At 34.2% G+C, this 71,914-nt stretch overlaps 1 long non-coding RNA gene across 1 annotated transcript; it reads right to left on the bottom strand.

Moving 5' to 3' along the window:
- Nucleotides 1-22,163: 22,163 nt before the first annotated feature.
- Nucleotides 22,164-55,704, bottom strand: LOC140603496 (uncharacterized). The gene is made up of 3 exons (XR_012006486.1): nt 55,628-55,704; nt 44,567-44,694; nt 22,164-22,339 (listed from the first exon to the last, which is right to left on the bottom strand). It is a non-coding gene; the product is annotated as an uncharacterized lncRNA (long non-coding RNA).
- Nucleotides 55,705-71,914: the final 16,210 nt, after the last annotated feature.

Genomic DNA, 71,914 nt, shown 5'->3' on the forward strand with positions numbered 1-71,914 from the left:
TCTTCAATTTTGTTATTGAAAGTGTTTTTCTCATTATGCAGGTATATGAATAATTATATTTTTATAGAATATCATATTGGTTTGTTAGAATAGGACATTGACCTTTCTTTATAGTAGTTGCTAAGAAATTAAAGAATTCCCATTATTGTGCAAAAGCGTAAAGGCAGATGTGGTCATTAGTTAGTTCCTGAGATCTGCTTACTGGAAGATTCTAGGGCCAGCATTGTTTTTCAAGCCAATTGGCAGTATGTTTGATGAAGTGTTCTACCAATATATCAGAAAAATAAAATATGAGAGATTTAGACTATTGGATCATGTTCTGAGACCTATTCAAACAGTATAAGAATATGTAATAGTTATGGTCAGTGTCAATAATTAATACAGACATTCAAATAATTTTCAAATACAGCAGGAATGTTTTTTGTTTTCTTTTTTTTTTTTTTTTTTTACCTTGAGGGCTTCCCCTCCTATTTGTAAATACTTTTAAAATGTTAAATTAACATATTATTTATTTTTTCAAGTTGTCTTTCATTTTGTCCCAGCAGTGTTTTATAGTTTTCAGTTTGTAGCCCACTTTTTGTTAAATGAATTTTGTCTTATTTTTTAAATGCTATCATAAATTTTGCTGAATAAGACATAGCACCTGTATTAACTCTGGCCACCAAAAGGTTAGACTAGGTAGCTTGAAGGTGAACAGAACTAAGGAACTCCTAAAGCCTAAGTGTATAATAGAAGAGTTGTCTCATTTTGAGGTTAATATCATTAGCTTCCTAAAACTCTATTAAAATGCATTGAGAGATTGATTAGCTTAGAAGCAGTCTCCTTGGTTTGAATCCTGCAGAATAGAGGGATGTGTTCGGGTGATGAAAGAACCACAACTTACTACTGAACAATTACATATGACTATATACGATCCAAACACTCAGTAAGTTGTTCCCAAGGGGTCGACTAGCAAGGTGGGCTGCATAAAGCCTTCTATAACATTTGTTTACCCTGAGAAAGAGAATTGTCCTTCCACTCCTATATATGCCAAGTGGAACTCCCCAGATGAAACAATTGATGGATGGCTGGATTGGCTCTATGATGATTAGATGCCCATCCACTTAATGTGCACCTTCCCCAGGTCATGGCAAATGTGTGGTTAAGGAATCCTTTTTGCATGATCACCCCATATAAACTAGCTGCTTCAAAATCAAGCAATGATAATGGAATTCATTAGACTGGGTGTGTCAGCTTCCTTTTATGAGTCTTAGAGATGCTAAGAAAATTAGAAGGTATAGTCAAAGGTGGAGATCTTAAAATCTATTAAGAAATGGGATGAATTAAGCAGATGCTGATGGGGTCAAAACAAAACTCTATGCAGCGTGGTGGTATGAACTGATGGAAGGACTTAGTGGTAGCCCAATATTGAAGGCTCCAAAGAAACTCCTCTCTATTTACCCTAGTTTGAAGAAATTTAAGAGTTTAAAAGCCAAAAAAGGGTAATAAGAAGCCTGACCTTGAATTGTCAAATTGATATCTGGCAAATTAGTGATAATGAGGATTGCCAAAGGGTCCGAGGTCTCTCAAGGCCATATAGAAATGTAGAAATAAAATGGCCAAGAGGGAAGAAAGGAATTTCCAGGACTCCTTGACTTAGGAGCCCAATGCACCATTATTCTAAAAAATTTAATGAAGTCCTAATGGGGGCTATAATTAGATTGGGATGATGTGTGGATGTAATGGTTGATGAGATTAAGGTAGAAAAGTTTGGAAGAAAATTTTATGTAAAGCAGTCACAACTTTTTACATTAATTTACTATTGGGATGGATTGTCTGTCTAACTGGTGAACAATTCTCCTTTTAATATCATAAAACCAAAGTCATGTAAGTTTGCCCTCCATTCAGTACTAATTGGATATACTAAATGGCAATATAGAGATTTGTCGGGGCCCACATATGTTGTTAATTTGACACAATATCAGATACCAATCAGACAAAAAGAAATTGCTGCTTTAATTAGGGCCATGTTAGAAGTTAGAGTACTGGTACCAACAAATTTGCTGTACAGCAGTCCTGTGTACCCTATGAAAAAAGGCAGATGGCTTATGGAAACTAGTAGTATTATTGAGACTTGAGTAAAATAGTACCACCCATAGCATCAGCAGCCACTGATTTGTTTTCATTAGTGGGGAAAAACTATAATGCAAACTAAAGGAGACTGATACTTATGATTATTTATCTTACAAATGTTTTTTTTTCTTTTTTCTTGATCTTGAGCTTATAATAGCCAACTGCAGTTTGTCTTCAGGGAAGAAAGATTCCAGGTTACATTTGCTAAATGCCATAGAATTATTTGTATTTACCAGTTTGTTGTCAAAATTTGATTAGGAGGAATTTGTACTTCATACAGGAGTGTAATATTGATGATATCATGATAATATTAACAATTGAAAGGAAGCCAGTACTGAAGAACTCTGTGAACATACTAAAATCATTGAATTTGGCACTTAATATGGGTGAACTCCATGGGTATATGAATTATATCTCAGTAAAGACATTATATAAACAAAAGTAATACACTGGTGCATTGAAATTGATTTGGGGAATTTTTAATATTTCCAATTTATGTAAAAGACAAACATGTTGGATAAAATTTATATTTATTAAAATATGTTAATGAATTATATTTTCTGAAAAAGAAATCAGAAAAAGGAAAGATGATTGTGTATCAAGAACTGGATAAGAAGATCCATAGTGATGAAAACCTATCATCCAAATCAGGATAGTTTTGAATATTGTGAAGGTGTAATTTGTAATATGCTGATACAATAAGCATAAATTGGAATTCTCTTAGGCAAACAAAGAGCATCAGCATGTATAACTTAACCAAGCTTAAGTTACACATGCTAATGGGTATGGGCTTTCTACTAAATGTAATGAATATCCATAGGCTAAAATAATGGTAAAAAAATGACCTGATTTATATTTTAGAATCATTGAGATTACAAGAAATATAGTGAAGAATGGATTGGATTTGAGCAGTTGACAAAACTGGCCAATAGAGACATTTTAGGGGGATGAAGGAGTAATTCAGGCAAAAGAGAACAATTTTCTACAACAAAATGGTTTTAATGGGAGTGGATAAAAGTGGAGGAATTATAAGATAGAAGTAGATGTGTTCTATAATAATTGTTGATTAATGGTAAGGAGACCAACTGAGGAAAATTTTGATGACAAAGAGAAATAACAGTTGATGGAAATGTAAACAAGTAAAATTCTGAACATAGAGAATACAGAGCAAAAGAGCAATTTTATAGTTATGCTACAGTTATTACATTATTGTGGTAGCAAAAATTGGATAATCATTGAGACGACAAGAAATGTCAAAAGCCTCAGTGTGATGGTGTTTGACAAATCAAAATATATAGGTCATTTCCTAAAAGTAAAAAGTGGATAAGAGGTAGGTGGAGACTAGAGAAAGTTGAAGTTGTATTTGAAATGAATGATGAATGGTGATGGTTGAGTATAAATAGAAGGATAGAGATTTAGTACTTTTGGATAAAAATCTAGTAGTGTCTGGACTATAAATTTGGACAGGCAGTACATTTGCAGCTATGTGAATTATTTTTTTCACCAGTCCTGTGTCAGTTCAAATATAGAAAAAGAGAAGAAAATCCAGAAGTAAAATATAATATTTGTTGCAATACAATGACAACAGCTAAGGTTGAAATGATGAACTCTGGCCTAAGTCAAATGGGGACTCATTGAAGACATAGAAGAAATGACTGAGAGTGATGTGTCAAAAGGCTAGTGGGCTTAATCAAGTCAAAGCATACATCAAGTGAGAAGGTTTCAAGTGTGAAAAAAATTGTTTTGGGTATGGGATTATCAATTTTAATATCTATGAGGCTGATCAGTCATGGGCATTACATGATAAGTTGTGGTTTTAGAATTGGGTACCAAGAGCAGAATTTTGATCATAGTATGGTGTATTTGTTTCCTAGGGCTGTCATAACAAAATACCACAAACTGGCTTAAACAACAGAAGTATATTGTCACATAGTTCCGGAGGCTAGAAGTCTGAAACCACAGTGTTAGCAGGGTTGGTTTCTTTTGAGGGCTAGGAGGGAAAGGTCTGTTGCAGGCTTGTAGACGTCCATCTTCTCCCCATGTCTCTTCACATGATTTCCCCTCTATGTTACTTTATAAGAACACCAGCCATATTGGACTAGGGCCTGCCCTCATAAACTCATTCTTTTTTTTTTTTTTTAGAAAATAATCCAATTTATTCTCTCTAGGGAATGGGGCGACCCTCTCCTCTAGGGCACCGTCCATCCTTAAATAGCAGTCACAGGAGGAACTCATTCTAACTCCATGGTTTCCATAAAAATCTTATCTTCGAGCAAGGTCACATTCTGAGGTAGTGGGGTTAGGTAGTCACCATAACATATCTTTTTTAGAGAGGACACTATTCAATTCATAGCATCTACAATTTAGGGAGTTCACAAATGAGGAGGAAAGGGTGTTATCTCAAGTGTTCTCATCAAGTTGACATTACCTGGGATACATGAAGTTCTTGGGGTAGAGAAGAGGCAAGTTCTCCAGCAGCTGAGAGGTAGTTGCTCAAGTAGTGCAGTACAGACAAAAAGGATAATATTCCTCGATAATTGGTTTTAAATGTGTAAGGGTTTCTACCTGGTATGGGTGGCAAATCATATTTGAAAGTAGGTTGGAAAGACACAAAGGTGCTGACATGACTTCTCAACTCTGAAGTAACCAGGATAGAGGAGAATAAGCAAAAAGACTGAGACAGCTGCTCAGGCAGGGGTGTCAGGAATGACAAGTTTCCATTCTGACGAGCGGTATGGGATACTTTAGTGGAACATGTTTAAAATAAAGGAGAATTTTTTAAAGTATAAAATGCAGGTTTCAGATTGCAGCATGGAACATTTAGGAAGGAGAGGAAAGAAAAGGAAATTGGATTCAAGAAGCAGATGTATTACAATGGAGGTGAAAAGAAGAGATTAAATTATCATTAGTGACAAAAAATGACATGGAAAAGGACAAGATGGATCCCCACGATTTTCAAAGTATTAGTGCCAAAATTCCCATTTCGGATTCTTCGGGCTTCCCAAACACTTTGGGTTTGGGAAAAGCAGTAGCTGTAAAGCAGAGTTAGTGAATGTGAGTGAGATCGAAAGCTCCTCATAAAAAAAGCTGGAGTCGATTTTGCTGCCAAAAAAAAAAAAAATCCAATCTTTAATAATAATAAGCAGTAGAATTAATTAGCCGTATTTCCTCTATTCAAAGTCATAATTAATTGAAAAAGTAATGATATAAGAGGCGTTTAGAGAGGTCAGGGAAGATGGAAGGTTGGCATGAGATATATGTGAGAGGATTGGTGTGAGCTATAATATGTGAGAAAATATTTCTTCTAACTGATGAAATATAGACATTTTAAGAACCTTAATCCTATACTGCAAACAGCCACTGAATCAGGTTGGAGTTGGTAGAAAAGGTGACCTCTCTCTAAGGAGTTAGCTGAAGCAGAGGAGTCTGCATATTAAGGTTCTCTGAAAAGAAAACTCTTTCCTCTTTTGTTTTTGTTACTATTTTTCCCCAGCTGGATACTTTGAAATATTTGCTCTCATAAAAAAAAAAAAGAAAAAGAAAAACTATGTTTTATGTCTTTCAAATTATGACAAGATCTTTGAGAAAAATGAAGCTTTACTTTTGGTTTTAATTGGGAAATAACATCAATATTTTGAGCTCAGGAGTCTGATTGAAGGATAGAAAACATGATCAATGGGGCTGCAATCAACACAACTCAGAGCAGTAAAGGTTTTGCTTAAGAATGTGTATAGTCTGAGGTCTGGATGGAGTGTGAGGAGGTGGTTGACATCATCTCCCAGCTTTGAGATCTCCATACATGAAAATTTGGAGAGAGATTCAGAAGGCCACAGGGAAGTGATGCCTCTAGGGGTAATCTGGTTTTGATAATGCAAGGTACAGAAATCATTTTGTTAAAAAAAATTGTAATATAGAGGGACGGTGAGTCCTGAGAATTTAAATTGTCATCAAAGTAGAAAGAGTTGGGATCAGTGTTCTGTGCACTTCTTTCCAGGCAGATGATAGAGGGGAAAATCATAATGGGTTTCAGATGTACAAATCCATAAGACACAGTATCTTGAGGACAGGCTTGCATTTTAAAAGAAAGATACAGTGTAATGAAAGGGTTGTAATGTTGGGGATTTGGGCCCCATATAAGAATATAACTTTTTTTTTTCTAGAAAAAAAGTAGGCATAAGTAGTGAAGTGATTCATTCTCTCCATCTTCAAAGACCTCTGAGAATAGGACAGGATTCAGTCTGAAGAGCACAAGTGAAGTAGAGGGGATTAACCATAGGGGCTACATTGGTGGTGAGCAAAATTCTCAAGTGTCCTGGGTACCTGGCAGACTCAGTTGGTTACAGCATGCAACTCTCAGTCTCAGGGTTGTGAGTTCAAGCCCCATGTTGGGTGTGAAGCCGACTTAAAAAAATAAAACTAAAAATAAACTTCTTACATGTACATTTGAGCACTGGATTTCTTGCTTGTGGTACCGGAAGCATCTTTAAAACAGGAGTTATTCAATTTTTGGCTCTGACATTGATACATATGTGATCAGGACAGCCTTCAGACCAAATGTATGAATGAGGATGGTTTAGAATCAGTACTGAAAAAAATGGTCTAGAGAGGAGAAAATGTTATTCTCCTAATGAGTAATCAACTAAATTATGCCATTAAATTAGAACATTAAAGAATATAAGACTTCTTGCATCTTGATCTGCTAAGAAGATGATTATTATACCTAAATCTGAAAAGCATTTAACAACACATGAAAATATTAAAAACAAAAAATGAATTGGAAATAAGAGATCATAATTCTTAATATATTACCCAACGTCTGTAAAAAGTTTTTACATACCAGCAAAGAAAAAGGACAAAAGTAAATGTTTAAATTTATGATAATATACAATTTTGGGAAAGTATACTGGACTTGCATAAATGCTATTCTAGATATAACTCTAAATGCCCAAGAAACATGAGATTATTCATTCTAACATATGTGTTTTTAAAACATTTCCAACAATACCTCTTTACCAGAACTTGCAAATAAATGAATCCCTATAATTGTAAAGATGAAACTGAAGTACTTTAAATTGCAGAGGTTCACAGAGCAAAATACATAAAAAAGACAAATGCAAAATAGCACTTTCAACACTGCCCTCTAAAGAGAGAAAGGCCAGTGTTTCTGAAATAAATTTCTAAATTTAAAACATATTTTCTGTATTCAGAATTTTGCATGCGATTAGAATGAAAGAAAATCTCAAGAGAACAAAACATGAAGTAAAATATGGACATTTGAGCAATTATCAGAGGAGACAAAAAGCCTTGAACCTAAGAACATTTTCTCAAAAGTAATTTTTCAGCTGTTAGATATCAAAGGAGGCCAGACTTAGTCTATGTAAAGCAAGGCTTCAGAATCCTGCTTTAAAAACTATTCCAATATGGAAATAATTCTTTATATTTTATAGCTTTATGAATTCTTTCATCTAAGAATCTCAAAAAGGAAATGAAGTAAGTGCAATATTGAATTTTTTGAATATTAATGACCTCAAGAAAAATGGAAGCAATTAAAAAGAAATAGAAGTCTACTATAATGAAAGCCACTTTTTAATGTTAGGCATAAGGTTTTCTGGGTAGTTATTGAAAAGTGATAGCTGATAGCTATTGTTTTGTTTCTGAGTTCTTTTTTAAGGAGTATAATTATACTACATGAGCAGGGTGGAGATACCTCAGAAGAGAGCATGTGTTTTATTCTAGCAGGAAGGCATCCCTTTTATACCTATCAGAACACTTGTATTCATGAAGTGTTTCCATATTAAAGCTTAGAGCAACTACATTCAAGATTGTTTACAACTCAAGGCTTCAAATAGAAAAAAAAAAGAAAAAAGCTTTTTTTTTTTTTTAAACCTTAAAATGCTGCACTGTTCTTTACAGTCAAGGCCACTATTAAGTAGTAACATAGTGGCCTGCAAGATGTGATTTATAGGCCTCTAAAAGTCCCATCTGCTCCAAAATGATAGCCATATATTTAAAACAGTTTATAGGGTGGCCATCTTTATCTAACCCGCTTTTGTCAAGCAGGGCCTCCACTGCCTTAGATGGAGCATCTTTGTGCAAATTGCAAAACAACCACACTTCCTCCAGTCTGGCTAAGCCTCAAAATTGAGTGAAGGGTTTGATGAACATAGAAAGTGCTAGATTTTACTGCTGTACTCTACTACTAGCAAATGCCTTTGTACAGTGCAAGTAGACAGCAGGATTCACAGCATCCCTGTCACCCTATGGTTAAGAAGTCATTGTCAAAAAGCCATCTTAAAATCCAAATTACATTACCTAGGAAGAGATAACACATATGTTTGAAGTTATATTAAGGGCTTAAATAAAATCAATGGCCTTTTAAACTTTAATTACATTCCTAAAATGTTATTTGCTAGGATATATTGCTGCTCACACCTCTATTTCCCAAAGAGAGGAAAGACATTGGCTAAATTCCCTGAGAAGGAAAAGCATGGAAGGAATATTTGTGGGTGCCTCATTGCTTCCCACTGAAGAGCTTAGGTACACAACTGAATATGGAGGATAAGCTGTGCATGTGTAGAGCAACCCTTCTGGGCTTTCTCCATGAATTTTTCAGGACCACATGTCCTCAGGGTGCACTTTGTTTTTCCTCTTGAATTCAGTAAGCTCTTCATCTCTCTGGGGATGCCTCTGACTGATGAGAGCAGCAACTTAACTCAAAAAAAAAAAAAAAAAAAAAAAAAAAAACCAAAAGGTGAAGGGATATATATATTAGAAAATAAAAACTGCAGATCTATGTCATATTTTCTAATTATCTTATCATTACAAGTTTGATTCCTGCCTTATGTCTTAGTTGATATAGAGGCTGAGAGGTAAACAGAAGGTGTTATTACACATTTTATCTTCAATACTATTTTTTGATAGTAACCACTAGGATTACTTTCCTTGAATCATAAAAATTTTTTAAAAAGTATTTTTCAATTGCTTTAGATTTTAGAAAACATTTGGATATTGGTACTATCTCAGCATTATTACTTTGCAGTTCCTACATTTTCAGGATTAATTTGTGAAAAAATATTTATGGTTCGTTACTCTGAGACAAATATAAAATTATTTGTACAACATCTTGTAAGCAGCTGTTAATCAGAAGAATTATAATCAATAGCTTTCAGGATAATTAACTGCAAAGGAGGAAAGACTAGAGCATTAAATGGAAAAATATAAAAAAGTAGAACAGCAGAAAAAAAAAAAGACCAACAGAAAAATCCTCCCCATTTTAAAACCTTGCCAAGAAATTCCTACTCAATGGCTTGTCAGTAAACAGCCCATGCTGAAAAACCAATTTATTTGAAAGGAAGAGTTAATTGTAATATAATTAAAATGGAATGTCCAGTAATATTAGAATCTCCAGATGCTATCCATTTGCAAAAGAAAAACATAGCAGTAATATAAAGTCATAAAATCTATATCACAGAAAGGCATGGTGTAGATTTATGCCCTGTAAAAACAAAATAAAAAAAAAAATGAGCCTTGAGAAAGGTCTGTCCAGACCATACCTGGCTTTAATGATGAGAAAGAAACTGTTTAAATAAATGATCAAGTCCTGTATGTTTATTAATAACATAATTTTAAGTCTGATAATCTAAATATGAACACAAATTATTAAAGGGAAATAAAGTCTCTGTTGACAAATGAAAGAGATGTGTTAATGCCTCCTGAAAAAAATGCACACTAAAGCTTCTTATCTAGGGAATGGTAAATATTTCTACATGTTAGATGAATCAAGGAACATAAAAGATCAACCTAAAATGATGCTTGAAGAGAAATAAACTATGTATATAAACACTTAGCTATTTTCATTGGGTAACCATTTGTGATTCTCTGGGAAGTTCAAATAATATTTGCCCTGAATTCAAAGTGAGAAAAAAAAAAGTGAGAATATCTACTCTAGTATCAGCCATTGCTAGCACAATAAATTCTTCATATGACACCTCTAAAGGATTCACTAAAACTATGTTAATTTTTACCACACTGTTAAAAACGTTATATATGTGAGCATATATGCATATATACAATTTTCATATATACATTTCATATATACATTTTTATAACTTTACAGCTATATTACATATATTAAAATGTTATATAGGGATCCCTGGGTGGCGCAGCGGTTTGGCGCCTGCCTTTGGCCCAGGGCGTGATCCTGGAGACCCGGGATCGAATCCCACGTCGGGCTCCCGGTGCATGGAGCCTGCTTCTCCCTCTGCCTATGTCTCTGCCTCTCTCTCTCTCTCTCTCTCTGTGACTATCATAAATAAAAAATAAAAAAAATTAAAAAAATAAAAAAATAAAGTACTTGATATGTGAAAAAAAAAATGTTATATATATTTTTTGTAATGGAGGAATAAAGTTCACTGTTACTAAACATTGGTTAAAGAAAACAAACACTTCTACTCATTGTGGAACTTTCATGAATTAGTCACAAACTACTTCATGAGAATTGGGGAGCAAAGAACAATCTGGATACATGAAAGCTAGTAATGACTTTTAAAAATGAAAATAATATAAAAAGATTTTGAATATGAAAATAAAACTAGAAGTTTTGTGTTGAAAAATGTTAAATGATTATAACTCAGACAATGCAAGGAAATATTATTTATAATACAAAATTCAGGATGGAAGTGTAGATAAACGGTGAACTGAAATAACTATGTGTCATGACATGAGAGAATTTTGGAAGAAATCTCTTAATTCAAAGCCTTAGTTTCTTCATCTACAAATCATACATATATTGGAGGGTTGTAAGGATTAAATGATATAAGGTACCTAACTTAAAATAGGTCCCCGATAAATGAAGGGGAGCTGCCCAACTAGACAGAACTATATAAACCAGATTCCCTTTGTAAGTGCTAGAAGGAAGTTTCTATCAGAGTGAAATATATATGATGCACTTTAAGGGGCTTTTAATGATATTTACCAAATGGTGTTTTAGGCATGTCTCAATGATAAATCTAAACAGAAGTTTATATTCTGTGAGTCTCATCTCTTAACAGCAGGCATCCAAGAGTAAGTAATATTTGGGTATATCCAGGATAGTAAATTAATCTTCTGATACTTTCCTATTTATTAAAATTTAATTTAGCATTTTACAACTTCTTCATTATATGGTTCAATGAAAGATGACATCAATTAAACTAAAATAGTCACCTTATAATAAGCATACATTTATTATAAAATCATTCTCTCATAATATATTATAGAAGTCTTATGTATTACGTTTTCAGGTATTATATATAAAAATGTTTTATTACGAATTCACCATTTTGAAATATATTGAAGGATAACACTGGTATAAAGTGTATCCTAATTTAAACTACAACTAGATATAAAAGTTAAATATTTGTAAATGGAGTTCTAAATCTTCAGGCTCAGTTAAACTATTAATTTGATAACTATATTCTTCTGACCTTTTTAAAAATATAGTCAGCACTGTTGCAGAGAAAACTGCAGCTAAGAGATGATGCACTGTAAAAACATAGGAACATTCAAAAGAAGTGAATATATCTAGAAAAAAATATGCTTGAAACATTTTCATTTATTTCAAGGATTTTAAATGAAAGCATAGAAACACATTCCCCCTAAGGCTTTATACAGCATAGCCTGGATCGTTTCAACCCCCATAAGGTCTATTTCTTGAATGGCTTTTACATGTTAGCATAACAACCTTCTGCAATTGACTTCAAATATGTTTCCATATGCCTCATAGGAACAAAGATGAGGGAAAAAAAAAAAAAAAAACGCTACGCCCAGTGAATACTGGAGACCAGCATTCATGTATTTAGAGTTATTTTTAAAGACTGTGTCTACAAAGTACAGCATGAATTGATAATTTGGCAAATGTCTAGTCAATGTAATCAAAAACAAAGCCAAAATTCAGGATGAAATACTAGCTTAGAAACATGTGTGATAATTGCCAAGCTGCCTCTTGACCTTGTGATACATAGACCAGATCAAAGACTGAAGCATTTAAAAATTTACTTCTCATGGGTTCTGCTTTCAGCAAGATGGAGATTTTCTATTCTCTCTACTTCCAACTAAGTAATCCTAAAAACTTCAACGCTATGTATAAAACAAATACACTTTCCAAGAAGGGAGAGAAGAAGGCATACTGGATGGGAAGCTGTGGCATGGGGAAAATGTGACATGGAGGTCGGTCTCTCAGTTTTCTTTTTTGCCTCATATATCTCAGACTTGGAGCTGAAGATGTGAGCCCCTGGGAAACACTGACAGTCACAGACAGGAAAGGTCTCCAGCAAAAGCCTTTTTCTAGCCAAAGGAATAAGAAATAAGCAACCCAAAAGGACAGAAAAACTTTTAGAAAATAATTGCTTTCTTATTGCCAAGCATCACAAACATTAAAAAAAAAAAAAAATCCATGGCCCCATCTCCATCTGTGTTATCAGAGGCCATGTGGGAAGCCTAGATTTCATCTCCTGCCAGTTACAACAAGGCACCTATGAAAGCTAATTTTGTCAACTTGACTCATCATGGGTGCCCAGACATTTGATCAGATATTCTTTTGGGTGTATCTGGTCTATGAGGTTGTTTCCAGATGATCATCATATTTGGATTGGTAGACTGTATAAAAGCAGGATGCTCTCTCCAGTGTGAATGACCTCAGTTATCCAGCTAAAAGCCTGAACAGAACCAAAAGCCTGACCTTCCTGTGGGTAAGAGAGACCATTTCCTGCCTGACTGCTTTTGAGCTGCTACATTGGTTTCTTTCTGCCTTCAACTCAAACTAAAACATGAGCTTATCCTGGGTTCACAAGTCTGCCTATCTGAACAGGAAATGCACAGTCAACTCACTCTCTTGGTTCTCAGGCCCTCAGACTCAGATTGGAACTACACCATTGACTCTTCTGGGTTTTCAGCTTGTTGACTCTAAAACTTGAGACTTTTTAACTTATGTTACTATATGAGCCAATACTTTATATTAAATCTCTTCATTCACACATACACACATACACACATTTCTTGAATATATATGAGATATATTGAGGAAATATGGTTGTATATAATTATATTTGTGTATATACATATATACCTTATTGGTTATATTTTTCTGGAGAATCCTGAACAATACATCCCTCCAAATCCTCCTCCCCAGGGTAGCAAGGTGTCAGAAAAATCAATTAGTGAGTCAGGACTTTCATTTCTACAAGGCAATAATGAGCCTTTTTCCTGTGGTTACAGTGAATCTGACAAGAAGAGTCTGGATTTCCATCACCACTAAGTAATGACAAGGTGCCCCTCCTACTCCCTCTAAGGTAGTCAGAGAAGGTCTTGCTCAGAGTCAGGGTTTTCATTATTACCATCCAGAAATTAGACCACTCCCTAACTGTGGTGTCAATGATAACCATGCAGGGGATTGGTAATGACACACTCTTACCCACCCCAGCCAGAAATATTATTGGAGATTTAATTCCCACACATACCAAGTAGTAATTAGGAGCCTTCTGCTCAGTTATCAGTGGATCCTGATTGAGGAAACTAGACAACTACATCCTTTTGGCAGTGATAGGGCAGTGCCCCATCACCCCTTTTTTTGTGTCAAAGTTGTGTCAAAGGAAGTCAGCTAAAACAGAAGTTTAAGTAAGATCTCCAGCCTTGTAGTATATTATTCAAAATTTCCAAGTGTCAATAAAAAAAATCACTTGTCATATCAAGAATCAGAAAGATAGAACTATATCTTTTTGACAGATCTAGAACTATCTGACAGATTTTAAAGCAGCTGCCTTAAATATGTTTCAAAGAGCAATTTGAATACACTTAAAACAAAAGAAACATAGAATATAAGAAAATAAGTAAAAAGAAAGACAATGTATATAAGGAAGAACCCAGGGAAATGATGAAATTGAAAATAAGAGATTTAAAAATCAACATATGAGTTCACGAGCACAATGAAGAAAACAGAAGAAAGAACCAGTAAAACTGAATATAGAATGATAATAATTGCCCAATTAATGAACAGAAAGAAAATAGACTGGAAAAAAAATGAACACAAACTCTGGAACCTATGGAACTATGAAAAGTAATTTTAAAAATTCATGTATTTGGAATCCTGGAAGGTGAGAAAAAAGGTGAGGCTGAAAAAGCACAAAAAACTAATGACTGAAATGTCCACAAATTTGGCAAATGATATTAATCTATAGATACAAGAAGCAAATTTTACACCAAACTCAGTAGCTGGAAGAAATACACATCAAGACATAGTAATAGTCAAAGTCAAATTGCTTCAAACTAAAGACAAAGAAAAAATCTTAAAAGTAGCAAGAAAAAATCATCGTATTACATGGGAAAAACATTTCAAATGACACTGATTTCTCATTGGAAACCATGAAAGCTAAGAAAGTAGCACATTATGTGTCACATACAGAAAAAAAAAATTAACAACCTAGTATCCAATGTCCAGCATAAACATCCTTTGGGAGTGAAAAAGAAGAAAAACATTCCCAGATGAATGAAAATGAAGAAAATTTGTTGCTAACCCTAATACCCTATACCCAGACATACCCTAATAGAATGGTTAAAAGAAATTATCTAAACAGAAAGGAAGCAATCAAAGAAAGAATCTTGGAATATCAGGAAGGAAGGAAGAACAGAGTAAGCAAAAATATGAATAAATACGATAGACTTTCCTTCTGTTGAATCTTCTAAATTGTGTTTGAAGCAAAAAAATAATATGATGTTGTCTGATTGGGTTCTAAATATATGTAGAGAAATATTTAAATCAACTTTATTTCAAATAGAAATTAAGGGTATATAAAAAGAAGTAAATTTTCTGCACATGACTTGAAGTTGAAAATAATGATCCCAGAGGCTGAGAGTTGTAAAATATAACAATATAAATTGTATTTCTATCTCCAAAGAAACGAGAGCTTTAAATGATACACTGGACCAGATGGATTTCACAGATATCTACAGAACTTTACATCCAAACTCAACTGAATACACATTCTTCTCAAGCGCACATGGAACTTTCTCCAGAATAGACCACATATTGGGTCACAAATCGGGTCTGAACCGATACCAAAAGATTGGGATTGTCCCCTGCATATTCTCAGACCATAATGCCTTGAAATTAGAACTAAATCACAACAAGAAGTTTGGAAGGACCTCAAACACATGGAGGTTAAGGACCATCCTGCTAAAAGATAAAAGGGTCAACCAGGAAATTAAGGAAGAATTAAAAAGATTCATGGAAACTAATGAGAATGAAGATACAACCGTTCAAAATCTTTGGGATGCAGCAAAAGCAGTCCTAAGGGGGAAATACATCGCAATACAAGTATCCATTCAAAAACTGGAAAGAACTCAAATACAAAAGCTAACCTTACACATAAAGGAGCTAGAGAAAAAACAGCAAATAGATCCTACACCCAAGAGAAGAAAGGAGTTAATAAAGATTCAGGCAGAACTCAACGAAATCGAGACCAGAAGAACTGTGGAACAGATCAACAGAACCAGGAGTTGGTTCTTTGAAAGAATTAATAAGATAGATAAACCATGAGCCAGCCTTATTAAAAAGAAGAGAGAGAAGACTCAAATTAATAAAATCATGAATGAGAAAGGAGAGATCACTACCAACACCAAGGAAATACAAACGATTTTAAAAACATATTATGAACAGCTATACGCCAATAAATTAGGCAATCTAGAAGAAATGGACGCATTCCTGGAAAGCCACAAACTACCAAAACTGGAACAGGAAGAAATAGAAAACCTGAACAGGCCAATAACCAGGGAGGAAATTGAAGCAGTCATCAAAAACCTCCCAAGACACAAGAGTCCAGGGCCAGATGGCTTCCCAGCGGAATTTTATCAAACGTTTAAAGAAGAAACCATACCTATTCTCCTAAAGCTGTTTGGAAAGATAGAAAGAGATGGAGTACTTCCAAATTCGTTCTATGAAGCCAGCATCACCTTAATTCCAAAGCCAGACAAAGACCCCACCAAAAAGGAGAATTACAGACCAATATCCCTGATGAACATGGATGCAAAAATTCTCAACAAGATACTGGCCAATAGGATCCAACAATACATTAAGAAAATTATTCACCATGACCAAGTAGGATTTATCCCTGGGACACAAGGCTGGTTCAACACCCGTAAAACAATCAATGTGATTCATCATATCAGCAAGAGAAAAACCAAGAACCATATGATCCTCTCATTGGATGCAGAGAAAGCATTTGACAAAATACAGCATCCATTCCTGATCAAAACTCTTCAGAGTGTAGGGATAGAGGGAACATTCCTCGACATCTTAAAAGCCATCTATGAAAAGCCCACAGCAAATATCATTCTCAATGGGGAAGCACTGGGAGCCTTTCCCCTAAGATCAGGAACAAGACAGGGATGTCCACTCTCACCACTGCTGTTCAACATAGTACTGGAAGTCCTAGCCTCAGCAATCAGACAACAAAAAGACATTAAAGGCATTCAAATTGGCAAAGAAGTCAAACTCTCCCTCTTCGCCGATGACATGATACTTTACATAGAAAACCCAAAAGTCTCCACCCCAAGATTACGAGAACTCATACAGCAATTCGGTAGTGTGGCAGGATACAAAATCAATGCCCAGAAGTCAGTGGCATTTCTATACACTAACAATGAGACTGAAGAAAGAGAAATTAAGGAGTCAATCCCATTTACAATTGCACCCAAAAGCATAAGATACCTAGGAATAAACCTAACCAAAGATGTAAAGGATCTATACCCTCAAAACTATAGAACACTTCTGAAAGAAATGGAGGAAGACACAAAGAGATGGAAAAATATTCCATGCTCATGGATTGGCAGAATTAATATTGTGAAAATGTCAATGTTACCCAGGGCAATATACACGTTTAATGCAATCCCTATCAAAATACCATGGACTTTCTTCAGAGAGTTAGAACAAATTATTTTAAGATTTGTGTGGAATCAGAAAAGACCCCGAATAGCCAGGGGAATTTTAAAAAAGAAAACCATATCTGGGGGCATCACAATGCCAGATTTCAGGTTGTACTACAAAGCTGTGGTCATCAAGACAGTGTGGTACTGGCACAAAAACAGACACATAGATCAGTGGAACAGAATAGAGAATCCAGAAGTGGACCCTGAACTTTATGGGCAACTAATATTCGATAAAGGAGGAAAGACTATCCATTGGAAGAAAAAAAGTCTCTTCAATAAATGGTGCTGGGAAAATTGGACATCCACATGCAGAAGAATGAAACTAGACCACTCTCTTGCACCATACACAAAGATAAACTCAAAATGGATGAAAGATCTAAATGTGAGACAAGATTCCATCAAAATCCTAGAGAAGAACACAGGCAACACCCTTTTTTAACTCGGCCATAGTAACTTCTTGCAAGATACATCCACGAAGGCAAAAGAAACAAAAGCAAAAATGAACTATTGGGACTTCATCAAGATAAGAAGCTTTTGCACAGCAAAGGATACAGTCAACAAAACTCAAAGACAACCTACAGAATGGGAGAAGATATTTGCAAATGACCAATCAGATAAAGGCCTAGTTTCCAAGATCTATAAAGAACTTTTTAAACTCAACACCAAAGAAACAAACAATCCAATCATGAAATGGGCAAAAGACATGAACAGAAATCTCACAGAGGAAGACATAGACATGGCCAACATGCATATGAGAAAATGCTCTGCATCACTTGCCATCAGGGAAATACAAATCAAAACCACAATGAGATACCACCTCACACCAGTGAGAATGGGGAAAATTAACAAGGCAGGAAACAACAAATGTTGGAGAGGATGCAGAGAAAAGGGAACCCTCATACACTGTTGGTGGGAATGTGAACTGGTGCAGCCACTCTGGAAAACTGTGTGGAGGTTCCTCAAACAGTTAAAAATATACCTGCCCTACGACCCAGCAATTGCACTGTTGGGGATTTACCCCAAAGATACAAATGCAATGAAACCCCGGGACACCTGCACCCCGATGTTTATAGCAGCAATGGCCACGATAGCCAAACTGTGGAAGGAGCCTCGGTGTCCAACGAAAGATGAGTGGATAAAGAAGATGTGGTTTATGTATACAATGGAATATTACTCAGCTATTAGAAATGACAAATACCCACCATTTGCTTCAACGTGGATGGAACTGGAGGGTATTATGCTGAGTGTAGTAAGTCAGTCGGAGAAGGACAAACATTATATGTTCTCATTCATTTGGGGAATATAAATAATAGTGAAAGGGAATATAAGGGAAGGGAGAAGAAATGTGTGGGAAATATCAGAAAGGGAGACAGAACATAAAGACTGCTAACTCTGGGAAACGAACTAGGGGTGGTAGAAGGGGAGGAGGGCGGGGGGTGGGAGTGAATGGGTGAGGGCACTGGGGGTTATTCTGTATGTTAGTAAATTGAACACCAATAAAAAATAAATTTAAAAAAAATTGTATTTCTACAAAAAATGTCTAAAGCAACCACCTAGCAAGTTATACAGAGAGATACACTTAAAAATAGTATAAATAAGTCAAAACAAAATTCTAAAAGATGCTCCCAGTATCCTACAGAAAATCAGAAAAAAGTAAACAGGAGATGAAAGATCTGTATAGTGGAAATAACAAAACATTGATGAATGAAATTGAAGAAGATAAAAATAAATGGAAAAATGTCCTGTGTTCAGGGAACAGATGAACTTATATTGTTAAAATGTTTATACTACTCAAAGCCACTTGTAGATTCAATGAAATCATATCACAATTCTAATGGCATTTTTTTAAGAAACAGAAAACATTTCTAAAATTCATATGGAACCACAAAAGACCCTAAATAGCCAAAGCAATTCCAAGAAAGAAGAACAACACCGGAGGCATTATACTTTCTGACTTCAAACTATGTTACAAAGGTGCAGTAATAAATAAAAATGTGATACTAGCATAAAAACAGGTAAGTAGATCAATGGAACAGAATCAAGAGCCCAGAAATAAGACCTCATGTATACAGTAAACTAATATTTGACACGAGAACCAAGGATACTCAATGGGAAAAGGATAGTTTCTTTAGTAAATGATGCTGGGAAACCAAAGAATGAAATTTGACCTCCATCTTACACCACTCACAAAAGTAAACTCAAAATTAATTAAAAGTTAAACGTAAGACCTGAAACCATAAAACTCCTAGAAGAAAACAGGGAAAAACCTCCTTGACATTGGTCTTAGCAGTGTTTTTTTTGGATTTGACACCAAAAGCACAAGTAACCAAAGCAAAAAATAAACAAATGGAAGTACACCCAACTTAAAAACTTATGCACTGTGGGAAAGAAGCAATCAACAAAATGAAAAGGTAACCTATGGAATGGAAAAAAAAATATAAACCATTTGCTGATAACTGAGCATATTCAAAATATATAAGAAAAGAATATAAATAAGGAGCTCATACAACTCAATATCAAAAAGAAAAACGATTTAAAAAATGGGCAGAAGATCTGAATAGGCTTTTTTCAAAATAAGATATATGGTAGGTACATGAGAAGGTGTTCAACATCACTAATCATTAGGGTAATGTAAATCAAAATCATAATAAGGTGTCACTCCAGACCTGTTGGAAATGGCTATTATAAAAAATAAGAGATAACCAGTATTGAGGAGAATGAGAAAAAGAGACCCTCTCTGTATACTGTCGGTGGGAATGGAGTTTCCTCCAAAAATTAAAAATAGAACTATCATATGATCTAGCAATCCCACTTCTGGGTATATATCTAAGATAAACGGAATCACTCTCATGAAGAGATATCTGTAACCCATGTTCATGCAGCATTATTCACAATACCCAAGGTATTAAAACAACCTGTGTCTATCTACAGATGAATGAGTAAAAAAGATGCGGTGGTGTGTGTGTGTGTGTGTGTGCATAAATATAAATAGCAGAATATTATTCAACATGAGAATAAGGAAATCCTGCCATATGCAGCAACATGGATAGAACTTGAGGGCATTCTACTAAGTGAAATAAGTCAGTCAGAGAAAGACAAGTGTCATATAACCTCACCTACATGTGAAACCTATAAAAGCCAAACTTATAATAACAGGATAGAATGGTCATTACCAGGGGCTGAAAATTGGGGGAAGTGTTGGTCAAAGGGTACAAATTTCCAGTAATAAGATGAATAAGTTCTGAGCATCTAATGTACAGCATGATGACTATAGTTAAAAATATTGTATTATATACCTGAAAGTTGCTGAGAGATTAGATCGTGTATGTTTTCACCACACACACACACACACACACACGCACAGAATAATTATGTTGAGGTGATGGAGTTGTTAACTAACCCCACTGTGAAAATTATTTCACAATACATACACGTATCAATTTATCATGCTATCCTTAAAATTATACAATGTTATAGATCAATTATATACCTCAAGAATGTTGAGAAAAATAAAAAATGAGATTCTTTTTTTTCATTATGTTGAAAAAAATGTATATTTTTCTATAAAATAGTTTTTAAAAAAGAGGCAGACTTTAGAAACCTAAAGATTTAATCCCATGCTGATAATTTGCTTACAATATAGCATAATTTTGAAGGATGGCAATATGTATTCTATCAGATATATTTATCTTGAATCAAAGTTTTCCAAAAATGTATTTTCATATATGCTAACCAGTAAGCTTCTTATAATAACGTGATAATTATAATTGGGAAGAAATTGTGATTAACATTATACTTTAAAATATTTTTTTCAGAGTGTGTCTATACTGTACTGATTTGTTGGTTTTTTTAAAAGATTTTATTTATTTATTTGACAGAAAGAGAGAGTACAAACAGAGGGAGAAGCCGGCTCCCTGCTGAGCAGAGAGCCTGATGTGGGGCTAGATCCCAGAACCCTGGCATCATGATCTGAGCTGAAGGAAAACACTTAACTGACTGAGCCAACCAAGACACCCCTTTACTAATTTTTTTGAAATAAGTATTTAATGTGGGAGATCTATGGAGAGATGATAGAAATTCTTGCTCAAGGAAATTGAATTGTGATCAAGGAATATACTATATATATCATAGAATCCTCAGTCCTCACAATCTAAATTTAAAATATATATTGCAAAAAATATTAAAGACAAAAAATATATGTATGTTAAAGGCAATTTGACTAAACTATTATTCTATTTATATAAATCCTATATCTTCTGTAAGTCAGTGTACTGACAAGAGAAATTTCTTTTACTTGGAGAATATATATATATATATATATATATATATACACACACATATATATATGCACACACACATATAACACACAAATATATGTATTTCACATGCATATTTGAAAATAAAAGGTATAAAATTATTCATGTTTTCAGTAGATATCTGCAGTTAATACCTATTACTATAATTAACTAAGGCATTCATGAAGAAAAAGTGGGCCAAAAATTGAATACATAGTGCAGAACTGTTTAATCTTATTATAAAGAACAGAAAAACAATTTTGCCAAAATAACATAACTACTTAGAGTAGGTGACACTTAATACACATGAGTATTATATTGAACAAACCTTTTTGCCCTGCTCTTTCTGTATTATGTGAAGCTCAAAGAAAGGACACTTACCAAGCTTTAGAAGTGAGACACATTGAAAATAGGACAAGAATTCATAAAATAGAAACCATTGACCAAAGAGACATTTTGTTCGTTTCATGTCCCTATTTTATTCCCACATTTATTTCCATTTATTTTAAAGCATCTCCCCTTGTTGTTTTGTCCTTTTACTTGGCTAACTGAATCATCAAGGAGGATTAATGTGACTTTCAACCACCATGGACTTCTTTTGCCTTTTTCTCAGCACTCTTCCTACCCACCCAGGCCAAAGTTCCTTTGAAGTCAATGGGAAGTCCACATCAGAGGTGATTAGTAGGGTTCAGAGCAAACCAGAATAGCTTCCTGACAAAGGTATCGTACCTTTCCACAAATATCTCCAGCCTGGAGTGTCACAACTCTTTTCTAAAAATCCAAGTTACTTACCTATTCAATCGAGCTCACTTTTCGCCCCTGTGCCTTAGATCGGAGTCAGGCTGTTTGTTTGACTGCTTGGGACACATCTCACTTTGGGTTGCATATTGAACCATGAACTTTTCCTCTCAGGACTTCTCCCATAGTGTGCAACTATCTCTGTGTGTCGTCCTTCATAGAATGCTGGAAAGGACCTGAAAAATTATGACAGAGTGAAATAGGGAAAGGTAGCTGCTGACAGGACAAAAATGATGAGACGGATACATTTTGAGACAGCTGCTGCATCCTGACAGCTGACAGAAAGCCAATCAGGCAAAGCAGCATTGCCAACACCAAAGAAAAGTCTGGCCAAGGGGTGAGGCATGCTCTCATAGCTATGGGAAATGGAGAAACATTTGCGGTGGGAAGAGGACCGGCGAGGTTCTGAACCTGCCTCTGCTGCTAGCCCCTACATACCTTTGGGCAAGACAAAGCACTTCCTGGAAACTATTTCTTAATGAAAGGAGTTAAGAGAAGAAATTTGATTCCTTCCAGAATCTCATCATGAGAAATGTCACAGAATTTCCCCATCCAAATGTTTTCATCATTATCACTTGGTGCTGAAGACTACTTGGGATTTAAGGTACAAGAGGCAAAGTAATCCACAAAGGACCATTAAATAAAAAGAGAAAAACAGGATATAAGACAAAAATAAATCAAATGTCATGTCTTCAGAAATGTCACTAACATGAAAATAAAAACTGGAAAGTCGAGTAGCTGTAGCTAGCATAATGTCATGTTCAAAAAGATACTGATTTTGGATGGAAATGTCTTCTTGTACCTCACATATCATCCTGTCATATGTAGCTACTTCTTATTTTGATCTCAGTAAAGATATTAAAAGAAAAAAAAACTTGCTGCCAATCTTTTCATAATGTTTTGATATCTTTTTTTTGGCATAACAGACACATGATTCTTAAGTATTTTTCTTATCACTCTTTTTAACTATTTATATTTCTAATTACTTATGATAAACATGTGACTGCTGAATTCTTCAATATCAAATGTAGCTTCGCATGTCCCACAAGGCAAATGTAACATATTAAAGGCATAGCGATGCAAATGTTAGAAAATCCATTAAATAAATATATATATATTTTTTCTTTTTTGCTAGTACATAAAACTTCAGCAGGCACATGAATTTCATAGAAACAAGCCAGGAATGAAGCAATGGAAAGAAGCTAGAGTAACATCCAACAGAGGCTAAGGGAGAAGAACAAATGAAATTTATTTTGATTATGAATAAACCAACTTATTCGGTGCAAGACAAATTCCAAGGATATTTCATTTCATTAACAAGGCTATTTCAAGCAATATCCATAAATATGAGACAAGTGTGCAGAAAATAAATATATAGAAAACAATACTTAATTTGGGGGAAAAATAGATAACGGAGAAGAAAAATGCATCATATCTGAAATACGGTAAAACTTTCCATAACCAAATTAACACAGCAGTTTTAAGAATACCAGTTATTTGATAATGAGCATGACATGAAGAATAGCTCTTAGCAAATGAGATATTACTTCTGTGGCAAATTTTTTCTTCAGAAAAATAATTGGTTTCTAAGTCAATGCCTTTCCAAACAGTAATTAATGAGAGCCACTGACAGTAGAGATCGGAGAAAACAATATTCACGGATTAACTGTGGGAGAAATTAGTTCACTATCTCAGTGTATGGGATAAATTGTTCATTAAGGAAAAAAGGATGAAGAGAAGAGAATGCATATATATTTCTCAATATGACATCATTATTGTATTGGCCCATATAAACAGGAAGTAGAACCAGGGCATAAGCACATTTCCTTTATAAATTATAAATAGAATGAGTTATATAATGAAAGAAAGACTAATTCACTATAAGTGTAGTTGGCTGATTCTAAGTAATTGTTAGTTGCAAAGGCAAATCAGAATTACCTTCAAAACTTATTTCTAAAATTATGCTGCATACTTGCTCCATTGTTATATAGTGAGAAATATGTTTACAGATCCTGAAAAATCTTTCGAATTTAAGTGATCTATCTGTTTTGTTGAATTACCAATAGACACTATATTAATAACACTCCAACATAAATTTGAAATGTTGAGGAGAAAGATATTTCAACATACACTATGTCTATCAGTTTTGAAAATATAAATGCTTAAAACATAAAAGGGAAATGTAAAATATATATGCTTGAAATTTATTGATTCATATTAAGTCCCTGCCTGCTGTGAATCAAAGACAAGTAGGAAGAACCTGAATGAATAGCAAATGGCTAATTTTAAATTGTTGGGTGCTTTGTTAACAAGTCAATCAACACACCTCAGTGATAAGAACTTTTACAATTCAGTTAAAAAATAGTAGAATGGCATAAATACACTATTGTCATCTTTAGGCTACAGTACAATTACACTATTTCTTTTCAATAACTGATTATGTACTGCCAACTTCCTAGTATCTTTTTAAGTATGTCGTCAAATTTTATCCCCATTGTGCAAGTGAGAAAACTAAAACACAAATAAGTTTACTGAAAAGAGAGATATTAATTATTATACTAGTCATAAATTAATATGGCCTGCCAGATGTATAACATTTTATCATTATTTTGAACTTCTTTCAACAGGCTTTCTTTTAAATATCAAATAAGTATTTAAAGCTGATTACTTTGTGTATCAGTAAACTGATCTCCTGAATACATTTTGTAAATGAGAAAAGAAATCATAAGAAGCTAAGATACTAGCAAAAACCAACATCAAATATTAGCTATCTATTTTGAAAAAAATTCTATGAAAACATGCAATAATTACAAGGATTAGAATTACATGTTCTAATTACAACATTAGAAAATGTTTCCAAAAGATGAGCACTCTAAAGCAAATGTCTTTTTTAGAGAATATGTAATGATCTTCAAGAAAGATGAGAATTGTACCTTAAGCAAATGTAAGTGCAAATCCACCATGTAGGGGTTGTCCAGCATTGAGGGACGACTTTTCTACTTCCTACAATGGCATTCATGGACTAACAGCTACTCTGTTCATGTGACAGCTCCTTGAATTACTTGGTCACCCATCAGTGGACCAAGGGTGGGGAGAGATCCTGAATAACTAAGTTGGCTCCCATGAGAAAATAACAATGGTTTCTTCAATAATATAGAGTACCACAGTATGATGAGATTGATCTTCCACAAAAACAAAGTAATATTTTTCCAGTGTCCCGTAGAGAATGTTTCTTCTAAACTTGGCCAAGTGGTGCAGTCCTGGCATGCATCTGGATTGCTTCTCTAAAAGAAGATAATCCTCCTCATACAGCTTTGAAACAGTGCCTCTCATCACAGACCTATTTTTTAAAAATTGTGATCCTGTCAGTATCTGCTTTCTCTTTCATTTTATTTATGCACCTAGCTATGCATGTAAAACTAGACAATGAAATATTTTAGTTTTTAATATAGATGAGAGAAAAACAAATGTCTTCATGTGACTGGTAGCTAAAGAGCTGGGTATAAAAGCTTTTGTGTTTGGTAATGTTTGATAAGAAAAGGAGAAGCACTCTTAATGGTATAGAAAATGAAACGTATTATAGCAATTAGACCACATGCGTTTGTGGGAGCAGGTCCAGCAGTCTAGTGGCTATGGCTTCTGCTTCTGGTTTTAGGTCTGAATTCAGATTTAGAGGTTGGAAAGGAAAGGTAAATGCATAGTTAGGGGAAAGCAAGAACTAACTGAAAGCCTTATCTGTCTCTCACTTCCCGCAACCTTTACTATAAAAGGGATTGCATGCAGGATAGCCTTGCCCTCTTCACTGTGGAACTGTACATGCACTGGCTCAGGATTCCCCATGCTGCTTTGGGATATTGAAAAGAGGAGATTCAATGGGAATAGAATGAGCTTCAGGTCTGAAACTGCTGGGCCCAAACAATTAGTTAAACCAACAGATGAGGTATGTATGGAAGCAACAATAGCTCCTGGCCCTATGCAAACTTCAGATAATAAATACATAAATAAACAAACAAACAAACAAATAAATAAATAAATCTGCTTCTCCTCCTACACAAATTTCTCTTAAGGTCATCCTAATTTGACAGCATGTCAGGAAGGAAATCTGTGAAATATAGCTCTAGTTTAGCTAAATTGACACAGTAAAAAAGCCACCATAGGTTTCATTTTACAAAGCAAATGAAGAACACTGGCATAGATCTTTCTATACATCTTAACTGGGAAGATACATAAGAGATTTCCTGAGACTGTCCAAAAGCTGTCCAGATTGTGAAGAAGTCTTCCTAGGCTTTAGACATAGTATGAGGACCTGAATAATCTGCTTAATCCAGAAGAGGACATCTGATGCTTACGATGGAAAACAAGCCAGAAGAAACAAAAGCACTTTGGAAAAAATGTGTTTGCTCAAATAGTCCCTTTACACTCTCACAAAGGATGAATAGATGGAGGATATCAATAGGCACAGATATAGATATTTAAAATTTTGAATAATCTATTTTTAAATAGTTCAAGATATATCAGTACCATCAACCATGATAGTTTGGAGCCTCTGAGCTCAAACTGACATTCAATCAGCAAAGATCTTTAATGATCTTCATATCAAAGTCCATGTATTCCCTTCCTACATTTAATTTAGCAGGAGATAAGTGAAAGCTTTACTTTTTGGTGAGACAAATCCATTTGACTTTCAAGAATACACAGTCTTTATTCAGGGAGAACAGTTATAAATATTGCTAATATTTATCCCATGCAATTATAAGTATATGTTTTCATACTATGCACTTGGAGAACCAAGTACTTGTATTCTGTGAAGAGTCTCATTTTAACCCAATATATAGTAGATGTAGGTTGCCATAAGAATACTGATTTGAATACAATCTCTATGATTGAGGGCCTTATCAAGTGCTTATTTGAGTAATATGCAACAGAATACTTGGCTTTTATTAAAATCAGGGTTGGATATGAGTAAATAATTTTGAAATCTATCATCTATCTATCTATGTATCTACCTATCTTTCTATCTATCCATCTCTTTCATTTATTTCTGTCATGCTTTATTCAAAACAGATCCTTAGGGGGCAACTGAGTGGCTCCATTGGTTGAGCACCTGAGTCTTGGTTTCAACTCAGTTTATGATCTCAGGGTACTGAGATGGAGCCTACTTTTTTGCATTTTTTAAAGATTTTTATTTATTTATTCATGAGGGACACAGAAAGAGAGGCAGAGACATAGGCAGAGGGAGAAGCAGGCTCCCCATCAGGGACTGGAGGCAGAGACATAGGCAGAGGGAGAAGCAGGTTCCCCATCGGGGACTTGGACTCAATTCCAAGATCCCAGGATCACAATCAGAGCCAAAGGCAGACACTCAACCACTGAACCGCCCAGGTGCACCGAGATGGAGCCTGCTTAAGATTCTCTCTCTCCCTCTGCTCCTTCCCCTGCCTATGAGTGTGTGGGTGTTTATGCTCTCATTCATTCTCTCTAAAATAAATAAATAAATCTTAAAACAACAACAACAGAACAGCATTTTAGCACTAAGGTCCTCCAAGAGATTCAATAAAAATATCATATATTATACTCTAACACCTTAATCCAAGAATATCCGCTTAGTGGTTGTAAGAGTACCCTAGAGCAGCATGGGGAAGCTATTGAAAATAAAAGGAGGGCCATAAATACGAAGACAGGGAAAGAAATTAAGTAAGGAATGAAAAGAAGTAAAGAGAAAAATAAGAAAAGAGAGGGGATACTTGAATGGCTGTCACTTATGTGTCCAATCCTTGATTTTGGCCCAAGTCATGATCTCAGGGTCCTGGAATGTAGCCCCATATGGGGCTTTGCACTCAGCAGGGAGTCTGCTTAAGGATTCTCTCCCTCTACCCCTCTCCTCACTCTCTCTCTTTCTCTCTCTAAAATAAATAAATCTCTAAAAAAATAGAGACAAAATAACTTCATTTGTTAACTAGTTATCAAAGAATAGTGTTAAATTTTTCTCTTTCTCTCTCTCTCTCTCTCTCTCTCTCTTTCACATGCACACACACATATACACACACCACACATAGTCACATCAATAAACAACATTGAAAAAAACTTACTGTGCATTGTAATAAGATCTATAAATACAACAAAGGTTAAAACACAGAGAACACACAGAATAATTGTGGGAGTTTCTATCTCCTTTATCCTCCATCCCACCAGAGTCCTAGTTCCCACACTATGTCTAATAAATAATTATCCATTGTCATAGCTAAACTTGCCTATCTTCTCTTTAAGACTTGAAACCTACTGAGTTTGGTCATCTCCATTTTGTGTGGTCTAGTTATTTGTGACAATTCTAAATGATCTTTGTGATAATTAGTGCTAGTAACTATAATGGGTACTCCATCAATGAAAGATATAACAGGTACAATATTATGTTATATATTATATAATATGTAGATGCTATAATGGACACAAGTTGAGTCTGAGACTGTCTATAAGAATGTATTTGTAGGCAGTTGTAGCTTGAGCAATAGTTATGGGCCTCAGTCTCAAAAGAGTAGTTTTGTTTAATTTTCTTGGTACATCTTAAATGTCTTTTCACCTTGTTTATATAGTTGAAGCCTACAAAAATTATTTATCTTTAATAAAAAATCTTACAAACAACGAGTAGAAGAAATAAGATAGACCCCAGGTGTTTACAATGCTGATACCCGTTTCTCACTGAACTGCAATCATCTGCATAATTAGCATTCTCTGTTTTGAGCACCTAGCAGAGGGCCTGGCTCATATATACCCTCATACATATTTCTTACGCATCCAAAGTTGATATGTACCAACGTGTTTCTTTCAGTTATCTTTGGTTGTTGCATGTTCTGATTGCTCAGTTCAACTACATTCTGAGTTTTAGAGAAATTTAAATTCACTTCTGGCTGCACCATTTCTTCACCCTATATCGATTTCATACTAAAAAAAATAACAATAAACGTCAGTAATGGCAAAGGATTCTCTTACTGTGCTAATAAAATCAGATAAGTCCGCATCCATAAATGGAAATAAATGATGGACAATTTGACGTATGTTTATTGGATATTTAATTATTCAGAGATTTGATGAAATTAATAGACTGCAATTTTTTATTGTATCTATGAGTCAAAAAAACATTTCCTGTAAGTTAAATAAAATGCTCGTAGATGCCTATTACTTAATATAAGTGTGTCCAACCTATTAAGCTGTAGAAGTGAAGTTTTGCTTAACTGAAGCTTTAAGAGTCTTAGAAAATGAGATACAGATATTAACTCTGAGTGGGGTCAGAAAGGATAGCCTACTAGGGCACTTGAGTGGCTCAGTCGGTTAAGCATCTGCCTTAGGCTCATGTCAGGATCTCAGGCGGGGGCAGTGGGAAGCCTGCTCCTCCCTTTTCCTCTGCCCCTCTCCCCCTACTTGTGTTCTCAATCATTTTGCTTGCTTGCTGTCTTTCTCTCAAATAAATAAACAGGTACGTAGACCTACAGTTAGCTGAAGCCTCTGGAAAGGGTTTAGGAACATGCATTTTAACAAATGTATCTGTTGATTTTTGTGATCATACACATTTGAGCAACACAAACAAACTGGACTTTTAAAAAGGAAAATATAATTTAGACTCTTAGCTCTCCTGTTAATTATCTGTATGACTTTGTACATAAGTTTTCTTTAGTTAACCTTAGCAGAATTTTGATGAGTGTTTATTATGTATAGAAAGGGTTTTATGCTTGGTGCTTCAGTTGAATATCTTATTAAGTAACAGGCTCAAAAGATATGCTGTCAAATGTCTTTTCTAGTTTTAAAATGTTGATACCATAAAACAGGCCCATTTGTTTTTTGTTTATCTGATGTGTTATTTTTTAAGAGATTTATGGGAACATAGTTTAATTGGAAAATGCTAACATGAAAGCGTTATATTAGCAGTTTAAGCACATTGAGATTATCTCAATAGCTTTCTGACATACACAATTTCAGACACTATTAAACTAATCAAATGAGATATCACTATGATTACATGAGTCACTTACACTCAGAGTGAGATTTTTTATTTTTTTATATAATGGTATAACAATATCAATGAGAATAAAATATATGTATTTGACTTTGCTGAATCAATTTTGTGACAGCCTGGATTAACTATTTTGTAGAGTATAATTAAACTAATTTATAAAGTAAATTTGTACTAATCTCTTTATAAGAATGTATAGCTAAAATTTGAATCTCAGAAATATTTACATTTCCTCCAACATATAATCTTATTAATCTTAACATATTTTCTAAAGTGTGCTGCAACATACCCTCAATGTAAATTAGTAGTTAAAATATATTCACAGTAAAAATAATCCCTAATTCAGCTAAGAAATAACTTGGGTATCAACATTATAGGAGGAATTTCAAACGATATAAGAATAGGTATATTTTGTCTTAAAGATGAACTATAATATGGTTATATTCCATTTTCATCTTGATGAAAAGGAAGATATTATACTCTAATTTTATTAGTCATAAAAGATGTAATGATTAATACAATAATCAAATTTGTGGTATTACTGAACTGAAAGGCACTGAAATGATAGCAGTTTGGAGGAGTGGTAAAGTGAATAAATTACTTAAGAACTATTAAATATTATGCAACAAAGACAAAATAATCCTATATAATATAGTATGAAAACATCGAGATAATTATTTGTTATTCAAGAAAGTAAACTTTTTTACTTTTCGGCCAATAGAAACAAACCTGTATGATACATTTATGTATATGTTAATGAACAAAATAGTGATTTATTTTTATAGGTTAATATATGCATATTTTAAATATTTTTCCAAGTATGGTAGTTAAGAACTGCTCAGCAACAGGAGTACGTAGGTGGTTCAGTCGGTTAAACATGCTACTCTTGGTTTCAGGTCAGGTCATGAGATGGAGCTCTGTATGAGTCAGGCTCCAGTCTGAGCCCAGAGTCAGCTTTCTCTGACTCTCCTCATGTTCTCTCCTTCTCTCTCAATCTCTCTCTCTTTCTCTCTTTCTCACTAAAAAACATAAGTAAATCTTTAAACAGGAACTACTCAACAATATATGAAAGTGCCTGTATTCTTATTCGCAATATAAGGAATTCCTCTTGTCAGTCTTATATGTTATTTTAATTTACATTTTCCTTACCAATACTAAAGATGAGCACCTTTTCTTCATGTTCATAGTAAATTTCCTACTTATAGTTTTTTCAATTTTTTCTCCAGACTGTATTTCTCTTATTTCTTAAGCTATATAAAAAATAAAAATTATTTGTAATTTTACTTCATATAGGTTGCAAATATTTGTAGCATCCATCATTTGCCTTTTCTATTTAATGTACCTTTTATTATACTTTTAAATTTTTTTGTACTGCTAAATATGTATACTTTTTCTCTATTATCATGGGTTGCCTCTCTGACTTGGGGGACCATTAACAACCCATTTTTTTTTAACAACCCATTTTTTAAAAGTATTCTGATACTGTCTCTAATTTTTTTGTTATTTTCTTTAATATTTTATTTATTTATTCATGAAAGACACAAAAAGTGAGGCAGAGACATAGGCAGAGGGAGAAGCACAAGGAGCTCCACAGGATTCTCTATCCCAGGACCCCAGGATCAGGACATGAACCAAACACAAACACTCAATCACTGAGCCACTCAGGTGCCCCTAATTTTTTTTTTGTTATTTATTTATTTATTTATTTATTTATTTATTTATTTATTTATTTATTATTTAAATCTCTGATATATTGGAAATTACCCATTTACAGCAGTAGAATAAAAAATAGAAAATGTGTGTTTGCTATCAAATGGATTACCAATTAAGACGAGATCATTAGTAAGTAAACCCCTTTTCCCTACTGAATTGAAATACAAATGTTTTTATATTAAATTTTATGGAGTATGTATTCTATTACACTGATCTAATTCACTATTCCTGTGACAATATCATGTTATAATTATAGTGGTTTTATAGAAAAATTCAATATCTTGTAAACTCAGCCCTCCATAATTCCTTTTTTCATATTTTATTGTTTAATGGAACTGTAGACTTCCTTATTAATATTAGAATCTAGAAAACTATCCTCAGGGATTGTCAATGGAATTTCATTAAATTTATATATTATTTTTGGAGGATTGTTTCCTTCTTGAAATTAATTTAATTAAAATTAAATCTTCTCATTGAGGAAGTATAACTCTCCATTTCTTCTTATAGTTTCAATGTCCTTAAAAATTGGTGTTCCCTTTCCATAAATGTTACAAATTTCTTATTAGATTTATTTCTTGGGTTCTTATGTCTTTGACTACTATTTTGAATATATATTTACATGTGTGTGTATGTCTTTATTTCCATCCAAATACAGCCTTTGCTTGAGTTAGAGAAAACCTGTTTTGTATTTATCTTATATTCAACTATCTTTAAAAATTCTGTCTTACTTAAGTGTTTTAACTAAAGTCTCTTGTTTTTTCTTAAATTTGTATTCTTATCATCCTCAAAAAATACATATTCTTGGCACTTCCTTCTGAAATGTGTAAAAAATTTCCCTGATCATAATAATAGTAGGTGAGGAAAAGCTTTCCTATTTTATTCCTGAATTTAATGAAAAGGGCTTCAATATATCATCATGTTGTCTGATATTTTCTACTTTGCTTTAAAAATTACCTTTATCCTATTTAATTACTGTCCCTCTCTTCCTGTTTTACTTAGAATTTTACTATGAATTGCTGTGAAAAAAACTATGGATGCAATAATTTTTTTTTACAAAGTGGAAGACACAGAAGATAAAGATAAGTAAGAAAATAAATAATGTGTCAAAGCTTAGTAATCATGCACAGACCGCTGTAGCTCCAGGATTTTATTATTATTCAACATTTTCTTGTTTGTCTTTCTTGAGGACAAATAGTTTTCTCAGTAGTGGACTTTCAAAGGGATAACTAAGAGATTAACAAAAACAAAATTCTATAAAGTTATATTTTGTCATACTAAATCATGGCTTTTAGAATTTTACTCTCATACAATGCATTAAACTTCATTTTACTGGGAGAAAAAAAAAAGAGAGAGAGAAAGGATGGAAAATTCTGGACAGATATCAGAGCACAAGTCTCCTTAAATCAGCAGCTCAACAACATCATCAAGACACAGTTTCTTTCAGTATGTGCCCTCAGCCATTATTAGGATGCTTTTCCTCTTAACATAGCAACTGGCAACTTTAACCTTTATCAGATCCCATGGAGAGTTTGTGACACCACTGAGTGTCTGCTTTAGTAGTTCTGGGATGGACTGAGCACAAAATTTTGTAGTCCCAACTTGTTTCCAGATGATGTTCTCTTTTTTTTTTTTTTTTGATGTTGATGGTTCTAAGCGCACGGACTTCCCTCATGGCCCCCCAAATGAATGGCTGGAAACTTTTCCAGCATTTCATATGGATTACACTATAGTCAGGCAAAAGATAATGTATCCCTATTGAGTGTCCCATATTAGAAGCAATTTTTTTCAAAAGCCACAAAGTTGCCTTTTCTTCATTTCTTATTTTCTAAAATGTTGCTGTATGTCCATAACTAACCAGGATCTTTACAAAATGATTGAGTTAGTTAATTTGTTTAGACCCATCAAGTTTCACCATCTGGGGTTCTTTTAGATACCTTGATCACTTGAAAGACAGTAAAAAAAGAATTAAAATTTTATAAACAACAAAAATGGGCAGAATGATCATGGATAGAAAATTAACAGAGCCTTAAACAACAAAAGCTAATATACATTTTCTCTTTTATGGCATAAATTAATTTACCGAAGATGTATCGGTCTTTTAAAAACTGATTTTGATTTTATTATTGTTCTATTTTTTTCCTTATTCATATTTCACTCGTAGTAACTTAATTTCCTAATTCTTTGATTTATTTGTAGTTTATTGTTCAGTTTGCTAATTTAAATATTTACCTAATGCTAATCTGATTTCATAATAAGTTTTACAGTGGTAACTATTTCTCTTAAATGCATTCTTGATTCCTATATATACTAAATTGTTATGTTTTCATTATTTTCTGTTGATTTGCATTTACTTTCCATTCTTGATATTTTCTGATACCTTGTGGTAATTTTAGAGAACATGTTCCTAACATGTTCTTTGAGCATGTTTCTGCTATTGATTTTTAGGTTTCATTTAATCATACCATATAAAATATCTACACTTTGAAACCGAATAAGAGTATCTGTATGATACAGTATATGTTATGTTTATGTAAGTGATGTATGGGTAAAAGGAAAAAATTTGCATTCTCTATAAATAACAATATGACATATATGTAATGACTGTAAACATATAAATAAACATTTAAGCTTTTTGATGACACATTATTCAAATCTGTTATTGCTATGTATTTGGTTTTCTGTATATTTAGCTTGTTTCATACACTCTTTGTGAAAATACATTTTTGAAAGATTTAATTAATTAATTAATCTATTTATTTATTTATGTGAGTGAGAGAGAATCGAGACAGAGAGCAAGCAGGGAGAGGGGTGCAGGATGGCAGAGGCAGAGGGAAAAGTAGGCTCCCCACTGAGCAGGAAGCCCAGTGCAGGAATGGATCCCAGGACCCCTGGGATCATGACCTGAGCCACAGGCGGATGCTTAACTTGACTGAGCCACAGGTGCTCCAAAAAGGATATATTAAATCATCTGCCAAATTTCTTCTTTTATGAAGTTGTCTTTGCAATTCAAACTCATTCTTATTCATGTATTTGACTTGTGATTGATTCATAAATATTTAATGTCTTTATGGATTTTAAAATTTATTAGTATATATGTGTGCTTCTTTCTTTCATATAATACTTCTGGCCCTTAGTTCTAATTTATCTGATATTTATATTGATATGCACAATTTCTTCACTTTCATTTGGTTAGCATATAGTTGTTTAAGCCCTAGGTTTTACACTTTGTTTAGTTTGTTTTTGTTTTTTAGTTTCTTATAAGTTATATCCAGCTGATCGAGTTTTTTCAATAAACTAATCTTATTATGGGTTGGTTTTATAATTCTAGAGTTTGGACTCAAATTGGTTTTTTGTTTCTTTTTTTTTTCTTTGCAGAGACTCTAGTTCACAAAACATGAGCCAAACATGAACAAACCATATCCCACTATCCTGAAAGGCAGTGGAAGGAGAAATTCTATAGCTAAAAATAGAGTAAATAGTCATCTCTCAGGGGGTTTAAACACAGGCTCATATTTTACTTAATCCCATAGCTCCGAAAGGGAATTATGTTCTTTCTTATATTTCAAAAGGGGCATCGAGGACTAAATTCAAGCTGATGTATTATAATCAAGTTCCAATAGCCAGTTTCTTTTAGGCCTTTAGGCTTAAAATAATTTAAGGGATAGGCTGGTGACTGTCCTCTTACACAAAGTTAGAAACTGCGTGGGAAGGGAGTCTCCTCTCATTCTAATCAGGACATGCATCACTGTGGCTCTTTAAAATTTTGCTCAAGGGCCATCAAGACAAATGGCACCCCAGGCGAGACCAGCAATCTAACAATGTCTATATTTTGACAAAGGATTTAGCCAATCCACATTTAGTATAATGGCTGACATTTGATTTTGTGCTTCTCAGTCATACCTACAACCTGGTTACATTTCTGCTCGTTCATCTTAAACTTTTCCTAGTTCTGAAATTGTATTCTGCTCTTCAATTTTGCCCGATCCTTCCCTTCCTTATCAATAATAAATCAAGCCATATAACTTCAGTCTTTCAAATTATACTCTCACCCAAATGATTTATTCACCAACAGCATTTCCATCAGAATGAAACATTTTGAATACTTTCCTGTTTTATCCCCTTCCAACATGAAATCTTAATTTAGAATGCTTTTACTTCCCTGATTTTATCACCAAAATATAATATGCCTTATGCTGGGATTACTGTATATTTTTTTTATGTATTTTATCTTTCATTTCAATAGTTATCACTTAATTAATTACCATATTTTATTTAAGCATGAATCGTTTAATGCTTTTGCCATCAACTGTTTACCTAATGTATTTTCCATATCTTGGGATATCTATGACGGTTCAATTGCTATTTGGTTAGAGTACACAGGAATAAATAGTTTCTGAATTCTTGTATGCCTAAATATGTAGCACTTTGATGTTGATAGTCAATAGATGTAGTAGCTTAGTAGAGGATTCTGGAAATGCTATCATTTTCTCTCAGTAGTCTGCAGATATTCCTCCAGTCGCTGGCTTCTGGAATAGCAGATAAAATACCTGTAAGCAAAGTTTTTTGGGGGTCTAAAGTTTGGTAAGATATCGTTTATCCTGGAAATGTAGGGATATCGCTGTTATGTCTGAGAGTAAGTCTTTAAAATTAATTTTCTAGAAGTTATTGAATTTTTCACAAATAAAGGCTTTTCTTAAGCTTAGGGAAATTCTCATATGTTCAATTATCTCTGCAATATTTTTCTGTTATATAATTTCCATTATTTGCATGAGATTTACTTCACCTGTTTTCCTTATCTTTTTCTTTTTAAAGATTTATTTACTTATTCAAGAGAGACACACAGAGAGAGAGGCAGAGACACAGGCAGAGGGAGAAGCAGACTCCATGCAGGGAGCCCAATGTGGGACCCCATCCCAGGACTCCAGGATCACGCCCTGGGCTGAAGGAAGGCAAGCACTCAACCACTGAGCCAACCAGGTGTCCCTATTTTTTTCTCAAGAATTCCATTTCCATATATATTACAGACAGAAAGAAAAAAAACACCATTAATATATATTTATTTAGTCTTCCTTAATAATGTTACTGTTTCTAATAGGAAAAATCCTGTTTTTAGTTGATCTACTGCCTTTAACATTTGAAAACCATGGGATATCTCTTGTTTCAGAAAATCTTTGTAAATATTTTTTAGGTTTCTCATTACTTTGTTGTTAATTTTCTCACAGTAGACTCTTGTGGTTTTCTTTAATGTACTTCAGGGAGAGACTTGTTCTGAATGTCTACCTTGAGCTTCGTCTTCATTTTCACATTAACATGTTCCCTTAATGAACTGTAATTATTTTCTCTTCCTGATCATGATTTTTTAGTTCAGTAAGGCTCAAGGCATTATTTTATGATTCTTTTCTTCATAGCAAATGAGTGATAAATAGAAGTAGAATATGGCATGGATTCCCTTCTAGGGGAACAGGTAGAGAGAATGCTTGGTAGAGAATTATTTCGTTGCTGAGGTACATGGAACAATCTCACATCCCAAGATTTCCTGGCTGTCCAAGCAGTAAGAATGATGACAATCAACTCACAAGAGCAGTTTACTTACAAGCCAACTGTAGTCAGCTGGATCCAGTAAGTTCTCCCACAAAAACCCCCAGCCAACTGGTAGGCTTTCTGATAGAATTTACTGGCTTTTTCCTGCTCAACCTTCAGGAAATCTTGACATCTTCATTATATGCCTTGGATCTGGAAGAAATGTACGATCTGTAGTTGGCTCTGAGCCCTGATTTACAATCCATACAAAGAAAAAACAAAGTACCACATGTTTTTCTTTCTTTGAGAGATACAGGGAGAAACACTGAGGTCAGACAAATGTTCTAGGCTCTGCCAAATTTCAGCGCCCTGTAAAAGAATTTGGGAAGAAGAGAGAAAAGAGGTAGCAACAAACAAGTTTATATGCCTAGGTATTGTTGAGCTTTTGAAATGTATTATTCATTTAATTCTTATAGCGACCTCAATGGTAGGAATTACTATTATCTTCATTTTCTGAGTACACAAACTACGGCATAGAGGCATTTTGCAATTTGGCCAACGTCTCATATGGCTAATAGAATAGCAGAAATAATGGTAAACCAGGGAGATACAAACCATGAGCTAAATCATCATGCTATATTACTTATTTCATTAGCTTCCTATCAGTTTATTTCCATCTGAACACAACATCCACAAAACATACTCTCATCATTTGTCTATTTTATCCATACTTTATCTTATGCGAACAAAGACTTGTTAAGACTTGGGAATACAAACAAGACAGCTCAAACTTTTAGAAGCTTATAGTTTAATGGCTTGACAGAACATAAAATCAATATTCAAATGTGAATTCCAACACTGGTAAGCAGAAGTGTTTGTATGTGTTTATGTGTGCGTGTAAAGAGAGTTTTAAAAATTTATACAAAACATTTTCATTTTTTAAAAGATTTTATTTATTTATTCATGAGAGACACACAGAGAGAGAGAGAAAGAGACAGAGACAGAGAGAGGTAGAGACACAGGCAGAGGGAGAAGCAGGCTCCATACAGGGAGCCTGACGTGGGACTCGATCCCAGGTCTCCAGGGTCACACCCTGGGCTGAAGGCGGCGCTAAACCACTGAGCCACCTGGGCTGCCCCACAAAACATTTTCAAAGTGTTTACAAACTATTCTACCAATTTAGCAAATTATCTACCTAAAAGATGCCAACAAATACTTAAAAATAAAATGGCTCATGGCAGTAATGACATGTAAATACTATAAATTTTACTTTAGTGCATAGTTTCTCAGCCTAGGTACTATGGGTGTTTGGGGCTGAATAACACTTTTGTGGGGGGGGCTTGTACTGTACGCTGCAGAATGTTTAGCACCAACCTTGTTCTTCACCCACTAGATCCTAGCAGCAGCCACTCCTCAGGTGTGCCAACCAAAAATATCTCCAGACATTGCCAAATGTCCTCGGGAGAAAAATTGTCCTCCATTAACCATGTTCTAGTGTTCTTCTTCAGGAATAACATTACTTATAATAATAAAAAAGAAGTTACATGTTCAAAGATTTGTATGGAGGAAAAGGGAAATTAAAATTTTTAAGGAATCCAATTGTTAGTCTGCCAATGCCAATGCTTATCTCAGGCAAGTTTAGTGATCATTCCTTAGTAGAAATATCATTTCTAAGTCCTTTTAATTCATAATCTCCACAGAATCACTCACAAGGCTCTCTCTTTGCCTCAAGCTACATCGGTCCTATGTTTTATTTAGTTTTTTGAAACAATATCTGCAACTCATCCAGAGGATAAGTGCATTCACCTTGGTTCTGGTATTTCCTCTACCTGGAATTCAAGTGTCTAAATTCCTGCAGCTGGTTGGGCGTCCAACAATAGTTTGACACACCATTCAGAAAAGTTTGTCGTTGAGGAGACTAACTCTTCAGTATTTGATAAGTCATTGTGTCTGAAAGCAGAGCACCTACTAAAACAAACAAACAAACAAACAAACAAAAAGCAAAGGTTGGGAGCACCTGGGTGGCTCACTGGTGGAGTGTTTGCCTTTGGCTCAGGTTTCCTGGGATCCAGTCTTCCCACAGGGAGCCTGCTTCTCCCTCTGCCTATGTCGCTGCCTCTCTGTGTCTCTTGTGAATAAATAAATAAAACTTTAAAAAGAAAAAAAAAGAAAGAAAAAAGAAGGAAAACAAAGGCTAAGGTTTATGCTTCAGTCTCTATCGAAACTCTGACTTTAACATTGGTGATTTCTCTGCTAAAAACTATCTTGCTGCCTTCAGTCAGCTTTTTCTAAGTCTGCCATTCAGACTTTTCAGTTTGTTCACTACTAACAGAGGCTTTCATATCAAAGAAAGGCTCTAGTAGATTAGTCACATTTTTAGCACAAATATGCAATATGCAAACTTTGTGCTAGCAGAGCTTCCCTTGCATTAATTCAGATGGTGTTTAGTATAGAACCCAGCACTCAATAAGCCATGTAAGTGAAGCCACACCACCATTAAATCTTTTCGCTTTTTAATTCTATGTTAATTCCTAGTCTTTTAGAACAAGCTAGCCATTAATCAATGTTACCTATATAACCATAGTCTTGTAAATTATTGGAATGACCACGCGTATAAAAAAATTACTTTTTTTTTTCTTTTGAGAGAGAGAGAGCACCTGTGCGTGCATACACAAGAGGGGAGGGGAGGGCGAGAGGGAGGAGACAGAAAATTAAGCAGGGTCCTCCAAGCTCAGTGCAGAGCCCAATGTGGGGCTCAGACTCACGACTCTGAGATCAAGAGCTGAGCCAAAATCAACAGTCAGATGCTTAACTGACAGAGCCACCCAGGCACCGCTAAACAACTTTTTAACTTGGAATGAGGACTCTCTCCTCTTTGACATATTATTACAGTTCTCTCTAGCAGTCAACTGTACACTTGAAAACCAATTTTTTTTATCGCTTCATATGTGATATCCAAGCTTGCCCCTGAGTGTTTGCCTATGCTTCATTTAAGGAAAAGTACTCTAACATTGTTCCAGGCAGTATGATATGACTCAAACTCCAAAGAAAATATTTAAAATAATAATAATAAAAAACACCCACAAGGTCCTAATAGTGATTCTTCTTTTTAAATAAGAGAAGTTACTGCTACTCCTAACATCTCTACCTAATTTGTAATAGTCTAAGTTTTACAGTTTTCCTGGGCAATAAATTCTCTTCAAAATTTTTATATCTAATGCCAGACATAGCAATTTTCAAGCTGTGAGATCCACTTGTCACATCCTTGAAATTAGTTCCAGGTCTAAAGCAAGAATAAGAGGCATGTATAATCTTCCATCACTAGAAAACCAAACATATGTTTTGAATGGGAAAAAACAAAAGCATGTTTCTTATCAGCTATAACCATTGAGTGGCCAAAGTAACTTAGGTGCACTTATAGTTGGCTCTGTGTTTATATATATATATATATATATATATATATATATATATATATATATATAATTATTTTATAATATTGGAACTGTAAAAGAACCTTTTAAAAAATGTTAGTGAGGAATTTAGAATTAGAGATTATTGGTAAGTGGAATTGGTTTCATTCATGCCTAGTTAAGGCATCAGTGTTCCTGGATAAAGCTAAATAGTGTCTATTGCACTTGGATCTAGAGTTTCAGTTCTGAGTTCATTACTTATTAGTTATAATACTCTGGCCAGGTTTTTTGGTTTTGGTTTTGTTTTTTTTTTTGTTTTGTTTTCTCTAAGCTTCACTTTCTCCAGTGTATTAACTAGGCTTCTCCAGAGAACAGAACTTATTATAGTTCTTTATTGTATATATATTGTTATATATTATATATGTACATTATATAGTTAATTTTATATATATATAATTAGAGAGAGATTGATTTATTATGAGAGATTCATTCACACAATTATGAAAGCTGAGAAGTCCTTTGATTTGTTATCTGCAAGCTGGAGTCCCAAGAATGCTGGTGGAGTGTATAATTCCAGTGTAAACCTGAAGGCCTGAGAACCATGGGAACTAAAGCTATAAATTTCAATCTGAGTCCAATGGTGCACTAATGTCTAAGGGAGGAGAAGATGAATGTCCCAGCTTAAGCAAAAAAACAAATTCACCTTTTCACTGCTTTCTTGTTCAATTCAGATCCTCAATGGATTGGATGATGCCCACCTGTGTTGGTGAGGGCACTCTTCTTTCCTCAGTCTACCAATTCAAATGCTAATCTCTTCCATAAACACCCTCACAGACACCTTGAATATAATAGTTTACCAACTATCTAGGTATCCCTTAGCCCAGTCAATTTGCACCAAAATTAACTATCACACACATCCACCAAATAAGGATTATATTTAAAATCTTAAATTTGTTGTGAAGATTAGTTTAGATTATAAATGCCAACACATTTGTAGACTGTTGGGCAAAATGCAGTGTTTAATATGTTAGCTGCTACTAACATTTCAATGTATCTCATTATTTAAATATAAGATAGGTAGAGATTTTTTGTGAGAGCAGATGTATACAATCACGCCACTTCACATTGTCCCCACACACCTGTCCAAGACAGATTCACAAGCCATTTAAAAACAAATGTACTCTAGTTAGTACGGTTGTTTAGGAAATGGGTAGTCTAGACACTGTATTGTTTTTAATTTAACATTGGACCTCAAATTGTCAAGTACAGTGACTATTTCTGGCACACACAACGTATCCCTGATTCTAGAACCAAATTCAGCCCAGCTATGTGTATATGTGTGTGAATGCAAAGAATTGTTTTCCTATTGCTATAAACTTTTAGATCCCCGAGGAAGTTTTACAATGAAACATCCCTTAGTGAATATAGTCAAAGAGAAGGAATTTCCTCTCTTAATCCTCAAGTATCAACTCTGTAATAGTATAGAGGATAATGTCTGTGCTCCTCTCAATATTCTCACTTTGCAGTCCTGGCCTGTGGATGATGATTTTCTAACCACAAATAAGATTTGGCGGTAATCCTTGTTTTAATTTTCTAATTTATCTATCCCCATCATGGAGGTTATGTGTTATTGATGAAAGCCTAACTGAGCTTCCTTTCACTAATGGGCAAGAATCCTATCGATATGTGTCAGAGAAGGGAATGCACAGTATATGCTTTTACTGACTTTAACTTCTTTACTTCCATGTGGCACAGCACACTTGGCATGACCTATTCTGCCAAATTTCGTTCCTCTCCAAGTACCTTCTCTTCCTTCTGAAGCAAGGTGAGTAATGTAATCAGCCATGCAGTTGGCCAGCCTGCCCAGCAGAGCCAGTCTTGTCTTACAATATATAAGCACATTTGAGCAAGTGAATCCAAACCCATTACTCTTTTTGGAATAAGAAGTAGGAGGTCCCACTTTAATATCAAGTAAAAGCCATGTTTTCTAATCTAGCTTTATTATATTCTATCTTTCTAAGAAATCAAAAACTTGCACATTTATTAACATTTTCCATTTCACTGTTTTCATTGGTCGCATATCCTGTATTGCAAGGAGACCAGAGGAGAATTAAGTGACACCTCAAACCTACTGCTGCCTGGATAATCTTCTGCATTATGGCAGTTATGGCAGGGTTTGCTCCAGAACAGGAGCAGGAAGGCAGTCAAGCCTCAGCTCCATGACTTGTCAAGGTTTGAGCAGTGTGTTTTGGCAACAAGGAAGTTCACTAAAAAGCCAAAATACAATTGTAGTTGGTAAATAATGTCTTGAAATAGAATTTCCTGAAGTCATAGATTGCAGATTTGCAGATCTCAGGAGTATACTTAAATTCTGGTAATCCTGGCAGAAACAGTACATTATGGGCAGGCTAAAGAAATCCTTCAGTTTATCAGAAAAAAAACTTGCAGGAAGAAACTTCTGCAAAGTACTAGAGTTGTTACTAGTAAGATAGGATGTAGTTATTTAGAGATTTTTTTTTTTAATGACCTCACACTGTGTTTGTGATATGTATATTTTCTTAAGGGTGTTCCAATAAAAATTAAAGCACAACAGCAACAGTGGAACATTTTCTAAAGATTATCTTTTTTACCATTTGATACACCCAACTTTGTGAATGAATGAGGAAAGGCAATATTACCTCTGTTAATATAAAGGTCATTCATTTAATAAGTGACACATCTGGAAGAACCACATGTCATAGCATCTCTTAACCTTACACCACAATGACATTGAATAATTTCAAGTTATTTTTTACTTCTTCTATTTAAAATTCTGGAAGTCTGCATGTATTTGTAGCTGGGCACAGGCCTTGCATTGTTAATCAGATACCCCATTCTCATCATTTCCTCATTATACTGTGATTTGTTGTACTTTGGAAAAACTGTCAGAAATGCCACATTACATGATTTCTAAATATCTTTCAATGAGGTGGATTGCTACCTACAGGATGATAGCAGAATAAATGCACATAAGAACTTTCCCCAGAAATGAGCTAGAAGTCTGTGGCAAAGGATGCATGTTTTATTTGTGAAAGCTGATTGTTAGTTTATTCAGATTTTCTACAGGAGAGATAGACAATACAGTATAGTAACAGAGACTGAATGTCTTTGAGTTAGACAAATCTTCGTTCAAATTCTACTTTACTTTCTTCTGGCTGTTTGAGCAAGTTCCTTAACCTCTCTGAATCTTTTTTCTCTTTATATATATATATAGCTTAAATAATAGTTCACTGAGAAAACTTAAGTATAAAATGAGATGTTTTATGTAAAATACTTAGCATCGTACTTTGTGAAACATTCAAAATAGTTTTATTATGATATTAATAGTACATATATATTATATTGCATAAGTATAAGTTATAGGACTCAATCAACACATCTTTAGTTATTATTAAAATGTGTCAAACACTGTGCTAAGTTTCAGGAATTGGAAAATAAACAAATCCTTTGTTTATAAGCCTGTGTAGGAGATAAATATTAATCAAATAATCATACAAATTAATGTAAAATTACAGTTGTGATTAGTAATAAGAGGAAATACATCATGTTAATAAATTGAGTCTTTATACTAACATTAAAATTAGGTTAGTTTTATAATTTTTAAAATAGGAGTTTTATACCTCTTATTGAGGATTTTAATATTTTCCTGAGTAGAAGACAATAATGCTTTTAAAACAAGGTGCTAATATGATTAATTCTTTGTATCAAAAAGTTACTTTTGATCACAGCTTGAGAAACAGGTAGTAGAAGGACAACAAACGGATGAGGAGAAGACAATTATCAAATGATTGTAATATTCCAGCCAACAGATGGTGTCAGATTTTGGTTGTAGATACTGGGAGGACTCAAAAAAAAATTCAAAAAAGAATTATAAGTTGACTAAACTTGGTAATAAAAGAACAAAGATGAAGGAAAAGAGTTGTCAGTGACGACCTAGCTTATGGACATGCTGAATGAGATGGATGATGTTGTCATTACAGTAGCATCGATAATAATTAATTATAATTAATAATGAAAATGTCATATTGGGAAAAGAACCTGTTAGCTTAAAGACTGGACAGTCACTTTTACCCATCCTATTGGTGTTAAATAGGTCCTTCAGAAATGTATGTCATGGTTCAAAATGTATTAGAACATATAAGAATGTTGAGGAGGCGAGAAGAATGCCATGGTTTCTAAAACTTTCTGATCTTGAGAATTACAAAGATCAAAAACCTATGAGTAGAAGTTCTATTTATGATGAAGTAAATGGGATCAGATTTACTTTCTGCTTAAAACAACAAAGACAAGCAATATGAAACAATGGTTTTAAGGTAAGTTTATTGGTCTGTAGGTAAATTTAAAATTTAATTTTACCCTGGGACATGAGAAATAATATAAGCCCTGTGACCATTCAAACATACAGGCCAAAATGGTTTATAGGTGTGATCCTGGGGGCATGTAATCAGACAGACTTCAGTGTCCTCCCTAAGTTGTGGAGACAGAGTTGAGTGTGCAGAAAAACCAAGAGAGCTATTATTCAAGAAAAGACTATAGCGAAGAGGGAAAATTCCAGAGAAATATTCCAGAAATTTGGAGAGACCCCTTTTGAGTATTTAGCTAACTACTGATCAGCATATGAGGGTACTAAGGAAAGTAGCACTCAAACAGGCTTTACATAAGAGTATTTGGTATTCATGCAAGCTTGCGAAAAGGTCTGTTCCCATCAAATAAACTGAAAAGCCATGAGGCATGGGGTAATGGACAGGGAGTCTTGCCTCTTTAGTAGTGGGGAATAACTGACCCTTGAGAGATGACTGTTCCGATGCCACCTAATAAACATTAAAAGCAGGACCTGAAAAGATCAAACTCTTTCCAAATAATTTGATAGCATCCCAGACAAAGCTCAAGAATTGTATAGGAATATAAAATAACTCAGCACCAAACAAGCTGAAAATTATAATGTGTCTTATACAATAAAATTTATAAGACAAATAAATGAGGAAATACCATTTATGATAAAAAAAATCAATCCATTGAAATCTACCCAGAACTAATAAAGATGTTAGAATTAGCAAACAGGTACGTTAAAATAATTATTGTAACCCTATCCATATATTCACAAAATTAAGTAGAGTATGGAAGATATAAAAAGGACCCAAACCAAAATTCTATAGATACCAATCACAATGTGCAAGAAGAAAAACACTCGAATGTGATTAATTAAATATTAAGTATTGCAGAAGAAATGCTTAGTGAACTTATAAAAAGGGCAATAAGGTATTTAAAAATGAAACAGAAAAGGCAAACAGATTTAAAATAAATAAAAATTAATAGAAATCAGTGATCTGTGGGACTTCAAGTGGTTTAATATACTTGTAATTTGAGTCTCCCAACTAGAGGAAGCATATGTAGAAAGAGAAAAAAAAATTTGCATGTGAAAAAAATTGCCGACAATATTTTAATTTCAAGGAACATAGTCAAGAAGCTCAAGAATTCTGGAATCAAGACAAGCAAGGACTGTTTTAATTATTATGGATTTATAATATATTTTACAATCAAAAAGTGTGATGCCTCTAGCTTTGTTTTATCTCTCAAGATATTTGGCTATTCAGGGTCTTTGGCAGTTTCAAATGAATTTTAGAATTGCTTTTACCATTTCTTTTAAAAAAAGTTTTGAATGGGAGAAAATATTTGCAGACCATATACCTGAAGTTGGTTTAAAATCCAAAATATATAAGAAACACAAACAACTCAACAGCCAAAAAAAAAAAAAAAAAGACCCAATTTAAAAATAGACAAAAAACTTGAATAGATATTTCTCCAAAGAAAATATGCAAATAATCAAGAGGTATATGAAAAGGTAATCAATATCACTATACATAAGGGAAATATAAGTCAAAATCACAAAATGATGTCACCTCACTTCTTTTAAGATGGCTATTACCCAAAGAGCAAAAGATAGTGTTTGGAGGACTGAGAGAAATTGAAACCCCAGTACACTATTCGTAGGAATGTAAAATGATATGTGGCTGCTATGGAAAACAGTATGGAAGTTTCTCAAAAGATTAAAAATAGAATTACTACATGACCTAGCAATCCCATTTCTGGGTATATACTTAAAATAATTGAAATCAGAATTTTAAGAGATAGCTACACTATTTTTCATAATAGCCAAGATGAAAGTAACCTAAATGTCCATTGTTGGATGAATGGATTTAAAAATGCGGGAAGGGCCTGAGTGGCTCAGTTTATTGTCTGCCTTTGGCTCAGGTCATGATCCCTGGGTCCCAGCAATGAGGCTCACATTTGGCTCCCTACTCAGTGGGGAGTCTGCTTCTCCTTTGCTCTCTGCCCCTCCCCCTGCTTGCACTCTCTCTTTCTCTCTCTTAAATAAATAAATAAAATCTTTTTAAAAATATGGCATATGCACACAATAGAATATTATTCAACCTTGAAAAAGAAAGAAGCCCTGCCATGTGAGACAAAATGGGTGAACCTGGAAGTCATTATGCCAAGTGAAATAAGCTAGACACAGGAGGATAGATACTGTATACTTTCACCTCTATAAGTTATATAAAATAGTCAAATTCAGAGGAAAAGGTAATAGAATGGTGGTTTCCAGGCACTGAGAGAGGGAAAATGGGGGGTTGCTATTTAACAGATATAAAGTGGTAGGTTTTGCAAAGAGGCTAAGTTCTGGAGATCTGCTGTACACATTATGCCTATAGGTAGCAATATTGTATCATGTACTTAAAACTGTTAAGATGGTTGTTCTTAGCACAATAAAAACAAAATAAATTAAAAGAAATATACTCTAACTGTAAAGACACAAATGGACTAAATGTAAGAGGATGAAAAAATATACTAATACAAGTTAAAAGAAAGTAGAGGGGCTATGTTAATATAAAGCAAAGGTGATTTCAGAATAAGAGGACTCTTTCATTACAATAAATGTGTCAATTTATCAAGAATACAACAAATCTTAAGTGTTTGTGTGCTTAATAGCAGGGTTTCAAAATACCTAAAGTAAAAACTGGTAGAACTTCAATGAGAAATAGATAAATCAAAATGTATGAGATATTTTAATACCCTTTTCTCAATAACTGATGGAATAAGAGACACAAAGAGATAAGATTGTAACTTTTCCAACTGGATCTAACTTAACCTGACCAACATTTACACAACACTCTGTTCTACAACAGTAAAATATGTGTGCTCCTCAAATACACATAGAACATTTATTAAGATGGACCATGCTCTGAGTCATAAAATATGTCCCAATAAACTTTTAGAAGACTTAAGCCCTATAGTACATATTCTCTGACAATAATGAAATTAAATCAGCTAGTAATCTCAGGAAGATATCTCTTAAAAATCTCTAAATATTTACAAATCAGATAAAATACTTCTAAATAACCCATTACTTAAGAAGAAATCAAAAGGGAAAATAGAAAGTATTTGGAACTTAATAAAAGTAAAAACTCAACATATAGAAATTTATAAGATTCTGTTAAAAACAGTATACATGGAGAAATTTATGGCAATGAAATAAATTAGAACTATATCAAAAAATAATAGAGGTATTAATAATTTTAGCCTCAGGTTGCTTCTTAAGACACTATAAAATTAAAACCAAAGTGAGTAAAGGAAAAGAAACCATAAAGATTACAATGAATATCAGTGAAATATAAACTGAAAAGAAAAAGGAAAAATCAATGAAAACAAAAGATTCATTAAGAAGATCAATAATTGATAAAGTTTTAATCACATTGTTCAGGAAAAAGAGAAAGAAGACACAAATTACCAATATCAGGATTTAGAGAATTGATAACACTACAAATTCTATGTATATTAAAGTGATATAATAAGGAAGTGACAATAAATTAACAACAGAAATGAACAAAATCATTGAAACACACAAATCTCATTCAGGAAGAAATGAAGAAACTGAACAGGACTACGTATATTAGGAAATATAAATTGTAGTTGAAAACCTTCCCACAAAGAAAACCAATTCTAGTAAACATTTATAAGAAAGAAAATAACACAATTTCTATACAAACTCTTCCAGAAAGTTGACAGGGAAAGAATATATTGCAACACATTTTATAAAGAGACCATTCCCCTGATATAAAAACTATGAAAAAATATATTACTGCAGGAAAAAAAAAACCTACAGAATAATAACTGTCAAAACAGATGCAAAAATTCTAAACCAAACCCAAGGACATATAAAAAGACTAATTTGTAATGACCAGTGGGGTCAATTTCAGGAAGGCAAGATTGGTTAACATTCAACTAAATAATTCACCAGGTTAATGAGTCAATAAAATCACACGGTCATCTCAATTGACACACACACAAACACCATTTGGTAAAATCCCATATTTGATTGCTTTCCACAATGTCTTGAATTAATTGGATGTTCATATTCAAAATTTAACTGATCCATGCACCATTTTATATAAAATTTTTTTAAGGTGACTATTGACATAAATGTAAAATTACAAACTGTGATACTTCTAGGAAAAAAAACATCCAAGAAAACTTATGTGACTTTAAGTTAGGCAAAGATTTTTTAGATATGACACCAAAAGCACAATCTTTTAAAGAAGAAATAGATCGATTTGTCTTGCTCACGATTAAAAATGTCTACTTTTCTAAAAATATGGTTAAAGTAATGAGAAACAAGCCACAGACTGGGAGAAAATATTTGCAAGTCAGGAATATATATAAAAACCCTCAGAAATCTATTTTAAAAAGGAACTTTAAAAAAAAGAAGGACATAAGTTTTGAACAGATACTTCACCAAAGAAGATATATAAAGATATTCATCATTAGTTATTAGAAAGCTAAAATTAAAGCCACAGTACTACTACCCATGAATTAAGATTGTTAAGAGTTAAAAACCCCGATCTTGTCAAGTACTAGCAGATTTGTTTGTATTAGCCCAAACTGGAAATAACCAGGACATCCAATAGCAGGTGAATAAATAAACCAAGTTTGGTATATTAGTACAATAGAAAGCTACTCAGAAATAAAAAGTAATGAGTTCTTGAAACATGCTACAACTTGGATAATTCTCTGAATAATTATGCTGAGTGAAGCAATCAAACCAAAACAAAATTTTTTTTAAAGAACACACGTTCTGTGAGTCTCATATACATTTCTACAAAACAAAACCTAATCTCCAGTGAGAGAAATTAATTCAGTGGTTGCTTGGGGATAAGATGGACAGAAGGGAATTACTAAGGACATGACAAAGATATAGGGTGATGGATACCTTAATTATCTTGCTTTTGTCGATGGCTTCTCCCTATATACATATGTTGAACTTTATTGAGTTTTATATTTTAAATAGGCACACTTTATTGCTTGCCAATAAAATATCAAAAGAAGATCTTAATTTTAAGAAATTTCATTCACCAGAAAACATCACAGAGACAGTTGAAAGAAGGAAAAATAAGAAAGCTATGGACTTGGTTAATTAGTACTAAGTGTTATCATTAGCATGATAATTTCCAGCTGGAGGTGCAGAGGCTTCCCACAGGCAAATGGCTGAACCAGCTCTGGGGACTGCAAACTAAAGGCTTTAAGGATTGCAGGGAACACCCGTGTCTCATTATGGGTAACAAGAGAAAAGAATGAAGAGAAAGGAAAATGAAAATGTTCAGTTTGATGCAATAATCCCATTAACTTTTTCTTCCTCTGTGTTCTTGCTCCAGAGAATTTATGCTAAAGGTTTAAACCTGCCTGTGATGTCCAGAGCTAAGGGGATGTTACCATCATGTGTTTGCCAGATGTTAGTCCACCCAGAAGATAAATAACACAGTTTTTTTTTTTTGTCCCAATATTTTATACTATTTCTAATTGAAAATATTTTCCAATGCATAGAACGATTTTCTATTAGGAAATATATAACCTGTAATTAATGATTGAATAATTGACATGCGGATTAAAAAGAGAATTAAAATCATCATGAACATACCTCAAGTACTAGCTTGATCACATTGGTAAAAACAGCCCAATTTTGGACTACTACGTAAGAGATCAGAAAAGGCCTTTTTACTGTCTCGCAAGGATGTTTATTGTTAAGTTGCACATCGCATGTTATCTTCTATTTCTCTTGTCTTTTTAATATCATAATTGTGATATGATAAGTGTTAGTAATGGGAATAAAAATATGTCACGCAAAAAGTAGCAGGATAAGACTCTGAGTTTTGCACATTATCTTGCCAACATTTATATGGAAGATTTTCTCCAGAAGCCTTGAGTTTACGCGGTACCTTTCCTTTTTTTTTTTTTTTTTAAGATTTTTATTTATTTATTCATGATAGACATAGAGAGAGAGAGAGAGGCAGAGGCAGAGGGAGAAGCAGGCTCCATGCAGGGAGCCCGATGTGGGACTTGATCTTGGGACTCCAGGACTGCGCCCTGGGCCAAAGGCAGGCGCTAAACCGTTGAGCCACCCAGGGATCCCTCTACGTGGTACTTTTCCTAACTCAACATAGTGTAACCTAGAAAGCACATTAGAAAACTTTGAGGCAGTTCTCTTCATCAGACAAGTATATGTTGTTAGGTTCCCCACTGACCTCATTATCCCTTTCTTTCGTGTCACGATAGGTCTTATGTAGCAGTGCAAGGAAATAGCCAAAGTTTCCTGACTACCCTCCTGAAGCTAATCAATGAATTCTGTAAGCAGGCAAGACCATTTCAGTCACCTCCTGAAATCTTTGGTGAAGCTTCTACTGTTCAGTTAGGTCTGGACAGCTGCTTCTATATTACTTCTTCCTCTGTTCTTTAAAGCAATCATTATTGTCATCTTTGTCTGTGTTTATATAAAGCTCTCTTTTACACACTGGAAAGACTGAACACGATCTCAGAATTTTATTCTATTAGAGGGAAAGAAGCTTCAGAGAAGGCAGTGATTCTGGCACCCTGCGAATCAGTAAAATCTGAGGGTCCATTTAGAGAATATCTGTCATTCTGACAGCTCTTTCAGGCCTTGAGCCAGGAGGACCTGTTATCTCAGTGCTCCATGAAATTACTGATTGGAGTACAGTGAAGGAGAATTGTGACAGGGAGGGAAAGAATGACTGAAAATAATAGAAATATGAGAAAACACAGTAATAAAGGAAAGAGGAGAGGAGTGAAAGGGAACTCGGGGAAGGAGTGCGAAAAACAGAAAATTCTGAGCCCAAAAGCAAGGAACACACAAAGATGGCCATCCACACACAAATATATGTCTGGAAAAATTAGTGGTAATCTTAAAACTATCTTGCAACCTTGTTCCAGACAAAGTACTCTTGTGACGTTCACTTCCTGACCCCATAGTGACTTATTCTGAGGCAAATAGTGCTCACTTGAAGAATATTTTTGTCTCCTACAAATTCAGAAAATGTCAAGAGATGAAGTTGGAGATAATCATACTGATATCATTTCAATGCAATAAAGGCTATATCATTTAGTGTTCAAGGTAAAAACACCAGAAACCACCCTAAGGAAAAAAGAATTTACTGTAAGAATTAGGCTGTTTACAAAGTTATCAAAGGGGCTAAAAGAATCATTTAGAAGCTGGGACTCTAGAGTTATGCCAAGAAGGACCCAGAACTAACCTACTCTGAAGCAAGGCTGTTCCAGCGTGGGCCATCAAGCCGTCTCTACTACCAGAGAAGACTTGGAGCAGAAAACTGAAATGACACACACAGTCATAACCCATGGAGTAAACAGTAAGATTAAGAGGCGACTACTCTGGAAAGCTGAAGAATGAGCACTGGATCCTGTTGCAAGAGAACCATGACTTTCCTAAGGAAGCAGGGCAGCCAGAGTTGAGGAAAGAGGGCCTTTCTTGGCTTTGACTTCCAAATCTTCTGGAAGCACATTTAATGGGTGAACACTAATTTGAATCTAGAACCCTAGCTGCAAAGGGGCTTTACAAATATAGTTTTAAGCATTATAACATCTCCAAATAGAAGACAGGTAAAATAAGTAGAGAGAGCCAATTACAATATCTTAATACATGAGAATAATTTTACATTAGTAATAGAAAGTAAACATCCCAAGAGTTGCCTCCATAAGGTATATAACTATGCATAGATCTTTGGAATAGATTTTTTTATATATATATACTTAATATTTATGGGATCCCTGGGTGGCGCAGCGGTTTGGCGCCTGCCTTTGGCCCAGGGCGCAATCCTGGAGACCCGGGATCGAATCCCACATCAGGCTCCCGGTGCATGGAGCCTGCTTCTCCCTCTGCCTGTTGTGTCTCTGCCTCTCTCTCTCTCTTGTATGACTATCATAAATAAATAAAAAAAAAAAATGTTTAATATTTGTGGTCTATAGGAAGTGAGTTATAGAAGGCACAGAGTATCATGTAATTTCTGTTCCAGGAATTTTATTTTGACTATTCCATGAGAGCATTACGGGGCTCAGAAAATATCTCAGTTTGTGTTCATTTAAATACAATACCTAAAAACTTTTAGGTAGATATGAAAATAGTGATCTTCAAATTTGGTGATTTTGGTAGTTAATATATTTCAAGTCACCTATGAAAAATGCTAAATAACAAGGATAATTTGAAAATATTGAATGATTGTTGCGTCTTTCCATGTTTGTTTAACTTTACCTCTGAGGATAGGATACCTGACATTTCAATACAAAGTACATTATAGGGATGTGTGGGTGGCTCAGTGGTTGAGTTTTTGCCTTTGGCTCAGGGCGTGATCCTGGAGACCCGGGATCAAGTCCCACGTCGGGCTCCCTGCATGGAGCCTGCTTCTCCCTCTGCCTGTGTCTCTGCTTCTCTCTCTGTGTCTCTCATAAATAAATAAATAAAATCTTAAAAAAAAATAAGTACATTACATAGATGCCTGTTGGCATAGAGAATTCACTAGCAAAAATTTATAAGAATTAATAACTCTCAGTGCACAGTAAGATATGGGTCCTCTATAGATTTGGCATTCTCTCTCTCTCTCTCTCTCTCTTTTTTTTTTTTTTTTTTTTTAGATTTGGCATTCTCAATTCTGTTCTTTTCTTCACGGTAGAAAATATAAAGGAATGCTTTCTTTGTTTTAGACTCTACTGAAATAACCCCCCCCCCCCAAAAGGTGATATTTTCTTAGCAAAACTTTACATCAACACCAATACTGTTTAGATCCTCAATACCTCTCATCTAGGTACTATAATAAATTTCTGACTTATCTTTGACCTCTCTGATTTCTCTTCTTATTCTCACAAATTCATCCTAGCTCCTTCACTCCTGTGTTCAACTTTTCACTAGTTTTAATGGTTCCCCATGTGTACCTCCATTTCTTTAGTTTAAATTCACTAGTTTCTCACTGAGAGTCACCCCTGCTACTACAACTATCCCACCTTTTCATAATCCTAGTAATTTTATAGCATTTGAAAAGGTATTGTATTGCTATCACATCATTTCTGATTTCTCCCCATATTCCCCTACTGACACATATTTCACATGCTGTGCATTTAACTGTAATGTCTTTTCTTCTCCATATCCCACTATTGGCTGTGTTCATTCTTTGCAAACCAGCTCAAATGTTACTTTTCTCCTTTAGATTTCTTTCCCCATCAAGCTCTCCAAGGGTGACTTGTTTTTCCTCCGAAACTTTAAAGACATACATATTTCAGGGTCTCTTATGGCATGGGACAATTTCTCTTGTTTAATAATTATTTTGAGTCTGCTTCTATGCTGCCAGCTGACAAGGAGAGACATTGTCTATGTTTATGCCCCCACAGTGCTCTCATAAGGACATATGCTGAGTAGACAGTAAGTTATTACTAATTGAATACATACATTTGTGAATCATGCTAGAAAATGAAACCATTTCTATTTATTGAAAACATGAAAACAACTTCATATCCAGTCCTCTTTCTACTTTTTCCTTCCCCTGACATCCTACAGAAAGTAGCTTGAAGCAGTTTTGCAATTTTCTAACTAAGAAATAATTCATATGTAGGCTTTTTCTTATTACTTCACATAACCCGTTTTGTAGAATTCAAGCTTTCATTATGAATCAGAGTTCAAAGTTTTCATATTAGTGGGGAAAATGGTATTGGGGATTATATGAAAAAATCAATGCATGGCCAGCCTTTAAAATAGCATTTTATAAACTACATAATTGTACATTTGTGCTAATTCATTCCATCTTCTTTTTCTTAGAAATACTTAAAATAGGTTACTATTTTTTAATATTATAAGATATTTATCACATTAATTTTTAGGACATTAGATACCTCTTTTGAAAGCTAAAAAATAAATAAAAAAGCAGACCTTCCCATTTTAATCCAGGAACACTGATCAAAAGTAGAATAAACTTCCAATACATTCACACACATGCACACATACACACAAACACAAGCTCAAATGATTATTACTTTACACAATGACTTGAAACACTGGATTTTCAATAATAATATCAAAGCATACACAATAACCTACTTGTATAATTTTAGTGTTTTCAGAATTATATTGCATGATATGGACATTGAAATAACGTAAATATATAGCTTTAGGAGGGAGTTGGATTTATTTTATTGTCATTACCCAGAATGTTGAAAGCCAGTTTGCAAAGAATACTGAACTCAAATATAAATGTGATTTAAAAACCAGGGAAAGGAAAACACTGTACGTTGCCTTGATTGAATACTTATTTAGGCATTAGGGTAAGACTTAGAAGCTGAACATTATATTCAGGACAACACTGTAAATAGGAAATTTTGGAGACTTTTATTTTTTATATCTTTGAAAAGTTAGGCATAATCTTATTACTTACATTCTCAGAATGTTAAATCAAATTCTCCTCTCTTTAGCTGCTTCCCTAAGATATTTTCCCCCTCACTGGCACTTATGGCCACACATACATAGTCATTATTCTCACCATTATGATCCAAATAGCTTCTTAACCTATCTTCAGCCCAGCTCCTGCCAGCTCTCTCTCCCACAGAGTTTTAAGTGATCCTTTAAAATTGCAAATGTGATAGACATTTCCTTATTTCCAATGTTTTAATAAGTGTCCATTTTCATCAAAATGAACTCCAGAGTCATCCTGGAATACAAGGCCTTTCATGACCTCAATTGTAGCTACATTATTCAGCCTCAATTTTACCATTCTTTGATTTTGTTTAGTATTCAAAAATATGTATCCCACCTAATCCCTTTTTGACTATTTTATTCTCTAAAGAGTTAGAAAACAGCTCTATACTTGGCCAAAAAGAATTAGTTACTAACAAGTGATCTTTTTTTAGGGAGTTCATTAACTTATTTTGACTTATGATAGATTTAAAAAAAAAAAAAACCTTACTATTTCATGTTGAGACAAGCAGAGTAAAAAAAAAAAAGAAAATTCAATAGTTCAATTTTTTTCAAATATATGTTAAGGACATGTGATAGATCAAGGACAAATCCAAAAGGATTTAGGATTCTAAGACCAAAGATAGAGTCCTTAAGAAAGCACATCTCTAAGGACAGAGAAATTGCACTTCGTGATCAGATAACAAAGCTAGAGCATCCAGAGGGATATTCCTGTGGAGACTCAGTACTTCTTTCTTTCTTTCACAGCTTCAGCAATGGTTTTCTTGTCTAGTTTATTTCTTTGCTTCATATCATTTTGCTTTGTTGTTGAATGTGGGTTAGTGATATTGAGGAAAACAAATGGATTTTCAATGAAAGTGAAGACAGTCTTCTCAGCCTTTTCTGGGGTCAGAATGAGAATTGAAAGGATGGCTGCTCCAGAGTTCAAGGTGAGGGCAGGAGGGAGGTAAGTGAAGCCTCAAAACAGACCCAAAAGTAGTTGTTGAGAGTCAGGTGACAAGAGAGAAAGAAACTGTGGCATGAATTGATCTAGGAGAGAATTAAAAAACAAGACAGAAAAGAAACAGAGAAGCTTCTCAAATATATCGTGGGCAGGAGACTTTGAAAGTAGAGTGTAAGTCAACCCTGAGCTCTCCTTGAAAAAAAAAAAAAACTCTGAAACACAAAGTTCTCTTCCCTCATCTCTGATTTCACACAGAATTACCTGAAAAAATTGTCAGGCACGGCTAGGCTCTCTATTTTGAATATTCCTAATACCTAAAGTAGGTCACCTTAAAATAATTCTTTATAAATGTCCTTCTTGTCCATTCAGAAATCACAACGATGAAAATATTATAATAATCATTGGTAATAGAATGTCAGTTGTTCAGAAAAGCAAATTTCTACTTTCCTGTGTGCCTGACCATATGAATAATCTCTCCAAACTGAGGAGAGGAGGCAAGGAATCCAAGGAAAGCGTTATTTCATTTGCTGACTTCTGAGCTGTGTTGTTTACAGTTTACAAGTTCATGTAATTTCATAGGTGGAATTTCACAGTTAGTAGAATGATGAGGGAGGCAGATGGCATAATCATTTATTAAAAAAAATCAACCACTTTCTCATATATATGATAGCTCTTACTTCATTCTTGGGATTTGCATTTTAAATGATTAAGGATCCAGTAAGACAGCATGAAACCTCATTAACAAAGATATATCTTCAGGCCTCTACCTGAAGGGAAAGTGGTGATTTTTCCACCTCATAGCCCTCAGTTTAAATACCTGCTGATTTGTTTTATCTCTACTTACTTCAAAGTATTTCAGCCACATTAATGCAGCTTTTAACTATAGAAACCAACAGAATACAAAATCAAGCTTTTAGCTACATCCTAAAATAAACAAACCAGAAAATTTTTCACTTACGAAGCTTCTATTTTCTATAACATTGTGTGCTATGTTAGTGGTTAACTGAGGGCTTCTTTTGATACTAAGGTAAGAGGGGACAAACAAACCTCTGTGATTTTCCAGTTCATTATGAAAACTAACAGAGCAGATTTGCTTTTAAAATAGATGTGGTGTCTTTAGCTGCTGCTTTGAAGTAAGATGCTGGCAGCAATACGGGACGGAAGAGATCATATATTCTCACAGTGCATATAGCAAAGGTGGTCTAATAATTAAGGTTTAATCAGAGCCTACTCCTGCTGCTTTCCCAATCACTGTTGAAGATAATAATAGCATTATAGATTAGATAGCAAATTGCAACAAAGTTAGGCAACTACATCATAAAAAGCAATATTGATGTGTAAAAGAATTAGGTAAACTTAGTCAATGGAGCATAGCATCTCATTCATATTAACCTCCAGCAGGGCCCTCACAGTCCCAGGCATTGATCCAATCATTTGCTTGCCTAAGTATTTTCTACCTTCTGTGTAGTTGCTTATCTCTTTTCTGCAACATTCACCTCTCTTCTTTAAAAATGCTTTGTGTTCTCTCTTTTACTGAGTAGATCCCGAGAAAAAGAAGTGGGAAGCTCTTTTCAGCAAAAGACTATTGAAGTAGTTAAAGTTGCAGGATCCAGAAAAAGCATCCAGAATCCCTGGGCTGTGTTTTTACCTGGCTCAGCCCTACAAGTGTTAATTTGAGCACCATGATACTACTGATTTGATAGTACTGTGGGATGTCCGTGGTACATAAATCCAGTAGGTGGTAGTTATGCTAAATAATGCTGGTATGTGTGTGTGTGTGTGTGTGTGTGTGTGTGTGGTTTTCTTTCTTTTTATCCTATTGTGGATTATCTCCCAATCAACACTTTTCAACCCAATTTCCATGATAAACAATAGATATTTTATAAGTAGCAGTGAACATTTAAAACAGTGAAAAGAATAGTCATTCTCAGAATGGGGAAGGAATGTTTGGTCTAGGTGAATTTAAGAAAATAGGAGCAGAGGATTTGAGTGATGTCTATAGATTCCACTGAGAAGGAGAAGTTTTCTATCCGGATCCCTGTAAAAATGGGAAGAATTATTACCAGGTCTCTCATTAGTCTAGTACATTAGATGATAAATAACTCTTCAGGAGAGTCATGAAAATGATATAGAGTATTAATTCAAGGCTCAGTGAGAGACACAATGACACCTAAGATAAAAGGCATATATAAGGAAACACAGAAATAAGTGCTCAAAAGGCTTTCCTTGATATATTAATTTCCTCTTATTTATCTGGGGTCAAGACCAACCACTCCTAGATGTTGGAGAAGATAAAAATGAGCCAGCTCTTGTATGGCAAAGCATCAGAAACAATCTGCCATAAGTATTTTTTAAAATGTACTTTATTCCAAATGAAATAATTGGCTATGCAGACGGATCACCATCCTGAAATAACAGCATTGGAGCATTGGAAGAAAACATTAATTAGAAAGAAAATATATGTTTAGGGTTTTTTTTTAATCATGGAAATCAGTTCCACTAACTAAAACATCTATAAATCTGCTCTGCCACCAGTCCATCACAGGACTTTTCATAGAAAAATGTCAGAATAAACAGAGATTCTCATACATAGGCTTTATTTCTAACATTCATTCTTCATAGGAGGAAATATTGGAACAAAATAACCTACGTACTTTTTGTCATCTACAAAAGATTTGAGATCCTCAAATTTCTCATCATACTAAACAAACATCAGTTCCTCAGATTGAAATAAGGATGAGCAGATTGCATGTAACTTCCTTTCGAATCAAAATTTCTCTGTGCTTTGATCGTGGGTACTTAATCTTTCACTTTCTTTATCTCTATTCTCTCACTTTCCCTCTTGCTCTCTCTGGATCTCTCTGTTCATCCACAAGACAGACAGAGTGAAAACCACCAATCCTCTATTAATTACTTAAATAATTACATTCCCTTGTAATTTTTCTCATAGGTGTTTCATCTGCTAGATCTTTCACCTCCAGATGTTAATGTTTGCTGGAGTCTAAGGGTACACTATCTGTAAAGGATTTCTAAAAGTGCACAGAGACAAGATGATTCGAGGTCACTTCAAAGTTATAATTCAAAAAGTCTTTAGGTAATTAAAAAAATGAGAGTATATACCTGATTTAATGAGAGCTGAGGAAATTGAACAAGAAATTTTTAAAAACGTAGCCCATCTAATTCAAATATATGAAACAAAAGTGTCTTCCTTAAACAGGAAACATGTTTTGTTTTGTTATGTTTTTACTTCGACTTACTCATCCCTTATTTCTTTTTTTTTTTTAAATTTTCTCACTTCTTCACTCATGAAATAGAGAATTTGATAAGGAAAAAAAACAAGAAGTAGAATACATTTAGTACAGGAAAAATATTAATTGCTTGAAAATGCAAAGTGAGGAAAGAAATCAATTGTGAATAAACAGCACGGAATGAAACCTCTTGACCTTGTCAGACGCTTTATGGGAGAGACCCTTCAATCAGAAATGTGCTGATGCTAAATTATCACAGGATTTGATCTATCCTCTAATAATTGAAAACTCCCACTCCTGGAAGAAGACCAGATTTCTGAACAGCCACTAATTTTTCAAAGTGGAAATTTAGTACTGAGGAGATTGCACATTTATCCACTAAGATTTGTATTTGTATTTTATGGCCCATCACATTCAATATTAGACTCTGATTGTAAATTGCCACATTGTGTTTTGAGTTGCACAATTCTGTGATGTGCTATTGCAATTCTTTTAAGGGCATATGTAGTTTAACTTATTACCTTTAGTATCATTCTTTTAAATATCGCAGTGTGTGAAAAACTAAACCATGAACAAAGATAAATGCCATCAACTGCAACATCAGTGTTGAATCTTACTTGCCTACATCTTGCCTATAGAGAAAATGCTAACTTTGAATTCATTAGGTATTTTTGTACAAGGATATAACATAAAGAGATGAATACTTAATATTTTTATTCAAGTGTTCCACTTAATTTTATGTGTGCAATATGTTTTGTGTCACTTTATCATTAAACAACCTCTCATTCTAAGATTATTTCTGAATAGTAAAAGCACCTAAAGCAAATTTAAGATTGATGGTTCATGTGATTATGTAATGAAATGACCCAAGATGGGTTTTCTAGGTATTAAAAATAGATAGCTTAGAGACTTCTAGGAAATGTAAAATAATTTTACTTGAAGCTCTAATCCCTATGATGCTTCATTAATAGCTCTTTTATACTCAGGTATGTGTAATAACTCTAAGAGGAAAATGAGAGAAGGCATGTCAAGGATGAAACCACTTTAGAAAAATTATATATATATAACATAAATTAATATATATAATCATATAAAATATATATAATTATAAGGCTCAGCCTGGAATTAAAAGCAGAGTCTGAACAGTACTATTCCCTATTAGTTGAAACACATTAAAGAAGTTTTAAAAAATAGACATGTCTATGTATAAAAAGTTAACTTGAACACTCTTAGTATTCATTCAATGGACTAATTTGAGCACTTGTTAAGCACTAGGATTGTGCAAAAAGTTAAAAACACAATGATGAGCATGCAAAGTATCTGCCCTCATGAAACTTAGTGTGGGAGGCAGACAAGTGCAGTAAATGCAACGCTTGCCATCCATGACATAGGGTTAAAAGTAAATGCAGAGGCTCCAAGTCTGGGCTGTGGGAAATGGTTAGAGTCGACGCTCAAGAAGTGACTGTCTCACTAACACTTCAAAAATCCTAAAAGATTTTAAGCAGGAAGTGACATGATCTTATTTGCTCTTTACATAACCAAAGAACTTCAAAAGAAAGACTTAAAAAAATAAATGGTGGTGACTCTGTGGGTCAAATGGTGACTTAAAAAAGTAATATGTCGAACAATCCTTGCTGCTTCCAAAGCTAACAGAAGTAGGGACAGTGTGTAAATAGTCTGGGAAGGCTGTGCTGTTTTGTTCAAAATAAATGAGGTCTTCTTGATGCAACAATGTCTCCTGGTGTCTTTCCTGCCAAATTCTATATATTTTCTTCATCTGAAACTATTCAGACAAATACCTGTAATTTCAGTTCAGTGTATACCTCCACACAACCTGACACTTTCTTGGTTGATGATGTGTTAGAATGCCAGCTTCCGAGGACAGGAAAGGGCAGTTTTGGGGTAGACAAAGCTGGACTTGAATGATATATTTTGGGGATGATTTCTCAAAACTCCCAAATGGTACTTTCTCATTCTCTTGAGAAACTTATAAAATAGGGATAATATTAGTTTACAGTATTTTTTAGAGAATTAAATAAGGAATACATATGCTGGAACATAGGTTAGGCCAGATACATTTTTGTTTCTTTTTTTCTCCTTATATGTGATAAGAATCTGATTGGACTGATTGAAGTTTTAAAAACATTTTTTTTTTCAGTCTAACTGTATTTTTTTATTCAGTCAACCACCTTTTGGAGTGAGTTGAATAGTCCATTGAAATAGAGTAAAAAAATAATAAGCCTCCTCTTTCACTAACTAGACCCGTAAACTAATTGTAAATCTCTTTACTTCTTTGCAGTTGAGGATACTCATTTGGGAAATAGGCACATTGAATGCAACAGTCCCTGGTATCCTGTCTTGTTACAAAAATGAAAATTCTTTTATAAAATTATATGAGAATTAATAGTATATTAAGTACCAGAAGACAGTGGATGAGAAAAGCAAATATTCATAATAAGGCATAAGGCAAAAACCCCTCCATAGTCTAGAAGTATCTATGAAAGCATCTCAATGTCTGAGTGATGGACTAAGACATATAATAAACTCTGATAGAAATATTTATTTTCAAAGGTAGCAGGCCACAAAAGATTGTACTTTCCTGATTTTAATATTACAAAAAAAAAATTCTTACTCTAATAATCAGGTAGGGTTATGATTGCCAGATAAAATACAAGATGTCTCCTTAAATTTGAAGTTTAGATAAAACAACATTTTAAAAGTATAATACATACAATATTTGGAACATATTTATGCTAAAAATTATTTTTATAATTTATTTTTTCATTTTTTCACTTTTATAACTATTTTTTATCTGAAATGCAGATTTAATTGCATATTCTGTATTCCTTTATCTAAATATAGAAACACCAATGGAGTTTACCAAATAAGTTATCTACACTTAAAAATACGTTAAAGGTTTCTTTAACCTGCAAATTAATTAAGAAAGATTAACTCTGGCCCAGGGAATCCATTCATCATTCATTAAGTCATTGTGTCAGAGAATCTCAGATGTCAAGTCCTATACAAGGCACAGAGCAGTCAATCTTCAACAAATACAAGGGCATATCGTCATGAATTCATAGAGATATTTGTCACAGAGATAAATGCCACAAGTAAAAAATGATTTTCAGGGGATCTTGATATGCTTCCAGTTACCCTTTACTAAGACACTACTGCTAACTCTTATGCTAACTCTTAATCCTTATGAATGAGATAAAAAAGTGTGATTGCCTGAAATTCTCTGTTTGGTTTTGTTATTAAATATACTCTAAAAAAATATATATATATATACTCTAAACTAATGCAGCACATTAAAAGTGACTAACTAACCAAAATCACAACATCTTAAAACCCTGGGAATTTTAGAAACAGGTTCATCTAGCAATTATGGTCACAGCATTGTACCACTTCTGTTTTGATCCCATTATGTTCTGATCCTGCCAGACTCCAGCACGTTTACTTCTCTCAGCCTTCATTGTTGACCACAGATTGTTCCTGGTCTTTACTTATGGACTCTAAGAACCACTGCAGTATGAAAAAAGAAAGTAAAAAAAAGAAAGAAAAAAGCTCTGTCTGTGTCACCGCAGCACCCTCTTGCTCTATATGGCTATGGAGGACATGTTCTCTCTGTGCATGAAACCTCTTCTATGAGCTGTAGCTAGGAGAAAGGGTTCATAACTTCTTTGGCAAAAATAGTCATTTCTTAATTGGAATGTACTCTGGAAATGAAGTTAGCTCTTGCATAGTAGTAGACATTTCTTGTGAAATATTTACCTCTCATGACTTCTCTCTCCCAAATCTCTGTCCTCAGAACCCCCAGAAAAGGTAACTCATGATACTTTTATGTCTAGGACACTGTGAGTTCCAATGCCATAAACTTAAACTATACCTATCAACAAACACTTCCAAAAGGACTTAGAAATGGTATGTCTGTTGCTAACCATGACTATGTCCATTTAATAAATAATTAATGCCATTAAATCATACTATAGAACATGTCTCAAACTAAAACAACTAGAATATACACGCTTCCGTATTTGAGAGGGGAGAAGGCTATTATTTCATCAACTTGCAAGCCATTTGAAAAAATACAGTAAGAAATGATAAGCAAATTTATTCTTTTCCTGCTTATATACTGACTGAGGTATTGTAGTAAAAATAGAAAATGAACTTAGCTTGAAAGCAACTTAGCCTATGACTCTAAATAACTGTAAGACATTTAGAGAATTATTTAGCTTTCGTGGCTTCAGTCTTTCCATCTATTAAGTAGGAATGACAGGAAGAGTGGAGAAGCAGTTTACTGTATATTCTCTAAGCTTAAATTGTAGGCTTTACATCTACTGATAAAGGACCGGACTTATAAAAAGAAAATTCTCTCAGGAATGGCATGTGTGTGTGTGTGTGTGTGTGTGTGTGTGTGTTTAATCCATCTTGAGTACAATTCCAATTAATTTATTAAATATCAACTGAAGGCTAAATGCACGTAAACTATTGGTCTGGTATACTATGCATTGCTATAGTATTCTTTTCTCATTAGTAACAGAAAATAGAATGTATCCAATTCCCTTATTTAGGTGTTGGAAAGGCCGTACTCCCCCCTGCAATTAGTAGCATAAGTATAAAGGCGCATCCATAACAATAATCCCCAAAGAATATTTCAGTGACAGAAAAATAAAACTAGATGTTCTCTTTTTATAGAGGAATCCAAAAATCGTTAATAGCTTCAACCCATCCACCAAAACACCCTTGAATGAGTTGGAGACCGTACCACCTTATTAACCTTATCATTTCCACAAAATGATATTCTCGGAATATTTATACAGACCATAATTTTCTTAAGCATTCCAGGTCATAGAAAAGTAAAACACTGGAAATGATGGGGAGGTGTGTAATACTGTTGCAATTATGGAATTCGGTAAAAATGAGCTGAAATGGCAGGTCATTTTCTGAGTCTTGTGAGGATATGCAGTCTTAGTCTTTCCTGTATATCCTCCATCATTCATGCATATCCTGCATCATTCCTTCACCTTGATTGCCTTTGGCTCCCTGTTTCTCATTTCTGGAGCCCTCAGATACTCATGTCAATCGGTTACTCCTTTTACACATTTTGATTCTTTGGCTCCCACTTCTTGTCTGACCACCTTCTGTTAACCACCTGCTGCAGTGAAATAAATACTGATGTTTGCCTTTACCCGTTGTTGCAGGTTCCAAGTGCTTTAATATTTCACACTTGCTATCCTTCCCAAGTACCCTTCTTCAACATCCCAAATGATCAATCATTTCTGATATAGGTAATAAATGTGTCAACACTCTTTTTAGAGTGTTACATTTTCATTGCATTCACTGTGGTCAGAAGTAATTCCTCAGTATCTGGCATTGAAATTGCCTGTTTCAAAAGCCTCCACTACTCTAGCCATACATCTGGGGAAATAGAGATAATTGCTACACGTATGCTGATCTTGTCCTTAGAGCTTTTCACACATCAAGAGCAAGGCCACTTTTTCCTCATTAGTGCAGCAAACACCTGTCCACACATTGTGATTTTAAAAGCTGTGAGAAGATCTTAGTGCTTCTCCAACAATCTTTCCCCATCCCTGTAATTCCTTTAATTGAGAGAAAGCCTTTCATATGAGAAAAAATAAATGGCTGATATGAGATCATTTCCTAAAAAAAAAAGAATTCAAAAATTGATATGAACTAGAAAACACAAGGATATTCAGCAACACGAATCTGAAGAAAATGTGAAGATGCTTCATAAAATGTGAATCTTAAAAAAAAAAAGTGAATCTTAATTGGAAAAAGGAAACTGAGAGCAGTGAGAAAATTATACTCTGTTCCATTTTTGTGTTTTGATTACTGCATACCCCATTTTGCTCTATGCCTGACTGTTGATTCCACTGCCAAAAAGCTCCTTTAACTCTCTTAACATTATTTAGGTAAAGTTTCAAAGCCATTAGGGACCCTATAACTCTTTGGTTGATAAAGTGTAGATATTTTGCTATACCTGGAAATTTTTTTCACCAGAGATGACCTACACCACTTTTCAGTTCCCTTCCAATGCCTAGGATGCCTGAACTAGTCCAGACGATTTACACAGGCATTTATGAGAGATCACGCAATGGGATTATGCCATATGCCCTCAAACTGAAAGAATTTGTCAAGTTCTACATCAAATTCCCATTTCATTGAGCTTTTATTTAGCACGAATGTAGAGCAAATTATCAATTTCACAAAAGCCTATTTAAGGATAAAAATAATTTTATTTCATATGAGAAAATGAATGTAAATATGTAATCAAGGCATATATTTACCCAATATCAATTAACTGAATGTTACAAAACATTAGTTGATACAAATAAACATTCAGAATTATATCAACAGCATTTCCAGTTATATCTTTCAATAAAAGCAGAGGCAAAGTGACTTCAGTGAAAGCTAATGAATCATAAAAGTAGATTAAATAGTTGGAAAGACATTGGATGACTTTGAACACCAAATGTGTAGGGCATATCTACTCCACTAAATGGACAGCAGAACAGACAGTAAATGCCTGATGAGAGCTGCGGTAAATTTGGAAGACATTTCATTTGAAAACAAAAAGAATTACTTTATCAAGATAGATAATATAAAATTTAATCATGAGAAAATTTTCCCTCGACACTAGACAAATAGCCAAATTCTTTACGGTGTTTGAGGGCCAGAACCTGCTGTGTTGTACTTATAAGTAACAGTGTTTCTAGCCAGGAACAGTAATCCTGGGATATTATAGCTGAGATTTTACCGCCTCCCCCTAAAAGGTATATTATATATCTATGATGGATATATCTGATGATTCAGTGACAGATTCCATATTATGATGGTTGTTTGAATGCTAAATGTGCAAAGTCACTTTAAACATGCTCTAAGGCAACATTTTTCTCTGTGTTTTAGCAGAATAAAGCAATAATATTGTCGTATCTTTTCAACTATTAGAAGAAAATCTTACATATGTTAAACTAAGCCTCAAGTGAGTTAGGCTTTAATCAAGCTGTTTTGATTTATGTGTGTTATTAATGTGGTTCAATTCAAATAACCATTTATTGAAGGCAGAATCAATGAGGACACTGTGTAAGGTAGAGTTCTCGCAGTTAGTGTGAAATAAAGAGGGTAAGAACATTGCAGACGCCGAAAGTAAAAACTGAATAGAGCTGAGAGTTTGAGAAACACTATTCAGCCCTGTGCTTCTGCACTGTCCATTCAAGTGTCCCTGCACCCTTACCCACACCTTTATGATTAGCCCCCGACGATTAATCCTGCTGGAATTATCCTGAATTGTCTTTCATCTCTTTCTGCTTGGGACCACTGACTAATTCACCTCCCAAACAGAAACTTGTTTGGGGAATCTTCCCCAGGGCCCTATAAATTCTCCATTTCAGCACCACAAGTCATGCCAAGAAAAAATTTCTATGGGTCAGAATCCCCCAAATCGAATCAAAAAAAGCCTTCTAGGGGTAGGGAAGGAAAATGTGGCTCATATTCAGGAAGAGAAATGAGGATATATCAATAAATTATCCTAATAAATATATCTGAAGATAATAAATATTAAAAAAAAACTCATATAAATGTATAACAGCTATATTGGGGCTTTATAAACTATAAGTACCTGTTAGTTTAAACATGACTTTCTTTAAAGGGAATAAAATGAATTGTTTAAGCTCATGTCTTTGGGATAGGAGGCTCTGAAATGATGAAAATTTGCTAAACTGTCTTCACTTTAAACTGAAAATACTGAAGATATATATCATGCTTAAGATTCAGTGAAAAATTTTTACATTAGCAGACTTCAATGCTAAATTTAACTGTAGCAAAAACAAACAGAAAAGGTGCTTTTGGGTGTACATGTTTCTTTACTTAAATATGTATATTCAAAAACAGAATCATTGAAACTGAAATCAGTATTTTACAGATAATATAAATGAAGATAATTAAGTTAATTTAGCTATATAATGGCAGGACTTTAAAAGCCCTCTACTCTTTCAATTCTGTTCTTCTGTATTACATAATTCCTTTTATGATGGTGCCATTTCTAAATGTGTGTATAATTTAACATATTTACATTTAAGAAAAACACTGCTATTGTATCTTTTCCTTGCAAAGAATTCTTTTTTCTTTCTTAATTGTACTTTAACAAGAAACATAAACAGGTTAGTTGAGCAACTGACTATTGTTAAAATATAAGTTTAATCAACATTTTACATATTTAGTTGGCTTTTAGATAGACTATTGCTAGACATATGTGGTCAAACATGATTCTTTATAAATGCCTTTGACAATTTTACAAATATGACTTTAGTTTACTAAGCTACTTCCCTTTAAAATAAAAGAAAGTCACAAGTTTTTTCTCCCCACTATTTTTTGCTGAGACAACCTATTTATTTTGGCATCTAACGCACTCCTTCTACCATCTTGATCTTGTGTTTTCAATTTAATCTCCCACTTTCCCCCTACCCCAAAAAACACCAGAAATTTATTTCAACCTAGAATATGATTTTCGCTTTCCTGTCTTTACTTAGCCTCTTTCCCTCTGTCAGAGATCTTATTTTCCCAACATTGTTGATGGTCAAAAGAAAAATTTCCTTCAAGCTATTCTAATATTACTTCCAAAAAAAAAAAAAATAATAATAATATTACTTCCACTGTATGCTTTCTCATTCCCTCAGTTAAGAGTAATTTTGCCCTCTATCTGTTCTTATAGTTCCTCCATTGTAATATTTACATACACTAATATTTTATTTCATTGTATAGTTAATAGGTGTTCATACCTGACCCAGTCTCCACACTACTGAAAATGCAAAGATCTCAAAGATAAAAAGAATTGTGTACTCAAGAAAAAATGAAAATATAAGTTTGGAACCAAAAGCGGGGGGGGGGACTTGAATGTCAAATAAAGTCCATGGCCTCAGTGAGTAAATAGTAGAAAGAGAAAAACCCTATTTCTCTTTATTTTCGAACCAGCAAAATATCTTTAAAGATTCAGAAAAGATATCATTTCATCCCATGGACCATTTTGGATTCCACATGTTGCTTCCTGTGATAGTTGGCCCATCGCAGTCACTTGTCCTGTAATGCAGAATTTAATATATGGACAGACATATTTTTTTTTAATTTTTATTTATTTATGATAGTCACAGAGAGAGAGAGAGAGGCAGAGACACAGGCAGAGGGAGAAGCAGGCTCCATGCACCGGGAGCCCCACGTGGGATTCGATCCCGGGGCTCCAGGATCGCGCCCTGGGTCAAAGGCAGGCACTAAACCGCTGCGCCACCCAGGGATCCCGGACAGACGTATTTTTTATAAAGCAATTCATTGGAAAGGACTATCGAATCAAAAATAATGACATGTAATGTATCTGATATTTGTTATTGAGCAATTTAATTGCTATATTTTTCTAACAATAAGAACACATTTCCAACTATGCCTAAAATGATCTTGGGATTCTGATATGAATATTTTCACATTCCCTCTGCCAGGATCTATTATAATCATCCCTTCTTTTCACTGGAATAAAATGTTTTTAGACTGTTCATCAAAAATACCATAACATCACATTAATTATACTTGGCAAAACATAAAACACAAGTCACTTACAAACATTGATTTTTCCAAACATAACTATGAACTAGTATAATATTGTGCAGGTTTTGCAGATTGTATTTAAGATCTATTTTCAACATTCAACATGTGTATCTGGATCGCTGCACCCAATATTGCATCACAAATATTTGAGCATAACTGAGTAGCTATATTCCAGCTATATCCCACTGACATTTTCTATAATGCAAAAGGGTGACATCTGCTTCCTTTCTTATTCATTTTCATAAGAACATCCCACTTCTGTTTTTTTTATATATATAAACCATCAATACATATTCTAAAATAAGATACATCCTTCAGATGTAAACCCAAGAGTTCACAGACTGAAAGATCTGCTTCCACACCTGTATCTTTCTGGCGGAAAGATGCTTCATTTGGATAGAAAAAAGATAGAGTGGGAGCCAGGAACAGTCATAGAATGTGCTTTGGCAGCTTTTCTACGCCACCGTATTTTTATTTTTAATCTCTAGGGATAATTCACAGAGAAAGGATCTCCTAATGTGTTGCTGAAATATGTATTATATTGACAGCCAAAATGAAAACTCACTCAGTTGTCTTCGATGTTTAAAAAGATATACTCACTTTAAGATGTTTCAGCATGTTAAACTGTGAAGAAGAAAATATATATGGCAAATTAATATTAAAATATTTTTCACATGTTCTTCAGCTGTAATAAACTACCAGATCTCAAAATTACATTTAATGATTATTGAAGTATGTGGAATATGTTTAATTTAAGGGCAAACAAGTATAATTGTATGCATTTGAAGAGGTTTCAAACTCTCACTTATGTTTATACACTTTTTCAACTAATTTTTGTGTTGAACTCAGATGTGAAGGAAAGAGATACATTTAAAAATCTTCTACTCCACTTCCTTCCTTTCCTCTCTCTTTCCTGCCCCTTCCTTTCCTTTGTTTCAACTTTTATGGAGCACTTTCCATGTACCGGAACCATACTCAGTAGAGAAATTTCAGGACAGAATTAAATTTATGAATAAGTGTAGGAAATTGAGACTATTAAGATAGGCTTAAATAGCAAGTGTTCAAGTAGAGTTAAGGTGATTATATTCATCCAGTTAAAAAAGATTAACACTTACTCTGCCTTGGCCACTGGTGTCTCCATGTTAAATAGCATTCCAGGTTCACTAATATCATGACTTTCCTAAGGATGGATGGATTTGGTGATAATTTCATAAACTTTTCTCGCAGTATGTTTACTTTTACCTTTTGTCTTTTATATAATCGGTAGATTTATGCAGTTTTTTAAAGTGATAACTTCATTCAGGATATGTTAGCCTAAGTCATGCCTTTCTATTAAGATATTGAGAACGACCATTTCCATCACAAACTTCTCTTAATGATCTCAGCAGTCTCTGGATCACCAGAAACCAAGAAAGCAAGTTGTTAAACTGATTGGTTAGAACCCCTCAGGAACAATATTTCTGAACTGGAAATAAATGTTGTATATAACTAATTGCTTCCGCTTCCCCTCTTTCTTCAGATAACTCCTCCCCAGTAGTCACTATACCTCGCACTCTTCATGAATATGGTTTGAGCTGTTGTGTTGATGGAAAAATGTTGATAAAAATGTTTCCAAGGGGAATATGGTTTTAAAAGAGTTGAGGTTTGAGAGATTTAATACATAGCATCCCTCAAGTTCTGAACCAAATAAAGAAGCAGATGGCATCAACCCAAAGAGAAAGAAATGTTAGCTTTATTCCTGACAGCTAGTGTAGACCACACCTCAGTGTAAGAATTCCATGCGCTAGTCCACAGATCTAGAACTTGAACAGCTCATCTGAGGGAGTGTTGGACTTTCCAGCAAAGTTATCTCAACCCAGATCACCAACTCACATCTATTCAGGATAAATGTGCAAGGACATACATAGAGATAGATCTCTTTCATATGAGGCTGAAATTTTCTCCATCCACTTGAGAAATGCAAACCAATGGCTGGTACTTTTGAATGAATTAACTCACTCCCCCACAACTTGGAGCGGGGAGAAGAGTAGCAAAAGACCAATGGAAATGCTTTCTTATGCAGACCAGAGAAATTGGAATTACTCAACTAAACCTTCCAGCAGAAATTGTGTATTTCTGTCAAAAAGCACCCTAAATGCTATATGTGATGAGTCACTGAATTCTACACCTGAAATTAATATTATGCTGTTTGTTAGCTAACTGAAATTTAAATGAAAATTTTAAAAAAAAAGTACCCTAAATGCAATTCTATGTAGTTTAGGTCTACCATGCTGGTGATCTCCAAGAAGCTAGTCAATTCTTCTCAATTTCTTTGAGATGGCTGGGTTTCATTCTTCATTTTATTATCCCAGGAGTTCTGTGGGCCATGACTACTGAGGCAATAACAAAAACTAAAAATTGATTATACTATATGTTAATTTTTGACTTACCACATAGTAGCCAT

This window comes from Canis lupus, chromosome 14 (genome assembly GCF_048164855.1).
Source record: "Canis lupus baileyi chromosome 14, mCanLup2.hap1, whole genome shotgun sequence".
In the NCBI taxonomy this organism is placed as follows: domain Eukaryota; kingdom Metazoa; phylum Chordata; class Mammalia; order Carnivora; family Canidae; genus Canis; species Canis lupus.